We start from the raw sequence: 71,776 nt of genomic DNA, 5'->3' as shown, positions 1-71,776 counted from the left end.
ATAGAGGCTTTATTGCTGTACGATGTTGTCCCTCCATCCGCAACTGTAGACTGAGGGTCTGAGCAGCTCTCATACATATTTATACACAAGCTCCCTGTGGGCGGAGCTAGCCGGCAGGGGCTGACCGGAGGAACCTGTATTACAGGTACAGGCATACATCCCCCTACTGCAGTACACATAACTACAGTGGTTATCTCACCACAATTACCTTCATGTTGACATCAAGCAGTCCAAGAAAAAAGCTCCTCATATTCTACCACTTCAAAGTGCTGAGTGGCTGCCAGCTGTGGCTCAGAGTCAGAGTGTTGTGGGTTTGAATACAACTGCAGAGACTTCTAGGCCTCCCCATCAATGTAGCACTGAGGCACTGCTGTCTTGTCGGAGGTACTGTCTTTCAGAGAAGATATTGTGATTGGCCCATTGTGATCCCTGATGAAGATAAAATTGTCACAGTACCACAGTACTTTATTGAATAAAGAGGAGTTCTCCCTGATATCTTCAGCATGTTTGTTCCTCAGCCAACATCACTAAAAAGCAGACGAGCTGGTCATTCTCACATTGTTCTTTGTGAATGTCTGTTGCACAAAAAGTACCTGCAGTGTTTTCTGCATCACAACATTGAGTACACTTCAAAAGTACTTCAATATCTATAAAGTGTGATACCATACCCTTGTTAAAGGTAATATATTAATGCAAGCCTTTCTTTTGGTCACCAGAAAACATGCAGTAGTTGGGTTCACTAATGTCCCTCAGAGAAAGGCCTTTACTCTGCGGTTTGAATAGGATGCTAACCTAAACCATGTGGTTAACCTTCAGTAATCTCTGAAGCAGATAATTGCTTCATTATAAAATTACCTTCTTACCACAGATGGAGATGAATAATAAATGTGGCGTCGACCAAGATCAGCTACTTCATGAGAACAAATAGATTACATATTGTAGGATGCCCTAGGAACTACATGATCTCCTTCATAGATAATCATGCTTGTAACTATTCAGCATCATTGATAATTTCCAGAAAGAAGTTTCTATGTGGACAACTGCTTTATTGCAACGATTTCTGAACTAACCATTGAAGTTATTAACAATGTGGAACTGGAGTAAAAGGAAAACATTTGGTATTGAAGTATATCACCTAAATATTATAGATGTGACTACAGAAAGAGATGTGTTTAGGCCATCTGAGTACCAAGTGTCTCAGGGGCTGCACACTCATGGTCTGAGATGCAAAGTCACAGGTTTGAGGTTTGCTTTTGCAATCTAGGCTGAGGAAATGCTAATTGTTGATATGTTGCCCATGACTGTGTTTAAACTATAAGCATTGAATTTGTTTTTGCATGTCTTGAAGACGTAAAGACCCCATGAAAGTTCTTGCCTAATTCATCCAACTAACGTTAATTATCCTATGCATTTGGAGGTAACACCAGTTACCTGGGTATTCATGATAGGGCAGGGGGAGGGTTGATCTCTGACACTTTAATTCCGTTCCTTTCATCGTGCCCATGTCAATTCAGTGGAAATAAGACTGAAGGAGCTGTTCCTACAGCCTCCAGCTTCACTTTCTACCAACAATTCACCCAAAGGGCACCCACTCCCAACAACATCTGAGCGAGACAGCAATAGATTGTGCAATCTCCCAGCAACAATGGAAGGATCTCAGTTAATCTATGATGTTTCCTGTGGCACATTGTGTAAATTCTGTACTTCTAATGGATGTGAATACGGCAGATTAAACCAGGGTTCACTGTCAATCAATGTTTCACTGATCCATTGGCTGTAAGAGTGAATGTAATCAGTTGAGGAAGGTTTCATTACAATTGCCATTTTTCTTTCAGTCCAACCTGTCAATATTATTCTTTAATTCAGATATTTTCAATGATCACAGGGAGCAGACAGGGTACAGGGAGTACACAGTGCAACCAACAATCTTCAGATATTGTGAGTACATTGATTCCTAGTCGTGAAATCACACCCTGCAATATCAATATCTGCAACATTCATAAAATTATCTGATGCAAAGAGCAGCAATAATCAATCACATTATTAAATGTAGTTAATTTCTCTCTTGCAGGAACTGGCTCCTTCAAAGGATAATGGCTCATCTGTCATCAATGCACAAATCTCACAAACATAATACTGTATAAATAATCCTTCACCAAAGAGATAGGAAGAGTTTGGACTTAGATACATAAAATATAGCATGTTTTAATGAATTGATGTTTTTACCTCAGAATAGATTGGAGCTTTCTTCCTCTCTGATTTCACAAACATTGCATTACACTTTTGGAATGTGAAAGTAACTTGCAATAGAAATGGTTCTATTGCTATCATATCAAAAATCCGCTCAAAGCTTCTGCAGATGTCATATAAAACAAAGCTTCATTATGAAAAATAAATTGAATGTTCCTCAATTAATGTATCAGAATTGTCAGAAGCAATTTTTCAACTGTGCAATATTTCGCTCAACCTTGTGTTTCTCTCTATCCGATTGTATCACTATGGAACATTCACCGCTTTAACAGCCATCAATTCATTCACTCAGCGATCTTTGGTTACAAATTGGAGTTTCACAAATGGACCACTTGTTGTGCATATATATTTGGGAATCTTTTCTCAAGAAAAAATGACTTGAGCAACTCAAAGACTCCGATATTGTCCGTTGGTTTTAGGCTCATATTCTTGGGTGGAAATGATGATGACATGTGCATTAATGCCATCAATCATATCTAATGGTTTCGGAGTAACAGTGCTATTTCCTCATGCTAAACTGAAGTTGACAAAATTTGATAATTCTGCAAAACTACATTAGCTTATAATTTTTTTTTTAGAACAGTACAGCACAGAACAGGCCCTTCGGCCCTCGATGTTGTGCCGAGCAATGATCACCCTACTCAAACTCACATATCCACCCTATACCCGCAACCCAACAACTTCCCCCTTAACCTTACTTTTTAGGACACTACGGGCAATTTAGCATGGCCAATCTACCTAACCCGCACATCTTTGGACTGTGGGAGGAAACCGGAGCACCCGGAGGAAACCCACGCACACACGGGGAGGACGTGCAGACTCCGCACAGACAGTGACCCAGCCGGGAACCGAACCTGGGACCCTGGAGCTGTGAAGCATTGATGCTAACCACTATGCTACCGTGCTGCCCCATATAATATAATGATGGACTTGAAATGTGTCAACTACAACATAATGTTAAGAAGTAACAATGATTGATCCATTCCTTAATGCTCCATTTCCCACAGAAATACCCCTGGTGTAAATGGGATAACAGGGGATGATGTTAAGATCAAAAGGCCAATCATTTGAAAAAATGGATTTGAACTTCCAGTTAATAGCAGATAGGATGACATTACATGGTTTTGCAAGCTGTTCACTGTAACAAAAGATTAAAAGTACTTTTGACTAATACTATCCTTGTAGACAATGTAAACATTGAACCACAAATTGGAATACACTCTTTATTTTTCATGCAGCTGAAATTACACACTCCTTTAAGAAGACATTCAGTACTCCAAAAATCAATGCAAAGTAATTCTTAGCTCCAAAGAGTTGGATTCTGAACTTTTCTCTTCCTAACCTGATATCTTTTAACTTCAGAACTGCCATTCATGGTGCAGATTAATTCATGGAGACTTCTTTGTCTAATTAAAGCAAGGCAAACATTGTAGGCTCATTGAAATCCCCACAAAATTGGGGCAGGATTCTCTGATCCTGAGGCTAAGTGCTAACGCTGTCGTAAACACCGTCACATTTTACAACAGCATCAACAGGCCCTGAGGCGCAGCAATCCTGCGCCTCACAGGGGGCCAGCAACTCACACAGCTCCAACTGCCGATACTGGCGTCAGGACAGCCGGCGTGAATTTGCGCATGCGCATGGGTAGCCTACTCCGCGCCGGCCCTGACGCAACATGGCGGAGAGCTACAGGGGCCCAACGCGGAGGAACATAGACCCCACCAGGACAAGCCGGCCCACCGATCGGTAGGCCCTGATCAAGGGCCAGGCCACCGTGGAGCCCCCCCGGGGTCGGATCCCTCCTCCTCCAAACCAGCCTCCCCCCCAGGATGAATGCCGATGTCCCACCAGGTAGGGCCACACATGAACGGCGCCGGCGGGACTCGGCCTATCTCAGCGGCCACTCGGGCCATCCCATGTGGAGAATCGCTGGGGGAGGGGGGGGGCGCGTAGAGTGGCCCCCGACCGGCACCGGGCCGACAATGCCGGCATCAATGGCGGCGATTCTCCGGTGACCGGAGAATCAGTGGACAGGCGTTGCATGAATCGCGCCCCCCCCCCCCCCCCACCGACCCCAATCCCGCCCTTGGTCTTTCCAATCTGAGTATGAACTTCCATTTGCATTGCTTTATGGTGAGAGCTCTGGTATGGCATAATCTGTTCTCTCTTTCCCAGGTCCTGGCAGAACGACTGAACCTTTGAGATTTTGAGGAAATCTTCGAAATTTTACTGGTGAGATCGTATCTGGAGTACCGTGAACAGTTTTGGTCACTTTATTTAAGAAAAGATATTGGGCTGGATTCTCTGTTGGGAGACTATGGCACAATTCAGCGGATTGAAATTAAAGTCCACTGTTGAGAGAGTTTAGCAGGGTGTTTCTCGACCGCTGCAGCAGCGGGAAACATCCCGCTATCCAATGGCACATTGCTGGGTTTTTTGGCCTTGAGGGAATTATGCCAAGCAATTTAAGGTGGCAATTAATGTGAGTGACTTAGGTGTTTGGGTGTTACAAGAAGACGACCACCGGTTGGAAAGACCAGTCGGTTATTTTTCCCAAAGAATTCAATATTCATCAAAAAAAATATTTGTCCATCGAGAAGAAAACATTGAGCGGGATTCTCCATTTAAGAGACTATGGCCTCGATTCAACTAAATGGGAACAAAATTCCATAGCGACTCGCATTGTAAAAAGGGCCTCAGTGGGGAACGCACATCCAAGGCCGCGCATAGCCCCGTTTTCTACACTGGGAAGCTCCACTCGCTGGAATTCCCCAGTGTAGCGAGAAATCGGAACATCATTTAAAAATGGCGAAGCCCCCAAAGCGATTCCAGACCCCTCCACCCACAGCCAAGGTGCCCAATGTGATGAAATGCATAAGCAATCATGTATATAGTGATAGAAAAGACCTCCAACCAGCAGGTGGCAGCAGAGAACAACCACGTGACACTTACCTCAGGGAATTGGGTTTTTGTAGTGAATCGTTACAATTTGCAGTAGCTCTTAGATCATTTATAATGGTTAGTAGTTTTTGATTATATTCCTATGGTTATCTAACCCACGCAATTGTTCAATAAATCTTTAACTAGTCAAGAACTAGACATTCTTTAGTGCATGTATTCCAACTGGTCAAGCACCAGAACGTAACACCCAGGTGGCACTGTCAGCCGGCAGTGGCACCTCCAGGGTGCCAGGTTGGCACTGCCAAGCTGACATATTTTGTGCGCTGGAGATCGGGCCGGGGTTGCCCTGCGCGGGTGTTATGGGGGTGCCGGGGACCCTCCTATAGTGTGTTGAAGCTTGAGGCGGGGGTCAGGAGTTTTGTTGGGGACCTTGGAGATCGGGATGCCATTTTTAAATGGTGTCTCGATCTCTCGCTAAAATGAGGAGTTCCGGCGAGCGGAGCTTCTTGGTGTAGAAAACAGAGCTAAGTGTAGTCTTGGTCATTCCATCCCCGCTGAAGCCCCTTATTTAATGTGAGTGACGTTTTATAGCCATGTGTTTCTCTGCGTGGTAAGTGCCGGGAAACACGCGGCTAAACACGCTCGCCATAGGACTTTGTCCCCATTTAGTTGAATCAGGCCCAATATCTACTGCACTACGTGTACACCAAGATCACTCCCTGCACCTAATTAAGAAAATATAAACATCCAAAATAATTTATACTTCAGTGTTTTCACTCTGGCTCTGCCGAAACTGTCAAATGATATCTCAGCAGCATGTGGTTAATCGCATTGCAAACCACGATAGAGTCAGATCCTGTAGCTGATACACCTCTATGCCGTTTGTATTTTAGGCTGTTCAAGATGAAACCACAGATATTTTCTCATAAACCACTCAGTATTGTGTTGCTATTTCCGATGCAAATTTTTGGCCAACATTGTACATGGATCTATTCAGGACAGTAATCGTTACACCGTCATAAAACTATCCTCACAGAATTTTACCACGACTGAATGCAAATTCTTGAATTTTATTTTGCTTTTCTGTTTAGTGTTGGGTTACAGAAACATTATGATACTTATATTTCAGTCTGTGGCTCTGTTAAGCTTCAGAAGTTAATGTTTAGATTAAGATTTATTGTCACGTGTATCGAGGTACAGTAAAAGGTTTTGTTCTGCGTACAGTCCAGGAACATCGTTCCATGCATGAAATACATCAGACATACAAAAAATACACAATGTAAATACAAAGACACAGCTATCAGGTGAAGCATTGTAGTACGAACAACAGTAGATAAGATGCACAGAGAGATCAGTTCAACCCAATAGAGGGTCATTCAGGAATCTGGTAACAGCACGGAAGAAGCTGTTTTTAGAACTCTAAGTGTGTGTTGTCAGACTTTTGTATCTTCTGCCCAACGGAAGAGGCTGGAAGAGATAATAAACCAGGTGGAAGGTGTCTCTGATTATCCTGCACACTTTGCCAAGGCAGCGGGAGTTGTAGAAATGGATGGGAGGCGGGTTCGCGTGATGGACTATGTTGCATTCACAACACTCTGTAGTTCCTTCCGCTCTTGGGCTGAGTAGTTGCCATACCAGGCTGTAATGCAGCCAGATAGGATGCTTTCTATGGTGAACCTGTAAAAACTGGTAAGAGTCAATGGGGACATGCCGAATTTCCTTAGTTTCTTGAGGACGTCTAGGAGCTGTTGTGCTTTCTTGGTTGTAGCGCCGACGTGGTTGGATCAGGACAGATTGTTGGTGATGTGTACACCTAGGAATTTGAAGCTGACAACCATCTCCACCTCGGCACCGTTGATGCAGACAGGGGTGTGTACGACACTTTGCTTTCTGAGGTTGATAACTAGCTTCTGAGTTTTGCTAACATTGAGGGAGAAATTGTTGTCATTGCACCATGCTCCGAGGTCACTGAGCAGCACGGTAGCATAGTGGTTCACACAATTGCTTCACAGCTCCAGGGTCCCAGGTTTGATTTCCGGCTTGGGTCTGTGCGGAGTCTGCACATCCTCCCCGTGTGTGTGTGGGTTTCCTCCGGGTGCTCCGGTTTCCTCCCACAGTCCAAAGATGTGCAGGTTAGGTGGATTGGCCATGCTAAATTGCCCTTAATGTCCAAAATTGTTCTTAGTATTGGGTGTGGTTACTGGCTTATGGAAATAGGGTGGAGGTGTGTACTTGGATAGGGTGCTCTTTCCAAGAGCCGGTGCAGACCTGATGGGCCGAATGGCCTCCTTCTGCACTGTAAATTCTATGATTCTATAATTCTCTATCTCCCTCCTGTACTCTGACTCGTCGTTGTTTGAGATCTGACCCACTACAGTCGTGTCATCAAAAAACTTGTAGATGGAGTTGGGGCCATATTTTGCCACACAGTCATGTTTGTATAAGAAGTGTAGCAGGGAGTCCTGCAGGACCCTGGTATTGAGGACTGTCGTGGAGGGGGTGACACTGTTTATCCTTACTGATTGTGGTCAATGGATCAGGAAGTCAAAGATCCATTTGCGGATGGAGGAGCCACTTTCTAGGTTTTGGAGTTTGGATATGAACTTGGCTGGGATTATTGTGTTCAAGTCAGAGCTGTAGTCAATGAATAGGAATCTGATGTTGGAGTCCTTGTTGTCAAGATGCTCCAGGGAGATGGGGTCTGCTGTGGACCGATTGTGGCAGAATGCAACTTGTAGTGGATTAAGGCATTTTGGAAGTAGTGAGATGATGTGAATCATGGCCAACCTTTGAAAGAACTTCATAATAATAGATGTCAAGGCCACCGGATGGTAGTCATTGAGGCTCTTTGCCTCATTCCTCTTTGGCACCAGTATGATAGTTTTCTTCTTGAAGCAGGTGGGAACCTTGGAATAGAGTAGGGAGGGGTTGAAGATGTCTACGAACCCACCAGTTGGTCCACACAGAATCTGAGTGCACGACCAGGGACTCCGTCAGGAGCCGATTGCTTTCCGCGGGTTCACTTTCAAGGCCAATCTGACTTTGGAAGCTGTGACAGTAGATATGAGTGTGTCCGAGGTTGTCTTGGCAGTTGCCAACGGTTTGTTGGCTTCCTGCTCAAAACGAGCATAGAATGCATTGAGTTCATCAGGGAGGGGTGCACTACTGCCAGAGATTCTGCTCAACTTGGCTTTGTAGCTATGTTATTTAAGCCTAACAACAACTGAAGAGAGTCCGTGTCGTTAGTCTATGACTCCAGCTTAGTCTGGTATTGTCTCTTGGCATCCCTGACGGCTTTGCAGAGGTTGCACCTGGATTTCTTGTATAATTCAGAGTCGCCTGTCTTAAACATCTCAGACCTAGACTTCAGTATGGAGTGGATCTCCTGGTTAAACCATGGTTTTCCGGTTGGGGTATCCTCGCACTACCTTCTTTGACACGCAATCATTGACACACTTACTGATGAAGTCTGTGATGGTAGTGACATACTTGTGCAGGTTGGCCACTAAGTTCTTGAATATGGACCAGTCTACTGATTCCAAGCAGTCCTGTAGGAGCTCTACCGTTGCCTTGGACCAGCATTTCACGAATTTCTTAACCGGATTCTCCAACTTAAGTTTCTGCTTATGTGCCGGGAGAAGGAGCACCAACTTGTGGTCCGATTGTCCAAAGTGTGGTCGAGGGATGGATCGATAGGCAATCCTAATGTTTCTGTAGCATTGGTCAAGGATGTTGGGGCCCCTGATGGAACAGATGTGCTGGTGGAATTTTGACAGTGCACTCTTGAGGTTGAACTGGTTGAAGTCCCCGGCTACGATGAACAAGGCCTCTGGGTAGTCTGTTTCACTGTTCTTTATATCGGTATACATTCATCAAGCATCTTCTTCACTTCCACCTGGGGTGGGATGTTGACCGCTGTGATGATGGCAGAAGTGAACTCACTTGGAAGCTAGTATGGGCAGCACTTCACAGTCAGGTATTCAGGCCGGGGGAACAGTAGTTCACCAGGGTTTCCATGCCTGAGCATCAGGAGGAGATGACAAGGAGGCAAGCCCCTCCACCCTTTGCCTTGCCCGATGCCACCGTGCAGTCCATCCGGTAAATTGAGCAGCCCACAGGTTGAATGGAACAGTCCAGTGAGGCAGCAGTGAGAAGTCTCTTACTTCCCTCTGAGAGATAAGTCCAGCGTTAAGCAGTTCCAGCTTCTTTTTGATCACTTGCCGGGGTGCCGGGGTTTAGATATTTCAGTAAGTTCAGGGAAGGTGGTAAGAGAGGGGGAGGGGTGGCATTGTTAGTCAAGGACAGTATTACGGTGGCTGAGAGGACATTTGATGAGGACTCGAATACTGAGGTAGTATGGGCTGAGTTAAGAAACAGGAAAGGAGAGGTCACCTGTTAGGGCTTTTCTATAGGCCTCTGAAAAGTTCCAGAGATGTCGAGGAAAGGATTGCAAAGATGATTCTGGATAGGAGCGAAAATAATAGGGTAGTTGTTATGGAGGACTTTAACTTTCCAAATATTGACTGGAAACACTATAGTTCGAGTACTTTAGATGGATCCGTTTTTGTCCAATGTGTGCAGGACAGTTTCCTGATGCAGTATGTAGATAGGCCAACAAGAGGCGAGGCCATATTGGATTTGGTACTGGGTAATGAACCAGGACAGGTGTTAGATTTGGAGGTAGGTGAGCATTTTGGTGATAGTGACCACAATTCGATTACGTTTACTTTAGCGATGGAAAGGGATAGGTATAAACCGCAGGGCAAGAGTTATTGCTGGGGGAAAGGCAATTGTGATGCGATGAGGCAAGACTTAGGATGCATCGCCTGGAGAGGAAAACTGCAGGGGATGGACACAATGGAAATGTGGAGCATGTTCAAGGGACAGCTACTGCGTGTCCTTGATAAGTATGTACCTGTTAGGCAGGGAGGAAGTGGTCGAGTGAGGGAACCATGGGTTAATAAAGCAGTTGAATCACTTGTCAAGAGGAAGAAGGAGGCTTATGTGAAGATGAGATGTGATGGTTCAGTGGGGTCGCTTGACAGTTACAAGTTAGCTAGGAAGGCTCTAAAGAGAGAGCTAAGAAGAGCCAAGCGAGGACATGAGAAGTCTTTGGCAGGTAGGATCAAGGATAACCCTAAAGCTTTCTATAGGTGTGTCAGGAATAAAAGAATGACTAAGGTAAGAGTACGGCCAGTCAAGGACAGTAGTGGGAAGTTGTGCGTAGAGTCCGAGGAGATAGGAGAGGTGCTAAATGAGTATTTTTCGTCAGTATTCACACAAGAAAAAGACAAAGTTGTCGAGGAGAATACTGAGATACATGCTACTGGACTAGAAGGACTTGAGGTTCATAAGAACATAAGAACTAGGAGCGATTCTGGAAAGTGTGAAAATAGATAAGTCCCCTGGGCCGGGTGGGATTTATCCTAGGATTCTCTGGGAAGCTAGGGAGGAGATGGCTGAGCCTTTGGCTTTGATCTTTAAGTCATCTTTGTCTACAGGAATAGTGCAAGAGGACTGGAGGATAGCAAATGTTGTCCCCTTGTACAAGAAGGGGAGTAGAGATAACCCCAGTAACTATAGACCAGTGAGCCTTATTTCTGTTGTGGGAAAAGTCTTGGAAAGGTTTATAAGAGATAGGATGTATAATCATCTGGAAAGGAATAATTTGACTAGAGATAGTCAACATGGTTTTGTGAAGGGTAGGTCGTGCCTCACAAACCTCATTGAGTTCTTCGAGAAGGTGACCAAACAGGTGGATGAGGGTAAAGCAGTTGATGTGGTGTATATGGATTTCAGTAAAGCGTTTGATAATGTTCCCCACGGTAGGCTATTGCAGAAAATACAGAGGCATGGGATTCAGGGTGATTTAGCAGTTTGGATCAGAAATTGGCTAGCTGATAGAAGACAAAGAGTGGTGGTTGATGGGAAATGCTCTGACTGGTGTCCAGTTACTAGTGGTGTACCACAAGGATCTGTTTTGGGGCCGCTGCTGTTTGTCATTTCTATAAATGACCTGGAGGAGGGCGTAGAAGGATGGGTGAGTAAATTTGCAGATGATACTAAAGTCGGTGGAGTTGTGGACAGTCCAGAAGGATGTTACAAGTTACAGAGGGACATAGATAAGCTGCAGAGCTGGGCTGACATGTGGCAAATGGAGTTTAATACAGAAAAGTGTTAGGTGATTCATTTTGGAAGGAATAACAGGAAGGCAGAGTACTGGGCTAATGGTAAGATTCTTGGTCGTGTGGACGAGCAGAGAGATCTCGGTGTCCATGTCCATATATCCCTGAAAGTTTCCACCCAGGTTGAGAGGATTGTTAAGAAGGCATACGGTGTGTCAGTTTTTATTGGTAGAGGAATTGAGTTTCGGAGCCATGAGGTCATGTTGCAGTTGTACAAAACTCTGGTGCGGCCGCAGTTGGAATATTGTGTGCAGTTCTGGTCGCCATATTATAGGAAGGATGTGGAAGCATTGGAAAGGGTACAGAGGAGATTTACAAGAATGTTGCCTGGTATGGAGGGAAGATCATATGAGGAAAGGCTGAAGGAGTTGAGGCTGTTTTTGTTAGAGAGAAGAAGGTTAAGAGGGGACTTAATTGAAGCATACAAGATGATCAGAGGATTAGATAGGGTGGACATCGAGAGCCTTTTTCCTCGGATGGTGATGTCCAGCACAAGGGGACATAGCTTTAAATTGAGGGGAGATAGATATAGGACAGATGTCAGAGGTAGGTTCTTTACTCAGAGAGTAGTAAGGGCGTGGAATTCCCTGCCTGCAACAGTAGTGGACTCGCCAACACTAAACGCATTCAAATGGTCATTGGATAGGCATATGGACGATAAGGGAATAGTGTAGAGGGACTTTAGATGGGTTTCACAGGACGGTGCAACATCGTGGGCCGAAGGGCCTGTACTGCGCTGTAATGTTCTATGTTCTATGTTCTACTTGGACGTTCGGCAGCAGTATGCTGGAGAGGGGAGACTTGAAACTGTGTTGTTTTAGTCTCACCTTCATACCGGCATGTTTCCTTCACTTCCTAGGTCGGCGGCTGCTTCTGGATGGTCCCGGGATCCGATGGGAGAAGTCTGACCTTGGGAATGTAGTAGGCCCTTAACTGCCCTTTGGAGTGGCCTAGCAAGTCATTCCATCACACAAACCTGTCTCCCATCCATGGACTCCATCTACACCTCCCCCTGCGGGGGGAAAGCGGGCAGCATAATCAAGGATTTTCTTCCATCGGGCAGGAGATACAGAAGTCTGAGAACACGCATGAACAGACTCAAAAACAGCTTCTTCCCCACTGTCACCAGACTCCTAAATGACCCTCTTATTGACTGACCTCATTAACACTACACCCTGTATGCTTCAGCCGATGCCAGTGCTTATGTAGTTACATTGTATATCTTGTGTTGCCCTATTATGTATTTTCTTGTATTTTCTTGAATTTTGTTTAATTCCCTTTTCTTCCTATGTACTGAATGATCTGTTGAGCTGCTTGCAGAAAAATACTTTTCACTGTACCTCGGTACACGTGACAATAAACAAATCCAATCCAATAATAGGAAACTATGGATAGGCGATGAATGTCAACCTTGTCAGCAGCCCCCACATGCTGGGAATGAACATTAACAATAAAAAAACCAACACATTTCCAGGTTTGGATATCTGGATCTATTCTGCATGAAAATGAGGTCAGACCTGAGCATTATGAAAGCTTTTGAAATGACTATGTGCAAGGTTTTTTCAGATCTCATTTATTATTTTTATCAGACCTAACCCCAGAAGAGGTTTTTCATTGGAAATGGGAAGTTCTAACCCAAGATCCACTGGCCCGTCCAACAGTCACGTACAAAAGTCACCTGAACATTGCCTTAATCCTTCCCCAGCTCCTCCAACTAATCCAGCAATCCTTTCACAGACATACCTTCAGCCTGAATTCTGTTCTTACCATTAAATCCGATGAAAGGACCAATTGTCAGAAATGGTCAAGGCAGAAAAGTGTTGTAGGCAAATGATAAGTAGCTTAAAATATAGATAGCAATTTAGCAAGCTAACATTGTGTAGCGTACCCATGTTCACAACCTTGAGCAAATACAAAGCTTTATTGTTCCTTTTTGTTCATGCACTTTGACGTGGTGCAACTCTCATAGAGATGGAGGCAGACCACTCAGACCCTTGCTCTGACTGTTGACATCCTTTAGGCTGACATCCTCACTGGGTTCTGGAGTCCAGGAGCGTCCCACCAAACGCTGATCGGCCTATATTATTGCAGGAACAGTCTCGACCATCAGGGCACAAGGCAGCACATGGACACTGACCAGAATGGTTGGGTGCTGTCAGGGGCAAGGGATGAGCCAGGTCTCCACTATTGTGTCGCCCTTCACCGTCACCCAGCGTCATGGCGATTACCAGGCAGGTTAGGAATCACGTGCTACGCATTTCACTTTTTAATTTTAACCCATGCCCCTCCTAATAATTATGATGGCCCCAGTTAACATTTAGGCCGTAATTTCATTGTCGCCTATCCGACTTTAACTTTAGCCAGTTGAAGGTGAAATAAACATTCCAGATAACATCCAATAATCGACAACAAGAATTTCAACTTCCTGCATGAAAAGGATTCACTAAGTGCCTTTAATGTAGATAAATGTCCCCAGGGGTCTTACAAAAAGGCTAAGCCAATGAAGGAGCTGTTAGGACACAGGTTTGAAATTTAGTCAAACAGGCATATGCTTTAAAGAGGGTCATGAAGGACAAGACAGAGGAACATTGACGGCAGATCAATGAAGGATGTTCCAGAGGTTTCGGCCTAGATGGCTGCAAGTACGACCGCCAATAATGAGGCAAAAAAAGTTGAGGAACAATGAAGCTACAGTCACAGCATAGAGTCATTACAGCATAGAAGGAGGCCATTCAGCCCATCAACACTATACTGGTTCTCTGTAGAGCTATCCATTTGAAGGAAAGAAAATTTCTCAGAGTTGTCACACTGGGGGACCTCATAAAGTTAGAAACGAGCATGGCTATCAAAACACGAGGGATGATCATTTGAAATTTGAGGAACTGTGGGGCCGGAAGCCAATGTAAGACAACAAACACAGGAGTGATGGGTATGTGGTACTCGGTGTTGGTTCAAATAAGGGCAGAAATGTTTTGGATGGGCTGAAGTTAAAGTATAGTGGAAGTGAGTGATTGACCTTCTGGGAATTGGATTAGTCAAGTCTGGATGTGACAAAAACATGAATATGGTTTTGGCAGTAGATAGTTTCATGCAGAAGGGTAGAGACAGGCAGCGATATTCCAGTGATGTTAATATTCCAGTGATATTAAGCTGTGCTTATTTTCTATCGTGCGTCACTGTAATCAGGGGACACAATCCCAAACATATATATCTAATTCTATAAACAACCACACTGGCAAAAAAATGTTTTATCTTCCATCCTTTCTTCCTCCAATTATCCGTATGCAAACTAGGGTGTTCTATTTAATACTGTTCCATAGATTATGGATGATTCATTTCCATCTGAAGCTCCTCGATTCTGAGTGAATATGAAAACAAGACATTAGATCGATTCACTCTTTCATTGTGTCAAAGATTTATTCTAAAACTTTAATTAAGTTATTGCATTAAATTTGACATGTATACCTATCTACTTACATCTATTGAAGCCTGCAGGTCAGGTTGTTCATCGAGGGCAGGATCTTTGAAAGAAGTACAATTAAATAGTGAAGTTAATGTATGGAAGGAAATTATCAAAATGTTGCTGTCAAAATATAATATTTTAATTACCTGGGCTCCTCTGTTGAAAAATAACAGAGGCATAATGAATTTCTTCTGAGTTTTGCTCGGAGTTTGAAATAATGTTTCTGAAGGTTATTTCTCTTCGCTCGTCAGTGGCTATGGAGAGGGATTGAATGAATTTGAGAGTTACATAACGGTTTAAGAAAATCCTTAAGCCCTTTTTCATACCAACATCAGTTTTTGGTTCATGTTGTTAGGCTTGGTAATTCTTTTTGCGTATTTTGTTTCTTTCTGCTTTTCCTGTGATGGGCCTACTTCAGGTGGAACTGGAGAGGATTTACACAGAGTTTGACCCCATGCTATCCCCTACGTGGTTATATGAACCTCGGTAAGGTGGAATAAATATGAGTGTTATCTTTTCCACCCTTGACATATTATCCGCTTAGAAACACAGGATCATTAAAATCTGCTACAGTCAGCTTTAGAGCCCCCAGAAAGCAAACCCTGGGAACCATATAGGAACCATATAGAACCCCTACAGTGCAGAAGGAGGCCATTCAGTCTGTATCAACCCCCTTAAAGAGCACCCTACCCCGTCCTATCCCCTTAACATCACCTAACCTGCACATCTTTTTCACCTGAAGAAGGAGCTGCGCTCCGAAAGCTTGTGTTTGAAACAAACCTGTTGGACTTTAACCTGGTGTTGTAAGACTTCTTACTGTGCTCACCCCAGTCCAACGCCGTTCCAGAAATACCTAAGTCAGGTGGACTGGTCAGTGCAAGAGCAAGTAATGGTGCATTGTCCTTAATGTGAACATCATAATTCTGTCTGATATCAGTGCTTGACACATATTGTGACCTCGTTCTCTTACCTGGTGAATTGATCTTCCTGAGGCAGCTCATTATTAACGCACTGAGACACAGAAGTACACAAACAACAGGAATAAAAATGTAGGGGGGCAGCACGGTGGCCTAGTGGTTAGCACAACCGCCTCACGGCGCTGAGGTCCCAGGTTCGATCCCGGCTCTGGGTCACTGTCCGTGTGGAGTTTGCACATTCTCCCCGTGTCTGCGTGGGTTTCGCCCCCACAACCCAAAAATGTGCAGAGTAGGTGGATTGGCCACGCTAAATTGCCCCTTAATTGGAAAAAATAATTGGGTAATCTAAATTTATAAAAATAAAAATAAAAAAAAAAAAAAAAAAAGGAATAAAAATGTAGTTCAGATAAGCATTCTTATTCCACTCTGAAAAAAATCAAAATATTTTCAAAAATGCAAATATTACAAAACAATTCCTTAACACGAAACTCAATTTAATCGGTACAAACTAGTTTCATGATCTGCTCTAATCATTGCGCTGGTAAAAAAAAATCCATCTTCAGGTCCAAACGGTTTGTTACAAAACCCTGTACATGTTTTCACAAGAGGAGAAAGTAAACTATTTTCCGTCAAAAGTTATAATTTTTGTTTAAAATAGACTGACAAAAAAAACTCAAATTCCCAACACAGCTAATCACTTTGGCATGACTCATGAAGTATTATCTAGTTCCTGGGCAATTTTCTCCTCACTCCTGAATGTTAAATTTTATAATATTCTGTGGGCACAGCCTACACAATCTGCGGGATTCTCCGTCGGCGGGATCCTCCGCTTCGCTGGCAGCGTATCCACGGCCACGGATTTCCAGGCAGCGTGGGATGGCCACAATGGGAAACCCCATTGGCTGGTTGCTGGCGGGGCGCGCCGTATCGGAAAACTGGGCTGCCGGGACAGAGAATCCTGCCCAATGTTGCCTGACCCAAATGACCATTGTTCTTTGTAAGGTTGAGCAGATAGGTGCCTTGCCTTTGGAGAGCAAGACACTCAGTGTCAGTTCCCTGACACTCAGGACTGTGCGCAGCAAGAGTAGGCAGCGAATAGCAATCTGGGCAGCATACCCTTAAAGAACAAAACAAAGAAAAGTACAGCACAGGAACAGGCCTTTCGGCCCTCCAAGCCCGTGCCGACCACCTTGCCCGACTAAACCAATCTTCTACACTTCCTGGGTCCGTATCCCTCTATTCCCATCCTATTCATGTATTGTCAAGATGTCCCTTAAATGTCACTATCGTCCTGCTTCCACCACCTCCTCCGGTAGTGCGTTCCTTGTTAAGGGTTGCCTCTCCAACTCAACTGTTAATAGCAGAAGCCTTGTGTTCACCACCTCAGCCTGGCTAAGCCAATGCAGCACAGAGGACCAGGGTTCAAACCCAGTGCTTTGCTTGCCTATATGGTAGAGTTACACTCTAGATAAATTCATAGAGCCATCAGTCAGTTAACAGCGAGAACCCTCATGGGATGAATTATCAATTGACTGGCGTGATGCCGGGCCGGCATGGTGGCATAGTGGTCCACACTGCTGCCTCAGAGCACCAGAGACCCAGGTTCGATTCCAACCTCGGGTGACTGTGTGAAGTCTGAACGTTCTTCCCCTGTCTGCTTGGGTTTCCTCCGGGTGCTCTTGTTTCCTCCCACAGTCAAAGGACCTGCAGGTTAGATGGATTGGTTACGCTAAAATTGCCCCACGATGGGGTTACAGGATAGGGTGAGGGATTGGGCCCAGTTAGTGTGCTCTTTCAGAGGGTCGGTGCCCACTCAATGGGCTGAATGGCCTCCTTCTGCACTGTAAGGATTCTATGTTCTATGATTAAAAGGTCCCCACTGTGTTATGCAAATACCAAGTGTTGCAGAGATCAGGGGTTAGCTGGCAAAGTGGATACGGAACTGGCTGGGTCATAGAAGGCAGAGAGTAGCAGTGGAAGGGTGCTTTTCTAATTGGAGGGCTGTGACCAGCATTGTTCCGCAGGGATCAATGCTGGGACCTTTGCTGTTCGTAGTATATATAAATGATTTGGAGGAAAATGTAACTGGTTTGACTAGTAAAAGTTTGCAGACGACACAAAAGTTGGTGGAATTGCGGATAGCGATGAGGACTGTCAGAGGATACAGCAGGATTTAGATCATTTGGAGACTTGGACGGAGAGATGGCAGATGGAGTTTAATCCGGGCAAATGTGAGGTAATGCATTTTGGAACGTCAAATGCAGGTAGGGAATATACAGTGAATGGTAGAACCCTCAAGAGTATTGAAAGTCAGAGAGATCTAGGTGTACAGGTCCACAGGTCACTGAAAGGGGCAACACAAGTGGAGAAGGTAGTCAAGAAGGCATACGGCATGCTTGCATTCATTGGCCGGGGCATTGAGTATAAGAATTGGCAAGTCATGTTGCAGCTGTATAGAACCTCAGTTAGGCCACACTTGGAGTATAATGTTCAATTCTGGTCGCCACACTACTAGAAGTATGTGGAAGCTTTAGAGAGGGTGCAGAAGAGATTTACCAGGATGTTTCCTGGTATGGAGGGCATTAGCTATGAGGAGCGGTGGAATAAACTCGGTTTGTTCTCACTGGAACGACAGAGGTTGAGGGGCGACCTGATAGAGGTCAACAAAATTATGAGGGGGACAGACAGAGTGGATAGTCAGAGGCTTTTCCCCAGGGTAGAGGGGTCAATTACTAGAGGGCATAGGTTTAAGGTGCAAAGGGCAAGGTTTAAAGGCAAGTTTTTTACACAGAGGGTAGTGGGTGCCTGGAACCCGCTGCCGGAGGAGCTGGTGGAAGCAGGGACGATTGTGACATTTAAGGGGCATCTTGACAAATACATGAAAAGGATGGGAATAGAGGAATACGGACCCAGGAAGTGTAGAAGATTTTAGTTTAGACGGGCAGCATACTCAAACCCACGTATCCACCCTATACCCGTAACCCAACAACCCCCCCCTTAACCTTACTTTTTCGGACACTACGGGCAATTTAGCATGGCCAATCTACCTAACCCGCACTGTGGGACTGTGGGAGGAAACCGGAGCACCCGGTGGAAACCCACGCACACACAGGGAGGACGTGCAGACTCCACACAGACAGTGACCCAGCCGGGAATCGAATCAGTTGCCATATCAAGCTGTGATGCAGCCGGATAGGATGCTCTCTATAGCACATCTGTGGAAGTTTGTGAGAGTTGATGCAGACTCTGCAAGTGATGTTCAACATGGGGGAGTACTGATTCATCAACTGAGGAGGCATATTATGTGGTAATCAGCAGGAAGTTCCCTTGCCCATGTTTGACCTGAAGCCATCAGACTTTGTGGGGTCCAGAGTCGATGTTGAGGACTCCCAGGGCAACTCCCTCTTGACTGTATACCACTGTGAGTATGACTATGTTGGGCTGTGACTTGATTAGTCTGTGAGACTACTCTCCCAATTTTGGCACAGGCCCCCAGATGTTAGTAAGAGGACCTTACAGCGTCAACAGGGCTGGGTTTGCCTTGGTCGCTTCCGGTGCCTCGGCAGATGTTGGGTGGTACGTCTGGTTTTATTCCTTTGTGTTTTCTTTGTAGAGGTTGAATACAACTGAGTGGCTTTCTAGGCATTTATTTCAGAGGGCATTTAAAAGTCAACCACATTGAGTCACATGTGGGCCAGACCAGGTAAGGATGGCAAATTTCCTTCTCTAAAGGGACATTAGTGAACCAGATTGGTTTGTACGGCGATGGTTTCATGGTCACCATTAAAACTTTAATTCCAGATGTTTTATTGAGTTTAAATTCCACTATCTGCCATGGTGAGATTCAAACCCAAGTCCCCAGAGGATTACCCTGGATCTCGAGATTACTAGTCCTGCAATAGAAAATATGTTAGAAATACACATCTGGCTCAGTAATGTTAGTTCAGCTCTGCCTTCCATTCACGCTCTGTAATGTTAACCCAGCTCCCTCTTCCTGCCAGAAACAGTATTGTCACCAGCTCTCTCTTATTCTCATACTTAATAAGTTTAATTGCCTCCTCATGAGAGGCTCAGAAATTATTTTATTTGTTCAGGCAAGTGGGCGTTACTGGCAAGTTCAACATTGCCCATCCCTACTTGCTCTTGTGAAGGCAATGGTGAGCTGTCTTCTTGAACCATTGGATTCCATGTGGTGTTGGTACATCCACAGCGCATTTAATTATTTTAAGTTTTATGTATTTTTTATTCAAGTAATTGCAGACAAGCACAACAACCATACAGCTCGTGAGCATCAATACAACATATGTAGTGCAAACAGTTTGTTGTTTATAGGTTTTAGTAGCCTTATTTTTTCCCTTCCCCTCGAAGAGCTCCGGCCAGCCTGACACCCCGAAATTCAGCACCAATGAGCATGCTTCAACTTGACCCTGTGACCTTGAACATAGCTTCAAAGAACGTGGTCCAGAATCCGACCAGTTTTGGGCAGGACCAGAACACGTGGGAGTGATTAGTCAGTCCTCACTGGCATCGCTAACAGCTGACTTCCATTGCTGGGAAGAACCCGTGTCCTGGTCAGGTGTGCCCTGTGCACCACCTTCAGTTGCATCAGGCCCAGTCTTGCACACCAGGTGGTGGAGTTCACTCTGTATAAGGTCTCGCTCCAGAGTCTTCTGCCTAGCTTTGTAGCCATCTGGGTGGCCACTTACAAAGAAACATGGACATTTGCAAAGACTCAAGGGAAATATGGCCAGTACAAGATTCAGGCAGGCTCAGAGCCTAAATGTACATTTGTAAGCAGAGAACCAGATAGTATCGAAAGCCCCAGCCGATTTGCATTCTAATAACCCATTTCCCTAAGACAAAGGACTGGTACTCAGGTATCCGATACAATTCCAGACACATCGGCGCCACTCTGTTTACTCAGGAAGCATAAACAGCAATGTCAATGACCGCTTTGGACACACCCAACCATCAAGGCACCCACCCCTTTATTGGCTCAGATCGAAGGCAGTGATCGAAGTCTGCCGAATTATTAGGTCCAAATGTAAGGACCACCCAAAAGAGCATGAAACTCCCCAAAGATAAAGAGAGGCACTGCCATGTGTTTGATTTCTTTTGGACCTGGCGCTCCGGCAACGTCTATCTCCAACTGCAGCACCATGACCAGAAGCAAGTCCAAGTTCAACGCTCACTACCAGGTGGATGAGCTTAGCTGAACCGCAGTTACCTCTCCAGACCCAGCAGATCCAGATTCGAACAAAGGCCACTGTACCTCTGACTTAAACTGGGTGTCTGAAGTTAAGCACAGGTTGTCATAGAGTTAGATGTAATTTAGCTCGTAGTGTTTATGTTGCATGTATAAGTTAATCTTGTGTGTAAATAAAGTATTATTGAACTTGAACTATCTAACTGGTTGTTGGGTCTTTGATCGATACCCGGTTGAGCCTTGTGGTGGTATCATTTGATACCCGGCGACTCTGAAAGCAATATAATTTCAATACCTAGACAAAGGAAGGGCAACCTTATTGACTGGCATATTTATAGCGAGTAAATATATCAACAGCTTGCAGCCTAGTTCCTCTTTCCACTACTCTCTTGTTTTGTCCAGTGGGGCCCTTACTTCCTGTAGCAGTCATCCGTATATGTCTGCAAATTTTCCCATCCCTAACTCATCCAGTGGTATTAGGCAGTCAAGCAGGCTGTGCCTGGGTAACTGGGGGAAAGCCGGATCCTACTTGTGGAGGATGTCGAGTATCTGGAGGTATCGGAACTCGCTCCCTTTCGGGAGTTGGAACTTCTCTGTTAGTTCCGCCAGGGTTGCCACTCTGCCATCAATGTACATGTCCCTGAACCTCAACACCCCTTCTTCCCTTCTCCAAGTCTTATATGTGGCATCTATTCTGACCAGGATGAACCTATGATTATGGGGCTGAAATGGACATGTCTGGTTAATCCCAGAGCTGAAGGGGTTGGATTACGAGGAGAGGTTGAGTAGACTGGGACTGTACTCGTTGGAATTTAGAAGGATGAGGGAGGATCTTATCGAAACATTTAAAATTATGAAGGGAATAGATAGGATAGATGCGGGCAGGTTGTTTCCACTGGCGGGTAAAAGCAGAACTAGGGGGCGTAGCCTCAAAATAAGGGGAAGTAGATTTAGGACTGAGTTTAGGAGGAACTTCTTCACCCAAAGGGTTGTGAATCTATGGAATTCCTTGCCCAGTGAAGCAGTTGAGGCTCCTTCATTAAATGTTATTAAGGTAAAGATAGATAGTTTTTTGAAGAAAAAAAGGGATTAAGGGTTATGGTGTTCGGGCCGGAACGTGGAGCTGAGTCCACAAAAGATCAGCCATGATCTCATTGAATGGCGGAGCAGGCTCGAGGGAACAGATGGCCTACTCCTGCTCCTAGTTCTTATGTTCTTATGTTCTTATGTTCTTATGTCGCTCAGCTTGAACTGGTGCTTTAGTTGGTTCCGAGCTTTCAGTGATGCTAACACCACTAATTCCGTCGAGTACTTCGCCTGGAAGAATGGAAGTGGGGCAATGCCCGCAGGGACGTCCCTACACATGAAGCCTCTTCAATCTGCATGCAGTCTGCCCTGGCCCCCCTAGCCAACCCCGCACCCTTACTACGTTTGCTGCCCAGTTGTAGTACAGGAGATTTTGACAGTGACAGACCCCCTGAGCAATGCCCTTTTTGCAGGACAGATTTACGGATCCTGGGGTTCTTGCCCACCCACATGAAGGTCGAGAGCAGTTTGTCTACCCTGGCGATAAAGGATTTGGGAAGGAAGGTCTTCCAAGGAAGGAAGATCTTTGGGAGCGATCCGAACACAAATAGGAATGTTGGCAGAAGGTTCATCTTTATCATCTGCACTCTCTCCACCAGTGAGTCCCACCTCCGCAGGTCCCTCTTCACCTCCTCCACTGGGCTAGATAGGTTCCGCTTGTGAAGCCGGGTACAGTTGTGGGCTATCTGGATCCCCAGGTATCTAAACTTGGTTTGGGCCACTTTGAACAGCAGCGCTCCCAGTTCTGCTCCTCCCCTTTGGGGGATTACCAGGAAGATTTCACTCTTACTTAGGTTTAATTTGTATACCGAGAAGGTTCCAAACTCCCTCACGAGTTCCATTATCTTTCCCATGCTGTGTAGGGGGTTCAAGATGTAGAGCAGCAGGTCATCTGCATAGAGAGAGAGACTCTGTACTCCCTGTCTTCTCAATGAATACCCGCCCACCTCTTCGCTGATCTGAACGCAATAGCCAGTGGCTCAAATGCCAGAGCGAACTACGTGGGGTCAATGGGCACGTCTGCTTCGTGCCTCTGTGCAGCTGGAAATAATTTGAGCTTGTGGCATTCATCCGGACGCTCATCATGGGAGCGCTATACAGCAGTTTCACCCACGAGGCAAACACTGGACCAAACCCAAACCCATTCCAATACCTGGAAGAGGTACTCCCACTCCACCGGGGCAAAAACCACAGGAGAGAACGAGAACACATTAAACAAAAATTAACACCCACACAAGAATTGCATACATCTCCCACCATAACAATCTTTGTTATTGTCACAAGTAGGCTTACATTAACACTGCAATGAAATTACTGTGAAAATCCCGTAGTTGTCACACTCTGGTGCCTGTTCGGGTACACGGGGAGAATTCGGAATGTCCAATTCACGCAACAAGCATGTCTTTCGGGATTTGTGGGAGGAAACCAGAGCATCCGGAGCAAACCCATGCAGGCACCGGGAGAACGTGCAGACTCCGCCCACACAGTGACCCAAGCCAGGAATCGAACCCAGGTCCCGAGTGCTGTGAAGCAACAGCACTAACCACTGTACTACCTTGCTGACCATTCAAATATATCGTACCGTTCATACATATCCATGACCTTGTGCCATCCAGCTCAATTCTTGCCCAGCTGTTCCTTTGAGGGGATCAGGGGTTATGGGGAGAAGGCGTATTGGTTATGGATTTGGCTGGTGCTGTCTAAGGAGTCTTGGTGAGTTCCTGCATCTTGTGGAATGGAACACCCTGCTGCCACAGTTCATCAGTGGTGGAGAGTCAATCTTCAAAGTGATGGATGGGATACCAATCAAGCGGGTTGTTTTGTCCTGGATGGTATTGAGCTTCTTGAGTGTTGTTGGAGCTGCACTTTCCCAGGCAAGTGGAGAGTATTCCACCAGAGTCTTGATTTGAAAGTGTACGATAGGCACAAGAACGAAGCACTACAAATAGCCGAGATGAGTACAGGAAGTGCAGTGGCAAAGTAAAAAAGGAAATAAGGAAATCAAAGAGAGGGCATGAAAAAGGATTAGCAAGTAAAGTTAAAGATATTTTACTAATAAAGGTAAAGTCACCCGAGTCCCAGATGACCTAGGCTGCTTTCCCCTTTGAGGGGGAGAGCTCATTGGTGGTGATTTAAAAAAAAATTTAGAGTACCCAATTCACTTTTTCCAATTAAGGAGCAATTTAGCGTGGCCAATCCACCTACCCTGCACATCTTTGGTTTGTGGGGGTGAGACCCACGCAGACACGGGGAGAATGTTCAAACTCCACACGGACAGTGACCCAGGGCCGGGATTGAACCTGGGACCTCAGCGCACTGAGGCAGCAGTGCTAACCGCTGTGTTGCCGTGCTGCCCAAACTGGTGGTGATTTAACCTGAAGATCACCACACCTCAGGTGAGGAGAAACAGTGAGAAGGCAAAGCTTTCATGATATATTAATGGTAAAAGGTTAGTTAAAGAAAAAGTGGGACCCATTAGAGATGAAGAAGGGAATTTATGTGTCGATACAGAGCTGTGGGAAGGGTTTGAAATTATTATTTTGTGTCCGTGTTTACAAAGGAAATGGATGATGCTGTACAGTGGTCCAGCAGGAATACTGTTAGATATTGAATGGGATAATCATAAAGAGAAAGTACTCGAAGTTTTGGAATTGTTGAAAGTTGATAAGTCAGCAAGGTGACGCCATTGTAATGATTATTACTTATGTTTTACTTTTGATCAAATTCCTGACCAAACTGTATTCATGTTATCTTGATCCTATAATGTATAAAAATCGTCTTATTCTTTTGTGATATTGCAGACTTGGAAGGGAACCAGCAGTTTGTACTTGACTGCCTTCCGATTTCAAGTCTCAGCCATACTGCTAGCAGTTGTAGTCCATAAATAAAGCTTAGTTTTGCTTACCTAATGAATTATGTTTGAATCTTTCTATCACAGTCCGGAAGCAGGGAAAATATTGACTACGACAAATACATTCTTTGGAAATGTTAGTTACTGTTGTAATGTAGGAAATGTAATGAGGTAAAAGATCAATTAACTTAGGAGAGTCTGGAACTAGGAAGCATAATCTGAAAGTTAGAACCAGGGTCTGGATTCTCCAATCCTGGGGCTATGTCCCCACTCCGGCGTGGGAACGGTGGCGTTTTACGCCAGAAAAACTGGTGCAAAACGGCCACCGCTTGCCCGTTTTGCTGGGGCTAGCAGCTGAGCAGCATAGAGCATCCGGCGCTAGCTGCCGATACGGCCTGAAGAATTGCTAGGTCCGTGGTCACACATGCACACGGCGGTGGCCTGCAGTGGCTGCACCATGCTCCATGATGGAGGCCGCTCGCGGACCCGGCCCGCGAAATAGTGCCCCTTTGGCCGGCTCGCGGGCCCCGGACCACGCCCCCACAGTGCCCCTAGACCCGGATAATGTCGCCCCCTGCCCACAGATTGGCCCTTCCCCGACTGTGGCGGTGCTAGACTGAGTCCGCAGCTGCCATGTCGAGTTCCCAATGGGTGAGACCATACGCGACCGACGCAGTCGGGAACTTGGCCGGTCGCGGGCGGAGTATCGGGGGGGCCTTAGGCAAGGTCCTGAGGCCTTCAATACGTGGCGTGCCATACTCCAAGACTACGTCGCTTTGAAGGGGGCGGAGCATCGCAAAAGAGGCACCACCCACAATTTGGTCGGAACTTGGATTCTCCAGCCGATCACCAAACGCGATTCTGGTGTCGCCGACCGGACAATCCAGCCCTGTATTTGTCAAGAGTAAAATCAGGAAACATTTCTACACACAAGGAGTATTAAAATTTTGGAATGTGCTTCTGCAAACAGCAATTGATGATAGTTTAATATCAATGTGAGATCAATTATAAAATTGAAATCTGTGTGTAATGAACTCCAATTGGTGTTCTTGGTTGGCCAATTGGAGTATGAGCTCCCTCAATGATAGCTCATTGAGGGGGCCCATATAATCACCTGTGTAGGCTTTGTGAGCCAGTCTTAAGTTGACTGGACTGCCAGTTCAGCCCGACGCTAAATGAAATGCTTCGGGACCGGTTAGTGTGTGGTATAAACGACCTCACAATACAGAAACACCTGTTGGCGGAAACGGAGCTAGACTGCAGGCAGGCGTTACAGCTCGCACTGTCCCTAGAAAAGGCAGCAAGTGGGGCGCAGCAACTACAGGGCAGGCCGATCGAGGTAGATACCTGTGAGAGGGACTACCACAACGGCTCCTGCTACTAGATAGCCGCTCTCAGGAAAAACCTGAGGAATAGAGGGAAAAAGGAAACCCCCAGAACTGCCCCCAAGTCTGCCAGGACTAACTGGGGACAGAGGGAAGTACCAGCTGAGGCTCCCCCAACAGAGAAGGACCGTTTCTGGCACCAGACAGAGTGGGGTAACAACGACAGAAACCCTAGAAGGAGGTGGCAAAAGAGGAATAGCAGGTGGGGACGTAGGGAAGTACACAACCTGGATGCCCCATCCTCCTCCGAAGGGGAACAATTATATAAAGTAGATGAGTCAGGCTTACACCCATTAGAAGACTGAGTAAGGGCAATAAAAGATGCCCCAGCTCCCACCACGGTCCAGGAGTTACGATCATTTCTAGGGTTGGTAACCTATTATGGAAAATTTATAGAAAATAGGGCGTCCATCCTCGAACCCCTCCACCAGCTACTAAAAAAGGGGCAAGAATGAAAATGGTCCACCTGCCAAAACCGAGCATTTAGGGACATTAAGGAACAGCTGTCATCCGAAAATGTCCTAGAGCATTATGACCCAAGGAAGGAGTTGGTGGTCACTTGTGATGCATCCCCCTATGGGATAGGAGCCGTCTGAGCCCATAGAGGAAGGAATGGGGAAGAACGGCCAATAGCCTATGCTTCGAGGACCTTGGCGATGGCTGAGAAGAAGTACGCCCAAATCGAGAAGGAAGGACTGGCAGTGATATCCGCAGTAAAAAAATTTCACCCGTATCTGTACGGGCGGAAATTCATCATAGTGACGGACCATAAGCCGTTATTTGGGTTATTAAAAGAAGTCAAGTCAATACCCCCGATTGCATCAGCTAGGATCCAACGCTGGGCGTTGCTACTGGCGGCGTATAGATACGTTCTGGAGCACAGACCGGGAATGTGAGTAGCAAATGCAGATGTTTTGAGCAGACTTCCCCTCCTGGACACTCCGCCGCAAATACCAAAAGTAGAGGAGACAGTAATGACTCTAATTTTTTGGACACCCTACCAGTAGACGCACAACATATTCGGTTGTGGATGCAAAAAGACCCAGTTTTAGCCAAGGTGAAGCATTTACTGCTAACAGGGGAACTGGAAAGACCAGTGGAGCCCCAGATGCACCCATACTGGAGCAGAAGGGACCAGCTCAGGGGCGTCAGGCAATCTTAACCGAGTTACATCACGGACACCCAGGGGTGTCTAAAATGAAGATGCTAGCTCGGAGCTACGTTTGGTGGCCAGGTTTGGACACAGACATAGCAGCCTTGGTACGTCGGTGCCAGGAGTGCCAACAGGGGCAAAGAGTGACACCAGTGGCGCCACTGCACCCGTGGGAATGGCCAGGCAGACCGTGGACCCGCCTGCATATTGACCTCGTCGGCCCTTTCATGGGCTCAATGTTTTTGGTGATAGTGGACGCCCACTCTAAATGGTTGGACGTCCACCGGGTAAACACGGCAAGCACAGCATCGACAATTGAAAAGCTCAGGGCCTCGTTTGCAACACATGGACTTCCGGAGGTATTGGTGTCGGACAACAGAACAGCATTCACAAGTGGGGAATTTGAAAAATTCCTGAAGGAAAACGGAGTCCGTCACATCAAAACGGCCCCTTACCATCCAGTGACCAACGGCCTAGCAGAGAGAGCGGTCCAGACACTTAAAGCGGGACTCAAGAAGCAGCCGGCAGCGTCAATGGACACAAAGCTCTCCCGTTGCCTGTTTGATTACAGGACCACACTGCATTCAACAACGGGCATACCTCCAGCTGAACTCTTAATGGGAAGGCGGCTGCGAACGAGGCTGAGTCTCCCTTTCCCAAATTTAACGGGGAAAGTGGAGAAACAACAGGAGGCCCAATGCAGGGGGCATGATAATAGTCGGCAGCAGAGACATTTCCAGGTGGGGGCACCAGTTTGAGTCAAGAATTATGGGAATGGACCAACGTGGGTCAAAGGCACGGTAGAGTCCCAAACAGGGCCCATATCCTATCAGGTTTCAATAGGAGGTAAGATGCTGAAGAAACACCTAGACCAAATAAGGGCAGCGGAACCACACCTGGAGGCAGGAGAAGCAGGACCGCCTCAAGCTGGGATAGCCCGGACGGAAAGGATACCCACACCCCAGCCCCGAGCAATTTCTCCAGACCCCGTCATCCAGTCGTCAGAGTCGGAGATGGACACGATCGACGAGGCCGCCGCGACACCTCTCCCCAAGGAGGAGGAAGAACAACTTCAAAGGAGGTCGTCAAGGAAAAGGAGGGCACCTATAAGGTACACCCCACCCACTTCGGAGAACGACCCGGCGGACGAGCGGTGGATCTTCGGTGCCGGGTGTGTAGTCCCTTCCCCCGCATCCCTTCCCACAGCTAGCCCATGCGGGCACGTGATAGAGTGTCCGTGACACTCTCAGCGGCCACCAAGGTGGATGGTTCAGCTATTGCCATGGGTCAGACTCTCTCTAACGATTCTGAGCTCACAGCTCTTTGCAGCGCGGGCTGTCATCATTCCACATGGCACTGATCCACTGATCACACCCGCTGACACAGCCATCGATGTTGTACCATACCGTCTGGACCCAGTGGTAAGGGTGATGTCTAAGTGGAGCAGTGTACACTGAGAGGGGGTGGAGGGGGGGGGGGGGTACTGTGGTGGTGGCAGTTGTGTGTTGGCCCCCTGCACGACTAGCGATGCAGGTGGTGGTTTGGTGTTCAGCGGGGACGTCGCATACGACGCGTGAACCGTGCTGCCACCAAGGCGTTGCGTGCCCGCCGTCCTCGCCGGGTCCGTCGTGCTGCCTCCTGGACATCACCAGCACCTGGGTCGTGTCTGTGTGCTGCGCCCGCCACTCCGCCAGCCTCCTCCTCCTCCTCCTCCCTCTCTTCCTCCTCCTTCTCCTCCTCCTCCTCTGTGCTGGCACCAGTGCCACTGGCTTCTCCCTCCGCCTCCTGCAGCAGGTCATCTCCCCTCTGCATCGCGATGTTGTGCAGCGCACAGCAGACCACAACAATGCGAGCGACCCTGTCGGGCTTGTACTGCAGGGCCCCTCCGGAGCGGTCCAGGCACCTGAATCTCATCTTCAGGAGGCCAAGGCAGCGCTCCACCACACCCCTGGTTGCTGCATGGGCTTCGTTGTATCGTGTTTCCGCATTGGTCTGAGGCCTCCGTATAGGCGTCATCAGCCAAGACCTCAGCGGATAACCCCTGTCGCCTAGCAACCAGCCCCTCAGCCGGGGGGGACGCCCCTCAAACATCGCAGGGATGTACGACTGCGCCAGTATGTAGGAGTCATGCACACTCCCTGGGAACCTTGCACAGACATTCATGATCCTCATGTGGGGTTGCATACCACCTGGATATTCATGGAGTATGTACCCCTCCTGTTTGTGAACACCTCCCTGTCCCCTGCAGGCGGGCGCATGGGGACATGAACACAATCGATTGCCCCCTGCACCATCAGTATCCCGGCCACGCTGGCAAATCCACGAGCTCGTGAGTCTTGAGTTGCTCGGTCCTCGGGAAAGGTGATGTAGCGATCGGCAATGGCATAGAGGGCGTCGGTCACATCCCCGATACACCTGTGGACCGATGACTGGGAGATCCCGGAGAGGTCCCCGCTCGGAGACTGGAAGGAGCCGCTCGCATAGAAGTTAAGAACGACTGTCACCCTGATGGTAACAGGGATCGCGTGTCCTCCCCCCGTTCCACGTGGGGCGAGGTGCGCCACGAGGTGACAGATATGTATCACCGTCCGCCAACGCAGCCGGAGTCTCCTCCTGCAGGTGATGTCCGTCATTGTTAGGAAAGAGATCCGGACACGGTACACCCTCGGCCTTGGTCGTCGCCTCAGGCGCCGTGGCTGCACCCTCACTCTCTCCTCCCCCCCCCCCCCCCCCATGCTGCTCGACGACTGACAACTCCTCGGCTCTTCCCTCTGCTGCTGCAGCTGGCCCTGCATGCACTGCGGGTTGTGGCTGTGGATGCTGCTGCATCTCCAAATGCAGTGCAGCGGCCCCAACCACTGCGCAGAACATAGCCGTTCTGTTCACAGACATTGTGCTAACCTACAGAAGGGTGGTGGGGGGCAGAGAAACGGGACATGTGAGACGGAGGTTAGTCGACACCTCGGCAGCCGCCTGCCACGGGATACCTGTGTGTCCCGGTGGCCTGGTCGCGCTGCTGACACGCGGGCAGCCTAACCCCTGGTCACTTTCTGCATCCAACGGGCAGTAAATTATGTCCTCCTCATGGGTGCGTCAGTGGCCTGTGGCCGTAAACCACAGGGCAACCAGCGGCCGTGTCCTCGTGACCGGCACGCCATGGCATGGTGGCAGACACTTTGTAACCGGGGTTGGATGGGTCACTCGCTCACTCTCTCCCTAACCCCCCCCCCACTCCCACTCCCCTCCTCCATCTCCCACACTCCCCCCTCCATCTCCCCCACTCCCCCCTCAGTCTCCCCCACTCCCCCCTCCGCCTCCCACACTCCCCCCTCCGTCTCCCACACTCCCCCTTCCATCTCCCCCCTCAGTCTCCCCCACTCCCCCTCCATCTCCCCCACTCCCCCCTCAGTCTCCCCCACTCGCACCTCCATCTCCCCCACTCCCCCCTCAGTCTCCCTCACTCCCCCTCCATCTCCCCAACTCCCCCCCTCCATCTCCCCCACTCCCCCCTCCATCTCCCCCACTCCCCCCCTCAGTCTCCCCCACTCCCCCCTCCATCTCCCCCACTCCCCCCTCCATCTCCCCCACTCCCCCCCTCAGTCTCCCCCACTCCCCCCTCCGTCTCTCCCACTCCCCCCCTCAGTCTCCTCCACTCCCCCCTCCATCTCCCCCAATCCCCCCTCAGTCTCCCACACTCCCCCCGCTCTGGACCCCCCTCCCGTTCTCGGGGATGCCCTCCCCGTTGTGGCCCCGTTGTGGTGCGCTCACCTCCTCGAAGCTCTCGTCAGCCAGCACGACTGGTTGACGAACCTGAAAAGCAGGTGCGTTGGCCGGCGCGAAAACAGTGCGTGATGACGTCGGGACTTCGGCCCATCTGGGCCGGAGAATAGCAGGGGGCCAATAAGTAGCGATTCTGGTCGTGTCAGGGGCGTGTTCGAGGCCTTTGCCGGGAATCCCGACGTGTAGTTTGTGCGGGGTTCGGAGAATAGCGGGAGGGCGTCGGACCTGAGTCGCCGTGAAAATTTGCGTGGCCCGCTATTCTCCGAACCGGCGTGAGTGCGGAGAATCGCGCCCCATAAGTTCAGTCTCTGAGGTGGGCGACGAACTCTGGTTGACCGCCTCAAGGGTGGGGCAATGGCTGGCGCCTCAGGAGCCGGGAGGGCTGCAGCACTGTCAGGGGCAGACAGAGTGACCGGAAGCGTCACACAGTCCACGGCGGGAGCAGTAGAAGAGCTGGTTGGAGGATCCCGTGACGACCCTGGAACCAGACAAAGAGCACGCCTATTGCGGCACTGAATGGATCCATCCGGTAAGCGGAAAAGGAAGGAGCAGGGGGGCCACCTGCCTTAGAATGACAGCAGGCGTAGACCACCCACCATCCGGGACGTGGATGCAAACCTTGTCGCGTGGATGGATGTCGGGAAGGTCAGCAGCCCGTGAGTCGTAGGACGTTTTCTGCTGCAGTTGCGACATGTGCATGCGGTGGAGCACGGGGTCATAATCGAGGTTGGAAGCGAGATTTGATGGCACCGTCGTTCTGAGGGTCATTAGCAGCTGAGCAGGCGACAGTCCGTGGGAGAGCGGGGCGGAGCGATAGGCCAGCACAGCCAGATGGAAATCTGAGGTCTCCCAGTGTGCACCATGGAGTGAGTGGTCACACGCACGGCAGCTCCTGCTAAGATCACAGAAAAGAGCTTTTTTTTAAGCAATATGGAGTGGAATTTTTATGAAAAAGTATAGGTGAATGTTGGAGGAGTACTTTCCCCCAGGAATGATATGTTTCTTGGTTTCCAATCCTGCAGAAACTGTAGGATTTGGCTGGGACTGCAGCAGAGAGACAAAGCCTATTCAGCAGGCAGGTGGGGGAAGGGCTGTGTTAGAGGCCTCAAGCTGACCTGAGGGCCCTTGTGAAAGCTGGATTCTAGCAGCAAAGGGAACAAATGGTAAAGATCTCACAAAGGCTCTTTTAAGGACCTGCAACGGCGCTGATCTGATTTTTCCCCAGGTGGGAACGCAGCCTCGGCACTTGGCGGCCGGTGGATGGGCTGGACTAGACGTGGAGCGACCAGGCAAAAAGGACAAGATGGCGGCAGGAAGGGAACCGGCAGCGTGGCAGCAGTGGGCGAGGGAGCTGCAGGAGCTGCTGCTGTGCTCCTTCCAGGAACTAAAAGCTGAGATCCTGGAGCCGTTGAGGGCATCGCTGGACAGGCTCGGGGCGACTCAGACGGCTCTGCTGCAGAGATTCGGGAGCTGCAGCAAAAGGCTTCGGAGAACGAGGACGAACTCCTCGGCCTGGCGGTGAAGGTGGAGTCGCATGAGGCACTTCACAAGAGATGGTTGGCAAGGATGGAGGAGATGGAGAACCGCTCCCGCCAGAAGAATCTGCGGATTTTGGGCCTCCCGGAGGGGCTGGAAGGTTCGGATTTGGGGGCCTACGTGGTCCTGATGCTGAACTCTCTGATGGGCGCGGGGCCGTTCCGGGGACCCCTGGAGCTGGAGAGTGCCCATTGGGTGCAGCTGCGGAAGCCAGGCCGAACGAGCCATCCAGGGCGGTGCTGGTCCGATTTCAAAGCTTAGAATTTATCATAGAATTTACAGTGCAGAAGGAGGCCATTTGGCCCATCGAGTCTGCACCGGCTCTTGGAAAGAGCACCTTACCCAAGGTCAACACCTCACCCTACCCCAATAACCCAATAACCCCACCCAACACTAAGGGCAATTTTGGACACTAAGGGCAATTTAGCATGGCCAATCCACCTTACCTGCACATCTTTGGACTGTGGGAGGAAACCGGAGCACCCGGAGGAAACCCACGCACACACGGGGAGGATGTGCAGACTCCGCACAGACAGTGACCCAAGCCGGAATCGAACCTGGTACCCTGGAGCTGTGAAGCGATTGTGCTATCCACAATGCCACCGTGCTGCCCACAAGCCGGAATCGAACCTGGGACCCTGGAGCTGTGAAGCGATTGTGTTATCCACAATGCCACCGTGCTGCTTGGTTGACCGTGACTGTGTGCTTCGTTGGGCGAAGAGGGAGAGGAGTAGTAAGTGGGAGAATACGGAGATCAGGATCTACCAGGACTGGAGTGTGGAGGTGGCGAAGAGAAGGGCTGGGTTTAACCGGGCGAAGGCAGTGCTCCACAAGAAGGGGGTCAAGTTTGGCCTGCTACAGCCGGCATGCCTGTGGGTCACTTATAAAGACCACCAACGTTTGTCCAGGCAGAGAAGCTGGACTTGAACTGAGGACTGGGGGCTGGGGAACGTTGTACGCAGCCCGGAGGCTTTGTCCTCCTTGATATCCTTTCGCTCTTTTTGGTTCTATTGGGCAATGTTTTTATTTTTTGTTTTTCGCTGTCTTGCCTTTTCTTTTCTGCTTTTCGGGACTGTTATCTGTTTACTTGGGTGTTTTATCATATCATGTTGGGATTTTCATTACGGGTTTGGGTGGGGTTCGCGGCCCTGTTGGGTCAAATGTGCCTGTCTTCCCGCGTTTTGGGTCGGGGGGCGGGGCTTGGGATGGGTGGCGCGGGCCTCTATCCCGCACTGGAGAAGCAGGGGGCGGGGTCAGCATTGGGGGAATGGTTGGGGGACACTTGGGAGGGTAATTGGGGTGGCGGGAGCAGCCGGGGTCAGCAGGAGTCGGCTGACTTACGGAAGTGACCGGAGTTACGCAGCTAGGGGGGCCCTAGCTTGGGGGGGGGGGGGGGGGGGGGGGGGGGGGATGGGGAGGGTTGGGGGGGGGGGAGAGGGGGGGATACCGGGTTGCTGCTGGAATGGCCAAGAAGGAGCTGGAGCATGCAGAGGGGATCAGGATGGCGGTCTGTCGCTGTGGGGAACGGGCTGAGCGGGGGGGGGCACGGGCACGTGGCGGACTACGGAAGGGTGGTGGCTAGTCGACGGGGGGGTCAGGTGGCTCTCCGATCCGGCTGATCATCTGGAATGTGAGGGGACTGAATGGGCTGGTCAAACAGTCCCGTGTGTTCGCGCACCTGAGGGGGCTGAAGGTGGACGTGGCTATGCTTCAGGAGACGCACCTGAAGGTGGCGGATCAGGTCAGGTTGAGGAAGGGGTGGGTGGGCCAAGTGTTTCATTCGGGGTTGGATGCAAAAAAACGGAGGGTGGCGATCCTGGTGGGAAAGAGGGTGTTGTTTGAGGCGTCGAGTGTGGTAGCAGACAGCGGCGGGAGGTACGTGATGGTGAGCGGAAAGCTGCAAGGGGAGCGGGTGGTGCTGGTCAATATATATGCCCCGAATTGGGATGGTGAGGGTTTCATGCGGCACATTTTGGGCCGGATTCCAGATTTGGAGGTGGGGGGCATGATAATGGGGGGGGGATTTCAACACGGTGCTGGATCCACCACTGGATCGATCCAGTTCCAGGACGGGTAGGAGGCCTGCGGCGGCTAAGGTGCTGAGGGGGTTTATGGACCAGATGGGAGGGGTGGATCCTTGGAGGTTCGCGAGGCCGAGGGCCAGGGAATTTTCATACTTCTCCCATGTGCATAAGGCCTACTCCCGGATTGACGACTTTGTTTTTAGTAGGGCGCTGATTGCGGGGGTAGTAGACGCTGAGTACTCGGCGATAGCCATTTGTGACCATGCCCCGCATTGGGTGGACCTTGGGCTGGGGGAGGAGAGGGACCAGCGCCCGTTGTGGCGCTTTGAGGTGGGGCTGCTGTCGGACGAGGATATGAGGGGGCGGGTTTGAGGAGGCATTGAGAGGTACCTGGAGGCCAACGATAACGGGGAGGTCCGAGTGGGGACGGTCTGGGAGGCGCTGAAGGCGATGGTTGGGGGGAGTTGATCTCCATTCGGGCCCACAGGGAGAGAGGGGAGCAGAGAGAAAGGGAGAGATTAGTGGGGGAGATGGTGAGGGTGGGACAGGAGGTACGCGGAGGCCCCGGAGGAGGGATTGCTGAGGGAGCGGCACAGCCTTCGTGCTGAGTTCGACTTGTTGACCACCAGAAAGGCGGAGGCTCAATGGAGAAAGGCTCAGGGTGCTGTGTACGAGTATGGGGAGAAGGCGAGTAGGATGCTGGCACACCAGCTCCGTAAGCGGGATGCGGCTAGCGAGATTGGTGGAGTTAAGGACCGGGGAGGAAATGTGGTGCGGAGGGGGGTAGACATTAATGGGGTCTTCAGGGACTTTTATGAGAGACTATATCAGTCCGAACATCCGGCGGAGAAGGGGGGGATGGGGCACTTTTTGGACCGACTGAGATTCCCGAGGGTGGAGGAGGGATGGGTGGAGGGTCTGGGGGCGCCAGTTGAGCTTGAGGAGCTGGTTAGAGGGATAGGGAACATGCAGTCGGGGAAGGCGCCGGGGCCGGATGGGTTCCCGGTTGAATTTTACTAGGTGTATGCAGACCTGCTGGGCCCCCTGTTGGTTAGGACCTTCAACGAGGCGAGGGGGGGGGGGGGGGGGGGGGGGGGGGGGCTTTGCCCCTGACGATGTCTCGGGCGCTGATCTCCTTGATCCTTAAGCGAGACAAGGATCCCCTGCAGTGTGGGTCATACAGGCCGATCTCACTCCTGAATGTGGACGCCAAGTTGTTGGCAAAGATCTTAGCCACGAGGATAGAAGATTGTGTGCCGCAGGTTATCCACGAGGATCAAACAGGGTTTGTGAAGGGGAGGCAGCTGAACACTAATATACGGAGACTCTTGAACGTTATTATGATGCCGGCGGTGGAAGGGGAGGCGGAGATAGCGGTGGCGCTAGATGCGGAGAAGGCATTTGATAGGGTCGAGTGGGGGTACTTGTGGGAGGTGCTGGAAAGGTTCGGGTTTGGGGAGGGGTTTGTCAGTTGGGTGAGGCTGTTGTATGAGGCCCCGATGGCGAGTGTGGCCACAAATAAGAGGTCAGAGTATTTTCGACTATACCGAGGGACGAGGCAGGGGTGTCCCCTGTCCCCCCTACATTTTGCGCTGGCAATTGAGCCCCTGGCTATGGCGCTGAGGGAGTCGGGGGATTGGAGGGGGCTGGTCCGGGGTAGGGACCAGCCCCCTCCAATCCCCCGACTCCTATTGTTGTATGTGGCGGACCCGGTGGGGGGAATGCCGGTGGTGATAAGGATTCTCTGGGAATTTGGGGATTTCTCAGGGTATAAGCTTAACTTTTGGAAAAGCGGGTTGTTTGTGGTGCACCCGGGGGACCAGGAGGGGGGGATTGGGAGGCTCCCACTGAAAAGGGCGGAGAGGAGCTTCAGGTACTTGATGGTTCAGGTGGCCAGGAGCTGGGGGGCCTTGCATAAGCTAAACCTCATAAGGCTGGTGGAGCAAATGGAGGAGGAGTTTAAGAGATGGGACATGGTGCCGCTGTCTTTGGCGGGTGGGGTGCAGTCAGTTAAGATGACGGTGCTCCCGAGGTTTCTGTTCCTGTTCCAGTGCCTCCCCATCCTTATCCCGAAGGCCTTTTTCAGGCGGGTTGACAGGAGCATGACGGGGTTTGTGTTGGCACACGGGACTCCAAGGGTGAGACGGGTGTTCTTGGAGCGGGGCAGGGATGGGGGGGGAGGGGGGGGGGGCTGGCGTTGCCCAAACTCTATGGGTATTATTGGGCTGCCAACGCAGCGATGGTGCGTAAGTGGGTAATGGACGGGGAGGGGACAGCATGGAAGAGGATTGCGGATGGCATCCTGTGTGGGTACGAGCCTGGAAGCGCTTGCAACGGCGCTGCTGCCGCTCCCCACAAGCCCGGTGGTGGCAGCTTCCCTCAAGATTTGGGGGCAATGGAGGTGGCACAGGGGGAGGTGGGGGCCTCGATGGGGTCCCCGGTACGGGGGAACCACCCGTTTGTTCCGGGGAGAATTGATGGCGGGTTCCTGAGTTGGCACAGGGCAGGTGTCAGGAGGCTGGGGGACCTGTTCATAGACGGGAAGTTTGCGAGCCTGGGTGAGCTGGAAGGGAAGTTCAGGCTCCCCCCGGGAACACCTTTAGGTACATGCAAGTAAGGGCGTTTGTCAGGCGGCAGGTGGCGGGATTCCCTCTGCTGCCGCCGCGTGGGGTCCAGGACAGGGTGCTCTCGGGGGTATGGGTTGGAGACTGGAGGATCCCGGAAGTGTACCAGGTGATGCAGGAGGTAGACGAGGCCTCGGTGGAGGAGCTGAAAGATAAATGGGAGGAGGAGCTGGGTGAGGAGATTGGGGAGGGGATGTGGGCGGATGACCTAGAAAGGGTGAACTCCTCCTCTTCGTGTGGCTCGTTGTTTTTGTTTTGGGTTGAATATCTATTTTTTGCCAATGACGGGCGTTACTTTATTGTTTCTCTTTTGTATTTACGGTGGGGGGGGTTCTGTTTTTTTTTGTTCTTAGAATTTTCTGTTATTGTTTTCTTTTTTGTGAAAATGTGAAATTTGAACAAAATTATTTTTTTAAAAAAGATGGAAATCTGAGCCGCCGTCGGCGGCCTTGCTGAGGAGCTGCTTAACGATGTGGACCCCCTTTTCCACCTTTCCATTGGTTTGGGGGTATAGGGGACTGGACGTAACGTGCTTGAAGTTGTAGTGTCGGGCGATGCCGGCCCATTCCTGGCTCGCGAAACAGGGGCCATTGTCTGACATGACCGTCAGCGGAATGCTATGTCAGGCAAATGTCTCCTTACAAGCCCTGATCACAGCCGAGGATGTGAGATCGTGCAGCCTGATGAACTCCGGGTAACTGGAGTAGTCGATGATGATAACGTAATCCCTGCCCAATGCATGGAACAAGTCGATGCCCACTTTGGTCCACGGTGATGTGACAAGCTCATGGGGCATCAGGGTCTCCCGTGGTTGGGCGGGCTGAAAACGCTGGCAGGTAGAGCAGTTGAGCACCACATTGGCGATGTCATCATTGATGCCCAGCCAGTAGACGGCTTCTCTGGCCCTGCGGCGGCATTTCTCGATGCCTAAGTGCCCTTCATGGAGTTGCTCCAATACTAGCTGGCACATGCTTTGTGTGACAACAATGCGATCCATTTTCAGGAGCACCCCGTCGACAACCGCCAGGTCATCGCGGACGTTGTAAAATTGCGGGCATTGGTCCTTGAGCCACCTGTCTGACATTAGACACATCACCCGCTGCAGAAGTGGATCAGACGCTGTCTCACGGTGAATTTGCATCAGTCGTGCATCCGTAGCTGGCAAATGGGAGGCTGCAAACTGAACGTGGGCATCAATTTGGCAAATGAAGCCGTCATGATCACATGGAGTTGTGATCAACCTTGAGACGGCATCGGCAACGGCAAGGTCCTTGCCAGGGGTATAGATCAGTTGAAAGTCGTACCTGCGCAGCTTGAGTAGGATACGCTGGAGGCGAGGCGTCATGTCATTCAAGTCCTTTTCGATAAAATTTACAAGGGGCCGGTGGTCGGTTTCAACCGTGAACTGCGGAAGTCCATAGACGTAGTCGTGGAACTTCACGACTTCAGTGAGAAGGCCGAGACACTTTTTCTCAATTTGCGCATAGCGCTGCTCTGTGGGAGTCATCGCCCATGACGCATACGCAACGGGGGCCCATGACGAGGCCTCATCTCGTTGCAGGAGTACGGCACCAATCACCGACTGACTGGCATCAGTAGAGAATTTGATCTTTTTGGTCGGGTCGAAAAAGGCCAACACTGGGGCCGTGGAAAGCTTGGCCTTCAGCTCGAGCCATTCATGCTCATGAGCAGGGAGCCATTGGAAATCTGTGGTTTTGCGAATCAGGTCTCTGAGGGCCGTGGTGTGAGAGGCGAGATTCGGGATGAACTTCCCGAGGAAATTCACCATACCCTGGAACCGGAGAACCGGGCGTCTTCATGGACGTGATTGCTGCAATCTTGTCCTCGTCCAGACGCACCCCCTGGTGGGGATGTGATCCCCCAGAAAATTGATACTCGACTGGCTGAAGGAACATTTGGAACTATTGAGGCGGAGGCCGTGTTCGTGGATGCGCCTGAAAATAAGCTGAAGGTCGGCAATGTGTTCCTGCAGGGTGGTTTACCAGATAATAATGTCATCGACATATACCGGACGCCGTCGATCCCCTCCATCATCTGCTCCATGATTCGGTGGAAAACTTCGGACGCAGAGATGATGCCGAATGGCATCCGGTTGTAGCAGGACCTGCCAAAGGGGGTGTTGAACGTACACAGCTTCCTGCTTGACTCATCTAGTTGGATCTGCCAGAAACCCTTCGAGGCATCCAATTTTGAGAATAGTTTGGCGTGGGCCATCTCAGACGTGAGCTCCTCACGTTTCGGAATCGGGTAGTGCTCCGCACATGATATTCTGATTCAGATCTTTGGGATCAATACAGATCCGTAGCTTGCCGGACGGCTTCTTGACACAGTCCATGGAGCTTACCCAGTCTGTGGGTTCCGTGACCCTAGAAATCACTCCTTGGTCCTGGAGGTCCTGGGGCTGTTGCTTGAGGCGGTCGTTGAGGGGCGCTGGGACTCTGCGAGGTGCGTGAACGACAGGTGTGGCGTTGGGCTTGAGTAAGATTTTGTACGTATAGGGGAGCGTGCCCATGCCTTCGAAAACATCATGGTATTGCTGGATGATGGAGTCGAGTTGCGCCCTGAAGTCTATGTCAGAGGATGCAGACACATCGCTTGAAGAGAGAGAGTGTACTCTCTGCACTAAGTGGAGCAGCTTGCATGCCTGGTCACCAAGCAAGGAGGCTTCTGAGGCAGCAACAATCTCGAACGGGAGAATGACTGTGTGAGCACGATGTGTCACCTCAAGGCGGCAGGAGCCGCTGGAGGCGATGGCATTGCCATTGTAGTCCAGCAATTTACACGCAGATGGCAGGACAGTAGGCTGTACGCAGAGCTTGCGAAAATCAGACAACGCGATGAGATTGGCAGAAGCGCCAGTGTCCAGGCGGAACCTGACAGGGGACCGTAAGGGTGGCACACCACTCATCATCCTGGCTGACGCTGTGGACGTGGACGGGTTCAGTGCCACGCTTGGGGGACATCCTGTTCGTAGTAACGACGCCGATTTGGAACGGGACCTGTGGGTCATTGCAGGCACAGTCGGAATCAAGGTCTGGAGTAGGTTCATTGATGGCAGGCTGGATAGCCCTGACGTCTCTGTGGGGCTGGGTGAACCTCCTAGAAACAGCAGGCATGGAAGATCTGCACATTGCAGCGTAGTGGCCTCGCTTGCCACACTGCAGGCAGTGTCGGGACTTTGCGGGACATTGCCGCTTTAAGTGGGAGGAGCCGCAGTTGCCGCACGCCGGAGCGTCGGGACGTTCGTCGCGCCACCGCGCATGCGTGGGACGATCCAGCGTAGTGCGCACCTGTGCAAAGCGGTCCATGACGTCAGCACGCTCGCTGCATGTAAGCGCAGGACTCCGCGAAAAGCGCGCAAAATGGCCACCATCGTTCTGATCCAGAGCCTGAAAAGATTTAATCATTTGGACCTGTTCTTCCTCGTAAGGGGCTTGCCGCGCCGTTTCAGCAGCCTGGATGCAGGAGTAGCGCGTGGAGGCATGTTCATGAAGTACACAGGTCTCAATGGTCGTGGAGAGAGTGGGAGCTGCTTTACTTTTAGTAGCTGCTGGCGCTGCGGCTCAGATTGAACACCAAAAACAATCTGGTCATGGAGCATGGAGTCAGAGGTGGACCCGTAGTTGCAGGGCTGCGCAAGGACGCGGAGGTGGGTAATAAAGGACTGGAAAGGCTCGTCCTTACCCTGAATTCGCTGCTGAAACATGTATCTCTCGAAGCTCTCGTTGACCTCGTCTACACACTGGCTGGCAAACTTCAGAATTATGGACTTGAACTTCGATTTGTCCTCCCCCTCATCGAAGGTGAGTGAGTTGTAAATGTGCAGAGCGTGATCACCGGCTGTGAAGAGGAAGAGAGCAATCTTCCGTGCGTCCGAGGCAGCTTCCAGGTCCCTGGCTTCGAGGTACAGCTGGAAGCGCTGTTTGCAAAGTTTCCAGTTCGAGCCCAGATTCCCTGTAATGCGGAGAGGCAGCGGCGGGCGAACGGAGTCCATTCTGTAGGATGGCGCGAGACTGGTGGAAGGCAGATCACTGAAAGGTACGTCTCAGAAGTGCGAGCATCCCTCAACTCCTGGTATCATGACGTGTTGGCTAGTGTAGGCTTGAGAGATGAACAGACACTTCCAACACTGATGAAGGTTCAACTCAATTTTATTAACTACTTCTAACTAACTAACACACGATGACTGTGGGTCTAAATGATGCTAACTTAAACTAGAGACCTAAGCCTTGTCTGAACCAGTTGATTCTCTCAGCACATGTTGTAAGTCTGTGCTGGGTTGGATTAGTTCTTGTTACACTCAGAGGCAGCACTCAGAATGAGCGGGAACCGTGGTGCCCGCTGCCTTTATAGTGTGTGTATTCTAACTGGTGATTGGCTGCGGTGTTTGTACATGTTGATTGGTCCCTGTGTATGTCCATCAGTATGTGTCTGCACCATGATATACTGGTGTATATTATGACAGATCCTAGATAGGTAGGCCTTCAGTATGTTAAGATCTACTTTAGCGAGCATTGTTTGGTTTCACCCTTTTGGGCAGAACTCCGATTCCGACGCCTTTCGGGACTTGGGTATATTCCACGTGGTGTGGAGGCTTCCGGGAATGGTATGTAAAGGTGGGGTCCTTTCCCGGCTGCTCGCGCTTGAGCACAATGCGCCTACTGGATCGTGCCCATAAACATAGTATTGCTAAATGGACTTTATGATTACCCACTCACGTTTACATAAAAGACAAGACCATGCTATGAATATGTAATGATTTTCCAGACACAGGTGTTCAGCTTTGCAGCAGGATGAAGGACAGACAAAAGAATCCATCAGACTCCATAATGGGCTAATAGCTGGTCAGACGAGGGTGTTTCAGAGGACAATGTGTATTGAATGAATCACCCTGGATAAACAGGAGGATCCTGTTTTTCCCATTAAGGAGTTGGGGACTGGATGGGGCAATGTAACTCTGGCCAGTTGTGGGCATCTACCTATGACTCAATGCTAGCAGAGAAGAATAAAGGAAGAAACATTGGAACAGACCTTCATGGGAGTCCCCCAGTCACAACCATCACAAGAAGAAGGGACCCTGGATTTCAAAGCCGATAGAAGACATCCACATCAAGTGCTCGTAGCCTGGCCAGCCTCCTTCACTAAGTACCGATAAAACCTAGAGCTTAGCTGTGAGTCTTAGTCATATTTCATTTGAGTGAGAGAATTGTGAATATAATTGTGCCAAACCGTGAACCTGCTTTGTCCTTTGTTCATCTCGCAATTAAGGGCACCTGGGTAAATGTTTTGATTCATAAACTGGTCAAAGTGTCTGAGATTTTACACACACAACACCCCCTGCCACCCTCACAGACATTTATCATTTTACATACCATTGCAAAAACACCAATATAAATGTCCTGGAGATTACCATTGACCAGAAAATTAACTGGACCACAGACATAAATATTGTGGCTTCAAAGGCATATCAGAGGCTGGTAACTCTGATGAAAAGTAACTAACCCCCTGACTTCTCAAAAACTGTCCTCATCTACAAGGCACAAGTGAGGGGTGTGATGGAATACCTACTCTCCACTTGCCTGGATGAATGCAGTTCCAACAGCACTCAAGAAGCTGGACATTGCCCAGGACAAAGCAGCCAATTGATTGCCACCACATAAATCTCCTGAAACATTCAGATTCTCCACGAGCAGCGCACAGTGGCAACAGGGTGTACCACCTACAAGAGGCAGTGCAACAACTCACCAAAGCTCCTTCGACAGCACCTTCCGGACCCATGACCTCTACCTTCGGGAAAGGCAAGGACAGCAGGTACACGGGATCAGCACCATCTGCAAATTATCCTGCAAGTTTTCACATCATCCAGGGTTGGAACTAAATTGCCATCCTTTCATTGCCACTGGGTCAAAATTGTAAACATTTTCTCCATAACAAAATATTGGGAATACCTTTACCATGTTACTGAAACAGTTGAAGACAGCTCACCACCTTTTCAAGGCACAGTGGCACAGTGGTTAGCTCTGCTGCCTCACAGCACCAGGGACCCGGATTCGATTCCGACTTCGGGCAGCTGTGTGGAGTTTGCACATTCTCCCCTTATCTGCGTGGGTTTCCTCCGGGTGCTCCGGTTTCCTTCCTCAGTCCAAAGGTGTGCATGGTAGGTGAAATGCTAAATTATTCCTAGGTGGGGTTAAAGGGATGGAGTAGGGGATTAGGCTGAGGTTAGGGTGCTGTTTCAGAGGGTCGGTGCAGTCTCGATGGGCCGAATAGCCTCCTTCTCCACTGTAGGGATTTTATGATTCTATGATTAGTACAGGGCAATCATTTCTGGCCTTGCCAGTGATGACTATCTCCCATCAATATTTTCAGAAAAAACCTCCTGCACCAATGCTGTGATTGCTTTTTAAGTGTACCCTATCTGCTATTGAATGTTTAGGATGTAAGTGGCTAACATCATCTTATCGTGGATATATTGCGGGAAGCTCGCATTGTTCGTGAATTAATCTCATTCTAAAGTAAGTTTGATTGGCCTTGAAAATCTTTCAGTGCCAGTGAGTCATTTTGTTCATGTCATCCTTGATAAGGCTGGAATGAAACCGGACGGACCATCCGGCCTCTACGCAGACAACGGCAAACCCAACACTGTCGACTCTGCAAAGTCCTCCTCACTAACATCTGGGGGCTTGTGCCAAAGCTGGGAGAGCTGTCTCACAGACTAGTCAAGAAACAGCCTGCCAAATCCTTTCAACGCATCAATGGCAGAGGGTAAGAAAGGGAGAGACAGCTAGTCAGCCATGCCTGATGCAGAGTCTCCAGCTAAAAGCCTCTGGCAACAAGCTAGTGGCCTGTTCCATGAAAAACCTCACTCTGGGAACTGATGAAAGCCTGTCTTGGGCACCACTAAGTGCAGAGTGAGCAACAACATCAGGGAGAACTTCTTTGCCGTTCTTCATGGGATCTTTTGCAGCCATCCGTGTCCTGGGTTTAATGTAATAATCTTTATCAGTGTTGCAAGTACTTTACATTAACACTGAAAACACAGGAAACCCACACAGACATGAGGAGAACATGCAGACTCTTCACAGTCACTGAATACAGAAATCAAACCTGGGTCCCTGACTCTGTGAAGCAACAGTGCTAACCACTGTGCTACCGTGCTGCCTGCAGTGACATCATGGTTGTGTTGTACTTCACCGACTGACAACTGAGAGTCTCACTAGTATATGAGTGAATGTTAGAGTCAGGTGACCCCTCAGACTTGCTGGAGGAAGCTGGAAGAGAGAGGTTCCCAGACATCTTGGGCGGGATTCTCCCCCACCCGGCGGGGCAGGAGGTCCCGGCGGGATGGAGGATCCACACCTTTAGGAGCCAAGCCCTCACCTTCAGGGGCTAGGCCCGCGCCGGAGTGGTTAATGCTCCACCTGCCGGTGGGAAAGGCCTTTGGTGCCACGCTAGCCGGGGCCGAAGGAACTCTGCCAGCCGGCTGAAGTTTGCGCATGCACGGGAGCGTCAGCGCATGCTGACGTCATCCCCGCGCATGCGCAGGGGGGGTCACCTCCGCGTCAGCCGTCACGGAGGCTGATGGCTGACGCAGAGGGGAAAGAGTGACCCCACGGTACAGGCCCGCCCCCGGAGCCAGATCGGCCCACGCCCCCACCAGGACCCCGGAGACCGCTCGTGCCACCGTCGGTAAGGGACGTGGCGGGACCGGCATCACAGCAGCGGGACTTCAGCCCGTCATGGGCCGGAGAATCGCTGGGTGGGGGGGCGGGGGGGGGGGGGTGCCCGCCGACTGGCGCATGCGATTCCAGCCCCCGGCGAATCTCGGGTACCGGAGAATTCGGTGGCCGGCGGGGGTGGGATTCACGCCGCCCTCCGGCGATTCTCCGACCTGGCTGTGGGTCGGAGATTCCCGCCCCTGGTTAATGTTAATAAAGCATTTATAGCTTTAGCTACAAGTGTTCTTGTAACATAAATCAGGCCATCCAACAAGAACATTACACCACCTAATGTCTCACCCTAAAGATGGCAACTCACTCACTCAGTTGCACTGAAGTATCGGTGTGAATTATATGAAGTGAGACCATAAACTCTCGATCTTCCTCACTCGGAGATGAGCATTCCAGTGCGAACCTAAGCCTAAGACCTTCATATTTGTCTATTTTGTGACCCACTATCGCTACAACTGCAGCTCACACAATTTGACTTCACATCGGCATGTGGTTATATCCGTCAATTCTGTAAGAATATGCAAGAAGGCGCAGATTGGAGTTGGCCTCTGTGCTAATAAACAATAGCTGATTCAGAAAAATCTGCAATCATTTCAGCAAATGAGTCTGTATTTGAAAGATCCTTCTCTTGGCGCCCTTCCATTTCTTCAGCTAAACTAATTACACAAGACTGCAGTGAATGCAAAAGGAAGTACGTTTTTTTTTTCTTTTTTAAAATAAATTTAGAGTACCCAATTCATTTTTTCCAATTAAGGGACAATTTTGCATGGCCAATTCACCTACCCTGCACATCTTTGGGTTGTGGGGGCGAAACCCACGCAAACACGGGGAGAACGTGCAAACTCCACACGGACAGTGACCCAAAGCCAGGATCGAACCTGGGACCTCGGCGCCGTGAGGCAGCAGGGCCACTGCGCCACTGTGCTAACCTCGGAAATAAGGTATTGACAGGACTTCAAAGAATGGAAATGTTGTTGCGAAGAACATTAACGGCCTTTGCAAAGTGACAAAACCTGAACGTGTGAAATAGCATTGTTTTGTGCAATTGTGCAACAGCTGCAGCTGGGTAGCAATTGACACATAAACAAAGCATATGAAGTATTGGTGAATTGTGTGTGCATGACATGACATTAAATTTACCAAGACTTTTGTGCCTTTTACAATAAAAATGACTCTTACCATTAACTGCGAGCCTGTACACAATGTGAATTTTTAACATGGATCTGTTAAATACAAGGCAGGTCCACCTTCTGTTATGTTGTCCAATTTTCGGAATAAACAGTGACAGACTGTTCTTTCCCTGTCCAGAGAGATTAAATGTTTTTTCTTTAACAAGAATATTCCTGCCATTATCCATCCAAACGAGCCTTGTTGGTTTCTGACATGAGAAATGGAACATGCAAGACTGACGCTATCTCCTTCAGTCAGAGGGTGAGAGGGGATTGCTGACACTGGAACAAAAGAAAGTTGTATTTACAGTAATGAAGGATTTTACAATATTTTAGCCATACAATTTTCACTTTACCTCATTTAAAGAATGTTTAATAGTTCCAAAGCAATGAGATGTTGAGAATTTGTAATTTTGTGGCCCTGGACTGCAACAGTGCAACCTTTAGCACCTACTTACAATCAGTTCAAAATCTAACGTTGTAGAATGGAAACACTGCTGACCACCATTACAAGCTGCAGCTATCAATGCTACAGTTTCACAGAGTTGAAGAATTTCAATTTAATTCATGTGAACGTACAGCATAGGGCAAATCTGCGCAGTTCTAAGATGTAAATTTCCCAGTCCTGTCCACCACGGGAATTATCGCGGGTGGAATGGACAACTTGATGGACCTTTGAAAGGCCTGTTAACCTCGGGCGGGAATTTTCACTCTCGGGGTGGACAGGAAAAGAAAGCCCTGTCTCTCTTTGTTTCCAACAAGTTCACTTGGTAGTTGAGGATGGACAGGTTCAGTTCATCACACTACTGTGCCAAGATAGATCCTTTAGTCTGTCTCCTAAATAATTCCAGAGTTGTTCCCTTCATTTCTAAAAAGCAGATTGTAGATGTGGGTCATCGAAGATATGGTTAATGTGATCTCATTGCTCTTACGACATATAAAAGTGTTTTTGAGAGTGGGTGGTTTACTGGCACCAATTTCATTTGTCTGAAGCTGCTACCTTATGGACGCAATTCTTTCAAAACATTTCTACATTCATTTGTGGTGAGTTTTTCGGGGAGTTTCCACCGCTATTCAATGACACTTAGTCACTTTTTGGGGTCCTGGGGAATTTCTCAATGGTTTAGCCCATTTTAGCACTGGGGAGCTGAACTCGGAGATCAGGCCGCCATTTCGAAAGGGTGCCCCGATCTCTAAGTGATCTTGTGTGTCCCCCACACTCCCCACCCATGGGCAATTACACCCCCCCACACATGGGCACTGCCCCCAAAGTGAGGACACCCATAATAATAATAATAACCTTTTATTGTCACAAGTATGAAGTTACCGTGAAGAGGCCCTAGTCGCCACATTCCGGCACCTGTTCGGGTAAGCTGTAACGGGAATTGAACCCACGCTGCTGGCCTTGTTCTACATCACAAACCAACCATCTAGCTCACTGAGCTAAACCAGCCCCTGGTTTAAACCAGACCCCGCTGCGGGGTCCCCCATTGACCCCCCGTCAGGCCCCCCAAATCCCCTTACAGCACCCCCTTCCTTCCAGGATCCTCACCCATCACCCCCCTAACCTGCCCTGTATACCTACACTCTTCAACTCCCTCCTTCACCTTCCATTCATGTTCATGGGCCCCCTCAGCCCCTGACCCTTGGCAATGCACCCTGGAAGCCGGTCACCCTTGCACTGCCACCCTGGCACCCAGGCAGTGCTGCCACCAGCTTGGCAGTGCCATTCACGCACCTTGGCAGTGCCAGGGTAGCAGTGCCAAGGTACTCACATTCCAGGGGGAGGGCCTGGGAGCCACCCTGTACTGACCCTGACCACCCAGAGTTCTCTGATGGCCCAGGGAACCCCTTGGGTGCCGTTCCACCTGGTCCACATTTGTGTGTATCAGTGCTGAATGACGCCCAGCTGTGGCCTCACTGGGGAGGCTGGAGAATTGAGGGAGGCTGGTGGATACCAGGTAAGTTCACCAAGGCTGGTTTAGAACGGGGTCTGGCGTGAGCTAATTGGTCACGCCCTTTGTGGATAGATCCTGACTGTGATGTCTCGCGGGACTTGGGTGAATTCCACGAGGCATGCAAATGTCCGTGAAGCCCACAAGAGGTCTCTCCCAGCATTCACTAGCCGCACCGCGCACTGGCAAGAGCGCAACGCAGCCGGTGGATCATGCCCTAGGTTTCTCCTCTTCCTAATTGCAGTTGGATTTTGGATCTGTTCACCATGACATTTTGACAAGAAAAGGATACAAAGTGCGGGGGATATTTTAAGAAAAGGAGCAAAAAGCAAAATTAGATCATGATACCAACGTAAAGATATACATCAAAACAAAGAATACACAAATGGAAAGGGAAAATAAAAAATTGAAAGTGAATGAAAAAAATCAAGCTGTATTGAACCAATTTCAAAGGTTGATAGCTATAGACATGACTCTCCAGCCAGCATCTGTTGAGAGAAGGGCTCATACAACTGCTGTAGGATTTCCCATTTATGGAGTGCCTGCATACCAGCAATTTAGCAGCCTCAATTGCCATATGCAAAGAGTTTATTATTGATTAAGGCAGCAATTGTATTCTGAGGTATAGTTTCTGAATTGCTAACTGAAGCTAAGGGCTGGATTTTACCAGCCCTCTGAGGATGGGTTGGAGGCAGAGGAAGGAGGCTGTCAAAATCGATGACTGGTCCCGTGACCCTCGGCCCCACTTACCTCATTGTGCTGGTGCACAAACATCGCTGCATCCTCCTCCTCCAGGCTCAGCACCAGCAGAAGCCTCTGTTCTGGTGGAGCTGCCAAGTTGCTACAATCAGCCAGTAGTTCTTGGAAGGGGTTGGGGGTGGCCAAGACAGCCCCAGTGAGAGCCAAGCTGCCACTGGCAAGATGCAGCCTGGGTCCCACTGGCTGCTGCATTGGGGCCGTGTCCCCACATCTGGGGCCATTGTCGAAATTTTGGTTCTCAGTTTGTTTTTGCCGTGTAATTCTGTGAATCACATTTTAGGAAGTGTGTCAGGCCTTTGAGACGATGACAAAGACATTTACCACAATGGAATAAAAGAGTTCAGTTACTAAGTAAGCAGAGAAACTCTCTTTTAGAGAAGTTTGAAAAGAGGTTGTTCGAAATTCTGAGTGATTTACAGTAAATCAGAGGAAACATTTTTTCATTGACAGGAGGGTCGCTAATCAGAGCTCACAGATTTAAAGTCAATGGATTGTTTTGCTCTGGACGTTGTGATGATCTGGAATATACTGCCTGAAAAGTTGGGGGAAACATATTCAGTAAAATTTTCAAAAGGGTGTTCTATGGGAAATAATTTGAAAGCAAAGATCTGCAGGGTTAGTGGGGAAAAGCAGAGGAATGAGAATAATTAAATACCTTCCAAACCTTCAGCAGAGCCCCAATAGACCCAGTGCGTTCTGCTGTAAGATTCTGTTGTAAATCAGTGTAAGTACAAACTAGAAACAGGGAGTAGGCAAAAAGCTTAGAATCTTACTAATTCCTTCTTATGCAGGTACCTTCCCACCCTGCCCCTGACATACTGGAACTGCATTGCTCGAAGATGCCCTAGAATAGGTTTCAAGTCTATATTAAAAATTATGCCTTACAGATTAAGATTTTTTTTTAAATACACAACTTTAAAAATGTTGACATTTAAATGAACTTGGTCACAACAGTATCTGAAAGCAGAAATTAAAAATATTAGAGCAGAGGGCATGTTGGATTCTAAAGCTGAGTGAAAAGACCAGCTCACAGGAGTGCATTGTCACATGTGCAATTCCATGTCTGGCTGCTTTTATCTATGTTCAAATATTAGGAATATATGTATTTCATATATTCACTAAATCAGGCCTATGTCAGTTACTCTGTGGTTGAAACTACATGAGATCCCACAAACACCAGTATCAACTGCTGTTCAGTTGTTGGAAATGCCCCTGAGTCAGAAGGCTCTATCTTCATGACTTCTCCTGCACCTGGATGTTGACACGCCAGTGTTTACTGAGAGACAGCTGCACTGTCAGAGGTGCCATCATTTAGGTGAGGCATTAAAGTGAGGCCACAGTCTAGCTGCACTGGTGGACATAAAGAAACCTGTGACACTATTTCAAAGAAGCAGAGAGGAGTTTCCCCAGTGTACTAGCCAATATTTAGATCACAATCAACATCATAAAAAACAGATTATCTGGGCCGCAATTTTATGGCCATTGCGATTCGCTTTTCCTTTGGCAGTGCATCCCCGCCTGTGGATTTCATAGAATCATAGAATTTACAGTGCAGAAGGAGGCCATTCGGCCCATCAAGTCTGCTCCGGCCCATGAAAAGGGCACCCTACCGAAGCCTACACCTCCACCCTATCCACGTAACCCAGCAACCCCACCCCACCTTTTTGGACTCTAAGGGCAATTTAGCATAGCCAATCCACCTAAGCTACACTGCTTTGGACTGTGGGAGGAAACCGGAGCACCCGAACGAAACCCACGCAGACCCGGGGAGACTCCGCACAGAAAGTGACTCAAGCCAGGAATCGAACCTGGGACCCTGGCTCTGTGAAGCAATTGCGACAAGCACTGTGCTACCGTGTTGCCCGGCGGTGTGAGGTGGCTTGAATGGGAAATCCGTTGACAAGCAACAGGAAGAGAGAATCCCTTCTCCAGCAAACGACACGCCACTGAGAAACACGCGGCTGGGGAATCGGAGAATCCAGCCCGTGATTTTTATCACATTCCTATTTGTGAAGGTTTGCACTAATTGGCTTTCACACTTCCTGCATCACAGCAGTTACTTGCCTTCCAAGAGAACTTGATTGGCTGTAAAGCACTTTAAACATTCAGTGGTCTTAAAAGTGTTCTATAATTGCAAATCTTTCTTCTCCTGCTATAACTAATAAGAGCCCATCAGCATTCCCCCGAAACAACAGAAATGCCCATTCTGCTATTTCCATGGGGCTTTATTCTGCCAATCCCCCACCAGAGATACCGGAGGGAACCTGGGAATAATGTCATCCCCGTAGCCTTGAAATTCTTGGACATACCTTGTATGGTTATCAGTTCAATTTTCACCAGGTGCATTGTGTCCATGGTACATTGATAATTTCCTGCATCTTCAAATTGTGCTGGAGAAATTTGTAGAGGAAAGCTCATACCATCGAAGTTTTTCAGGCTGATTCGATTCTGAATGTCTAAGTTATTTATATTCCTTTCATCCTTCTTGTCAGCTGATGATACAAGCCTTATTCCTGTTATCTGACTGTTGTTTCTCCAATACCACGTGGACACATTTTGCTTGGACTTAGATTTACAGCTCAGGTCAATTAAACCATGGTCAAATATTGGCCAGTAACTTGTATACTCCTTACCAAATTCAGCTGAAGTAAAGAGATAGATAAGGAATGATAGAAACAAGAATCTTGGGTTGCAGCAATCATCAGTTATCATTACCATCTAAACAACACCATTGTTTCAAGGATGTCTCAAAAAATCATAGATAGGAGGGATGGAACACCTGGTGAAACAACTAAGACAAGTTTGAAGGAACAAGTGCAAGAGGCAAGGGAGGAGAGGTAACCAGTCCACAATAGACTTGGGCCTTGATCTCTGACCATTGTAAAGATTTTGGCTCATTAAATGATGGCATTAATTTCAGGGCCATTACATGGCCTAATGCAAAAAAATACATGACATGCAGAATCCTATAAGGCACCCATTAGTGAGCAATGGATCAAACGTTTTCCCTGAGCCAACACTTAGAAAGAACAATAGCTCGGATAGCAGAAGACATACTTTGTAAACAGTTGTAAAGAGAAGCATTATAAATGTAACTAATAACATTGCACAAAGAGACTCTGCATCTCACTTATCTATTTGTTCATCTTGCCCTGGCCTGGTAGACTAATCCATCTTATCTTCCAAAACAGAAGCTCATCTGAAACAACCATCACCATTGGTATTTCAAAGCAGAATGAAACATAATCACTATCCGGCGCAATAAAAGAACATTAGCATGAACAACAACAATAGCTCTAACTGCAGGACCAACATCACCACCAAGACCAGCTCCAACTGCAGGACCAACATCACCACCAAGACCAGCTCCAACTGCAGGACCATCACCACCAATACCAGCACCAACTGCAGGACCACCATCACCACCAAGACCAGCACCAACTGCAGGACCAACATCACCACCAAGACCAGCACCAACTGCAGGACCACCATCACCACCAAGACCAGCACCAACTGCAGGACCAACATCACCACCAAGACCAGCATCAACTGCAGGACCAACATCACCACCAAGACCAGCATCAACTGCAGGACCACCATCACCAAGACCAGCATCAACTGCAGGACCATCACCACCAAGACCAGCACCAACTGCAGGACCGTCACCACCAAGACCAGCTCCAACTGCAGGACCGTCACCACCAAGACCAGCACCAACTGCAGGACCATCATCACCAAGACCAGCTCCAACTGCAGGACCGTCACCACCAAGACCAGCTCCAACTGCAGGACCGTCACCACCAAGACCAGCATCAACTGCAGGATCGTCACCACCAAGACCAGCTCCAACTGCAGGACCAACATCACCACCAAGACCAGCTCCAACTGCAGGTCAACATCACCACCAAGACCAGCATCAACTGCAGGACCAACATCACCACCAAGACCAGCTCCAACTGCAGGACCGTCACCACCAAGACCAGCATCAACTGCAGGACCAACATCACCACCAAGACCAGCTCCAACTGCAGGACCAACATCACCACCAAGACCAGCACCAACAGTACGACCAACATCACCACCAAGACCAGCACCAACTGCAGGACCAACATCACCACCAAGACCAGCATCAACTGCAGGACCGTCACCACCAAGACCAGCATCAACTGCAGGACCGTCACCACCAAGACCAGCACCAACTGCAGGACCAACACCACCAAGACCAGCACCAACTGCAGGACCATCACCACCAAGACCAGCATCAACTGCAGGACCGTCACCACCAAGACCAGCATCAACTGCAGGAACAATGTCACCACCAAGACCAGCATCAACTGCAGGACCAACATCACCAAGACCAGCTCCAACTGCAGGACCATCACCACCAAGACCAGCATCAACTGCAGGACCAACATCACCAAGACCAGCTCCAACTGCAGGACCATCACCACCAAGACCAGCTCCAACTGCAGGACCAACATCACCAAGACCAGCACCAACTGCAGGACCACCATCACCACCAAGACCAGCACCAACTGCAGGACCAACATCACCACCAAGACCAGCACCAACTGCAGGACCGTCACCACCAAGACCAGCACCAACTGCAGGACCAACATCACCACAAAGACCAGCATCAACTGCAGGACCAACATCACCACCAAGTCCAGCACCAACTGCAGGACCGTCACCACCAAGACCAGCACCAACTGCAGGACCAACATCACCACCAAGACCAGCACCAACTGCAGGACCGTCACCACCAAGACCAGCACCAACTGCAGGACCAACATCACCACAAAGACCAGCATCAACTGCAGGACCAACATCACCACCAAGTCCAGCACCAACTGCAGGACCAACATCACCACCAAGACCAGCTCTAACTGCAGCGCCAACATCATGACCAACAGTAGTTCAAACTGCAGAACCAACTTCACGACCAACACCAGCTCCAACAGCAAGATCAACGTCACCACCAAGACCAGCACCAACTGCAGGACCGTCACCACCAAGACCAGCACCAACTGCAGGACCAACATCACCACCAAGACCAGCACCACTGCAGGACCATCACCACCAAGACCAGCACCAACTGCAGGACCGTCACCACCAAGACCAGCACCAACTGCAGGACCGTCACTACCAAGACCAGCACCAACTGCAGGACCATCACCACCAAGACCAGCATCAACTGCAGGACCGTCACCACCAAGACCAGCACCAACTGCAGGACCATCACCACCAAGACCAGCATCAACTGCAGGACCATCACCACCAAGACCAGCACCAACTGCAGCACCAATGTCACCACCAAGACCAGCTCCAACTGCAGCGCCAACATCATGACCAACAGTAGTTCAAACTGCAGAACCAACTTCACGACCAACACCAGCTCCAACAGCAAGATCAACGTCACCACCAAGACCAGCATCAACTGCAGGACCAACATCACCACCAAGACCAGCTCCAACTGCAGGACCAACATCACCACCAAGACCAGCTCCAACTGCAGGGCCAATTTCACCAAAGCCAGCACCAACTGCAGAACCAACAACACCACCAAGACCAGCTCCAACTGCAGGACCATCACCACCAAGACCAGCACCAACTGCAGGACCATCACCACCAAGACCAGCATCAACTGCAGGACCGTCACCACCAAGACCAGCTCCAACTGCAGGACCATCACCACCAAGACCAGCACCAACTGCAGGACCATCACCACCAAGACCAGCTCCAACTGCAGGACCAACATCACCACCAAGACCAGCACCAACTGCAGGACCATCACCACCAAGACCAGCATCAACTGCAGGACCAACATCATCACCAAGACCAGCATCAACTGCAGGACCAACATCACCACCAAGACCAGCACCACCTGCAGGGCCAACATCACCACCAAGACCAGCTCCAACTGCAGGACCAACATCATCACCAAGACCAGCATCAACTGCAGGACCAACATCACCATCAAGACCAGCACCAACTGCAGGACCAACATCATCACCAAGACCAGCACCAACTGCAGGACCACCATCACCACAAAGACCAGCTCCAACTGCAGCACCAATGTCACCACGAAGACCAGCTCCAACTGCAGGACCAATGTCACCAAGAACAGCTCAAACTGCAGGACCAACATCGCCACCAAGACCAGTTCCAACTGTAGAGCCAACTTCACGACCAACACCAGCTCCAACAGCAAGATCAACGTCACCACCAAGACCAGCACCAACTGCAGAACCAACATCACCACCAAGACCAGCACCAACTGCAGGACCAACATCACCACCAAGACCAGCTCCAACTGCAGGACCGTCACCACCAAGACCAGCTCCAACTGCAGGACCGTCACCACCAAGACCAGCTCCAACTGCAGGACCAACATCACCACCAAGACCAGCTCCAACTGCAGGAACAATGTCACCACCAATACCTGCATCAACTGCAGGACCAACAGTCCCAGCAAGACCACCTCCAAATGCAGGACCAACATCACCAGCAAGGTCAGTTCCAACAGCAGGACCAATATCACCACCAAGACCAGCACCAACTGCAGGACCAACATCACCACCAAGACCAGCACCAACTGCAGGACCAACATCACCACCAAGACCAGCACCAACTGCAGCACCAATGTCACCACCAAGACCAGCTCCAACTGCAGGACCGTCACCACCAAGACCAGCTCCAACTGCAGGACCAACATCACCATCAAGACCAGCACCAACTGCAGGACCAACATCACCACCAAGACCAGCATCAACTGCAGGACCGTCACCACCAAGACCAGCTCCAACTGCAGGACCAACATCACCACCAAGACCAGCACCACCTGCAGGGCCAACATCACCACCAAGACCAGCATCAACTGCAGGACCAACATCACCACCAAGACCAGCTCCAACTGCAGGACCAACATCACCACCAAGACCAGCATCAACTGCAGGACCGTCACCACCAAGACCAGCACCAAAAGTACGACCAACATCACCACCAAGACCAGCACCAACTGCAGGTCCAACAGCACCATCAAGACCAGTATCAACTGCAGGAACAATTTTACAACCAAGACCAGCGCCAACTGCACGACCATTGTTAACGCCAAGACCAGCTCCAACTGCAGGACCAATATCACCAAGACCAGCTCCAACTGCAGGAACAATGTCACCACCAATACCTGCATCAACTGCAGGACCAACAGTCCCACCAAGAGCACCTCCAAATGCAGGACCAACATCACCAGCAAGACCAGCTCCAACTGCAGGAACAATTTTACAACCAAGACCAGATCCAACTGCAGGGCCATTGTTACCACCAAGACCAGCACACCAGACTGGCAATTATATTAGCACCAGAACCAGCAAAAGCGTGGAGACAAGAATTAACATCAATAGCACAACAAACACAAAAGACCAACACCAGCATCAGCACATCAACACCAAACAAACATCAGCATCAACTCCAACATCACCAGACTTATCACCACCACCAGCACAATAGCAGTAACTTCATTCTGCTCTTCCTGTTATCCTGTAATTTGTAAGGTGGAAGACTTTTCAGCACATTCAAACCTCCTGCTATAAAATCTGAATCCAGATTGGTCTGTACTACACAACATTTCTGAACCAATCACAGAAGGAAAAACTGCAGGTGGGGTTATATAAGTTTGTTTGATTGTTTTGGCATGTATGTCACATTGTGACCATGCTCACTTAAAGTTGGTTTCTGAAACTCATTGATGCAATGATACATCAACAATCAATATTTACTGCAAAGAAGACTTTGTACTTACAGGGACTCAAGTATAATGTTATAGGAATCGACAGAACAGTTCTTCCATTATCTTGTATTTCACATGCATATCGTTCAACATCATCGACTTGCACATCCTGCACGATCAGGTAGACAGTGTTATTCAGTTGGATCTGATCAGTGTTGTTTCTCTGATTTTGCTGAGAAAAGTCTCTGGTTTTCCATTGAAGACTGACAGTCTCTGAGAGTCTGGAGATTGTACAGCTGAGAGAGGTATCGCCTCCTTTCCACAGGTACCGGGAATCTCGCTCAACTGCATATGGAAAAGATGAAAAAGGCCCAGGGAACAACATAGCAAAAAGGGACAGGAATCAATTAGAATTACAGACAGTGATGTTGATATTAGGTTTATTGCTTATTACGTTAATCTTATCTAATCTTGGTTAAATAATTAATACTTTATAATAGCAAAGAAAATAATGCCTCGGAAAGACTCTACACCTACCTGGCCAGGCCCAAACATTGATGTCTCATAACTACACACTCTTAATTATCAATCCAATTCTTCCTTGAAGTTAAATGTGCAGACCAGCCGGCCCATAGGATTTTCCAATCATTATCGACAGAGATTCATTATACATCATGCAGGATCTGATCTAAACATATGTCATTTGAAGCTTCAACAAATAGTATGAATTCATCATACCTACCCGAAAAAGGTATTTTACTAGCGCTCAATTGATGTGCCAATGTTTCTTGTGTGAATATTTCCAGAAATAATGGGCAGAACCTTAGTTTTTAAATAAGGGACCAAACAATTTCCAGGTCCAAACTGCTGGTTTATGACGGGTGCCTAGCTGCCCAGTATAGAGGGTGAGCTGCTCAGCATAGCAGGAGAGCTGCCCAGCATAGCAGGGGAGCTGCCCAGTATAGTGGGTGAGCTGCCCAGCATAGCAGGGGAGCTGCTTAGTATAGTGGGTGAGCTGCCCAGCATAGCAGGGGAGCTGCCCAGTATAGTGGGCGAGCTGCCCAGCATAGCAGGGGAGCTGCCCAGTATAGCGGGAGAGCTGCCCAGTATAGCGGGGGAGCTGCCCAGTGTAGTGGGAGAGCTGCCCAGTTTAGCGGGAGAGCTGCCCAGTATAGCGGGGGAGTGACCCAGCATAGCGGGGGAGTGACCCAGTACTGCAGGAGAGCGGCCCAGTATAGCGGGAGAGCTGCCCAGTATAGCGGGGGAGTGACCCAGTATAGCGGGGGAGCTGCCCAGTATAGCGGGGGAGTGACCCAGTACTGCAGGAGAGCGGCCCAGTATAGCGGGAGAGCTTCCCAGTATAGCGGGAAAGCTGCCCAGTGTAGCAGGAGAGCTGCCAAGTATAGCGGGAGAGCTGCCCAGTACAGCGGGAGAGCTGCCCAGTATAGCGGGTGAGCTGGCCAGTATAGTGGGAGAGCTGCCCAGTGTAGCAGGAGAGCGACCCAGTATAGCGGGAGAGTTGCCCAGTATAGCGGGAGAGCTGCCCAGTATAGCGGGAGAGCTGCCCAGTATAGCGGGGGAGCTGCCCAGTACAGCGGGAGAGCTGCCCAGTGTAGCAGGAGAGCTGCCCAGTATAGCGGGAGAGCTGCCCAGTATAGCGGGAAAGCTGCCCAGTGTAGCAGGAGAGCTGCCCAGTATAGTGGGAGAGCTGCCCAGTGTAGCGGGAGAGCTGCCCAGTATAGCGGGAGAGCTGCCCAGTATAGTGGGAGAGCTGCCCAGTATAGCGGGAGAGCTGCCCAGTGTAGCAGGAGTGCTGCCCAGTATAGTGGGATAGCTGCACAGTGTAGCGGGAGAGCTGCCCAGTTTAGCGGGAGAGCTGCCCAGTATAGCGGGGGAGTGACCCAGTATAGCGGGGGAGCTGCCCAGTATAGCGGGGGAGTGACCCAGTACTGCAGGAGAGCGGCCCAGTATAGCGGGAGAGCTGCCCAGTATAGCGGGAAAGCTGCCCAGTATAGCGGGAGAGCTGCCCAGTATAGCGGGAGAGCTGCCCAGTATAGTGGGAGAGCTGCCCAGTATAGCGGGAGAGCTGCCCAGTATTGCGGGGGAGCTGCCCAGTATAGCAGGAGAGCTGCCCAGTATAGCGGGAGAGCTGCCCAGTATAGCGGGAAAGCTGCCCAGTGTAGCAGGAGAGCTTCCCAGTGTATCGGGAGAGCTGCCCAGTATAGTGGGAGAGCTGCCCAGTATAGCGGGAAAGCTGCCCAGTATAGAGGGAAAGCTGCCCAGTGTAGCAGGAGTGCTGCCCAGTATAGCGGGAGAGCTGCCCAGTATAGTGGGAGAGCTGCCCAGTATAGCGGGAGAGCTGCCCAGTATAGCGGGAGAGCTGCCCAGTATAGCGGGAGAGCTGCCCAGTCCAGCGGGAGAGCTTCCCAGTATAGTGGGTGAGCTGCCCAGTATAGCGGGAGAGCTGCCCAGTGCAGCGGGAGAGCTGCCCAGTGTAGCGGGAGAGCTGCCCAGTATAGCGGGAAAGCTGCCCAGTATAGCGGGAAAGCTGCCCAGTGTAGCAGGAGTGCTGCCCAGTATAGTGGGAGGGCTGCCCAGTATAGTGGGTGAGCTGCCCAGTATAGCAGGAGAGCTGCCCAGTGTAGCAGGAGTGCTGCCCAGTATAGTGGGAGAGCAGCCCAGTGTAGCAGGAGAGCTGCCCAGTATAGTGGGAGAGCTGCCCAGTATAGTGGGTGAGCTGCCCAGTATAGCAGGAGAGCTGCCCAGTATTGCCAGAGAGCTGCCCAGTCCAGCGGGAGAGCTGCCCAGTATAGCGGGAGAGTGGCCCAGTATAGTGGGAGAGCTGCCCAGTATAGCGGGAGAGCGGCCTAGTCCAGCGGGAGAGCTGCCCAGGATAGTGGGAGAGCTGCCCAGTATAGCGGGAGAGCAGCCCAGTATAGTGGGAGAGCTGCCCAGTACAGCAGGAGAGCTGCCCAGTATAGCAGGAGAGCTGCCCAGTATAGCGGGAGAGCTGCCCGGTATAGCGGGAGAGCTTCCCAGTCCAGCAGGAAAGCTGCCCAGTATAGCGGGAGAGCTGCCCAGTCCAGCAGGAAAGCTGCCCAGTATAGCGGGAGAGCTGCCCAGTTTAGCGGGAGAGCTGCCCAGTATAGTGGGTGAGCTGCCCAGTATAGCGGGAGAGCTGCCCAGTGTAGCGGGAGAGCTGCCCAGTATAGTGGGAGAGCTGCCCAGTGTAGCGGGAGAGCTGCCCAGTTTAGCGGGAGAGCTGCCCAGTATAGCGGGTGAGCTGCCCAGTATAGCGGGGTAGAGACCCAGTACAGCGGGAGAGCTGCCCAGTGTAGCGGGAGAGCTGCCCAGTATAGCGGGAGAGCTGCCCAGTATAGCGGGAGAGCTGCCCAGTATAGCGGGAGAGCTGCCCAGTATAGCGGGAGAGCTGCCCAGTATAGCGGGAGAGCTGCCCAGTATAGCGGGAGAGCTGCCCAGTATAGCAGGAGAGCTGCCCAGTCCAGCGGGAGAGCTGCCCAGTGTAACAGGAGAGCTGCCCAGTATAGTGGGAGAGCTGCCCAGTATAGCGGGAGAGCTGCCCAGTGCAGCGGGAGAGCTGCCCAGTGTAGCGGGAGAGCTGCCCAGTATAGCGGGAAAGCTGCCCAGTATAGCGGGAAAGCTGCCCAGTGTAGCAGGAGTGCTGTCCAGTATAGTGGGAGGGCTGACCAGTATAGTGGGTGAGCTGCCCAGTATAGCAGGAGAGCTGCCCAGTGTAGCAGGGGTGCTGCCCAGTATAGTGGGAGAGCAGCCCAGTGTAGCAGGAGAGCTGCCCAGTATAGTGGGAGAGCTGCCCAGTATAGTGGGTGAGCTGCCCAGTATAGCAGGAGAGCTGCCCAGTATTGCCAGAGAGCTGCCCAGTCCAGCGGGAGACCTGCCCAGTATAGCAGGAGAGCTGCCCAGTATAGTGGGAGAGCTGCCCAGTATAGCGGGAGAGCTGCCCAGTGTAGCGGGGGAGCTGCCCATTATAGCGGGAGAGCTGCCCAGTATAGCGGGAGAGCAGCCCAGTATAGCGGGGGAGCTGCCCAGTATAGCGGGAGAGCTGCCCAGTATAGCGGGGGAGCTGCCCAGTATAGCGGGAGAGCAGCCCAGTATAGTGGGAGAGCTGCCCAGTATAGCGGGAGAGCTGCCCAGTATAGCGGGGGAGCTGCCCAGTATAGCGGGAGAGCTGCCCAGTATAGCGGGGGAGCTGCCCAGTATAGCGGGGGAGCTGCCCAGTATAGCGGGAGAGCTGCCCAGTATAGCGGGGGAGCTGCCCAGTATAGCGGGAGAGCTGCCCAGTATAGCGGGGGAGCTGCCCAGTATAGCGGGAGAGCAGCCCAGTATAGTGGGAGAGCTGCCCAGTATAGCGGGAGAGCTGCCCAGTCCAGCGGGAGAGCTGCCCAGTATAGCGGGGGAGCTGCCCAGTATAGCGGGAGAGCTGCCCAGTTTAGCGGGAGAGCTGCCCAGGATAGTGGGAGAGCAGCCCAGTATAGTGGGAGAGCTGCCCAGTATAGCGGGAGAGCTGCCCAGTATAGCGGGAGAGCTGCCCAGTATAGCGGGGGAGCTGCCCAGTATAGCGGGAGAGCTGCCCAGTATAGCGGGGGAGCTGCCCAGTATAGCGGGGGAGCTGCCCAGTATAGCGGGGGAGCTGCCCATTATAGCGGGAGAGCTGCCCAGTATAGCGGGGGAGCTGCCCAGTATAGCGGGAGAGCTGCCCAGTCCAGCAGGTGAGCTGCCCAGTGCAGCTGGAGAGCGACCCAGTATAGCGGGAGAGCTGCCCAGTATAGTGGGAGAGCTGCCCAGTATAGTGGGAGAGCTGCCCAGTGTAGCAGGAGTGCTGCCCAGTATAGTGGGAGAGCTGCCCAGTCCAGGAGGAGAGCTGCCCAGTATAGCGGGAGAGCTGCCCAGTTTAGCGGGAGAGCTGCCCAGTATAGCGGGGTAGAGACCCAGTACAGCGGGAGAGCTGCCCAGTATAGTGGGAGAGCTGCCCAGTATAGCGGGAGAGCTGCCCAGTATAGCAGGAGAGCTGCCCAGTATAGCAGGGGAGCTGCCCAGTATAGCGGGGGAGCTGCCCAGTATAGCGGGAGAGCTGCCCAGTATAGCGAGTGAGCTGCCCAGTATAGCGGGAGAGCTGCCCAGTATAGCGGGAGAGCTGCCCAGTATAGCGGGAGAGCTGCCCAGTGTAGCAGGAGAGCTGCCCAGTATAGCGGGAGAGCTGCCCAGTATAGCGGGAGAGCTGCCCAGTATAGCGGGAGAGCTGCCCAGTATAGCGGGAGAGCTGCCCAGTATAGCAGGAGAGCTGCCCAGTATAGCGGGAGAGCTGCCCAGTATAGCGGGAGAGCTGCCCAGTATAGCGGGAGAGCTGCCCAGTATAGCGGGAGAGCTGCCCAGTATAGCGGGAGAGCTGCCCAGTATAGTGGGTGAGCTGCCCATTATAGCGGGTGAGCTGCCCAGTACAGCGGGAGAGCGGCCCAGTATAGCGGGAGAGCTGCCCAGTATAGTGGGAGAGCTGCCCAGTGTAGCAGGAGAGCTGCCCAGTGTAGCAGGAGAGCTGCCCAGTATAGCGGGGGAGTGACCCAGTATAGCGGGGGAGCTGCCCAGTATAGCGGGGGAGTGACCCAGTGTAGCAGGAGTGCTGCCCAGTATAGCGGGAGAGCTGCCCAGTATAGCGGGAGAGCTGCCCAGTGTAGCAGGAGTGCTGCCCAGTATAGTGGGAGAGCTGCCCAGTATAGCGGGAGAGCTGCCCAGTATAGTGGGAGAGCTGCCCAGTATAGCGGGAGAGCTGCCCAGTATAGCGGGAGAGCTGCCCAGTATAGCGGGAGAGCTGCCCAGTGTAGCAGGAAAGCTGCCCAGTATAGTGGATGAGCTGCCCAGTATAGCGGGAAAGGGGCCCAGTCCAGCGGGAGAGCTGCCCAGTATAGTGGGAGAGCTGCCCAGTATAGCGGGAGAGCGGCCTAGTCCAGCGGGAGAGCTGCCCAGTATAGTGGGAGAGCTGCCCAGTATAGTGGGTGAGCTGCCCAGTATAGCGGGAGAGCAGCCCAGTGTAGCAGGAGAGCTGCCCAGTATAGTGGGAGAGCTGCCCAGTATAGCGGGAGAGCTGCCCAGTATAGCAGGAGAGCTGCCCAGTGCAGCGGGAGAGCGACCCAGTATAGCGGGAGAGCTGCCCAGTTTAGCGGGAGAGCTGCCCAGTATAGCGGGAGAGCTGCCCAGTTTAGCGGGAGAGCTGCCCAGTATAGTGGGAGAGCTGCACAGTGTAGCAGGAGAGCTGCCCAGTCCAGCAGGAGAGCTACCCATATAGCAGGAGAGCGACCCAGTATAGCGGGAGAGCTGCCCAGTATAGTGGGAGAGCTGCCCAGTATAGTGGGAGAGCTGCCCAGTATAGCGGGAGAGCTGCCCAGTATAGTGGGAGAGCGGCCCAGTATAGCGGGAGAGCTGCCCAGCATAGTGGGAGAGCTGCCCAGTATAGTGGGAGAGCTGCCCAGTATAGCAGGAGTGCTGCCCAGTATAGTGGGAGAGCTGCCCAGTATAGCGGGAGAGCTGCCCAGTATAGTGGGAGAGCTGCCCAGTATAGTGGGAGAGCTGCCCAGTATAGCAGGAGAGCTGCCCAGTATAGTGGGTGAGCTGCCCAGTATAGCGGGAGAGCTGCCCAGTATAGCGGGAGAGCTGCCCAGTATAGTGGGAGAGCTGCCCAGTATAGTGGGAGAGCTGCGCAGTATAGCGCGAGAGCTGCCCAGTATAGTGGGAGAGCTGCCCAGTATAGCGGGAGAGCTGCCCCGTATAGTGGGAGAGCTGCCCAGTATAGCGGGAGAGCTGCCCAGTACAGCGGGAGAGCTGCCCAGTGGCTGGTTTAGTTCACTGAGCTAAATCGCTGGCTTTTAAAGCAGACCAAGCAGGCCAGCAGCACGGTTCGATTCCCGTATCAGCCTCCCCGGACAGGCGCCGGAATGTGGCGACTAGGTCTTTTCACAGTAGCTTCATTGAAGCCTACTCGTGACAATAAAGCGATTTTCATTTTCATTTTTCATTATAGTGGGAGAGCTGCCCAGTATAGCAGGAGAGCTGCCCAGTATAGCGAGTGAGCTGCCCTGTATAGCGGGAGAGCTGCCCAGTATAGCAGGAGAGCTGCCCAGTATAGCAGGAGAGCTGCCCTGTATAGCGGGTGAGCTGCCCAGTATAGTGGGAGAGCTGCCCAGTATAGCGGGTGAGCTGCCCAGTATAGTGGGAGAGCTGCCCAGTATAGCGGGACAGCTGCCCAGTATAGTGGGTGAGCTGCCCAGTATAGCAGGAGAGCTGCCCAGTCCAGCAGGAGAGCTACCCATATAGCAGGAGAACGACCCAGTATAGCGGGAGAGCTGCCCAGTATAGCGGGTGAGCTGCCCTGTATAGCGGGAGAGCTGCCCAGTATAGCAGGAGAGCTGCCCAGTATAGCAGGAGAGCTGCCCTGTATAGCGGGTGAGCTGCCCAGTATAGTGGGAGAGCTGCCCAGTATAGCGGGTGAGCTGCCCAGTATAGTGGGAGAGCTGCCCAGTATAGCGGTACAGCTGCCCAGTATAGTGGGTGAGCTGCCCAGTATAGCAGGAGAGCTGCCCAGTCCAGCAGGAGAGCTACCCATATAGCAGGAGAACGACCCAGTATAGCGGGAGAGCTGCCCAGTATAGTGGGTGAGCTGCCCAGTAAAATGGGAGAGCTGCCCAGTATAGTGGGAGAGCTGCCCAGTATAGCGGGAGAGCTGCCCAGTATAGTGGGAGAGCTGCCCAGTATAGTGGGAGAGCTGCCCAGTGTAGCGGGAGAGCGGCCCAGCATAGTGGGATAGCTGCCCAGTAAAATGGGAGAGCTGCCCAGTATAGTGGGAGAGCTGCCCAGTGTAGCGGGAGAGTGGCCCAGTATAGCAGGAGAGCTGCCCAGTGTAGCAGGAGAGCGGCCCAGTTTGGTGCTGGTTGAGCACAGTGGGTTAAACAGCTGACTTGTAATGTAGACAAGGCCAGCAGAGCAGGTTCAAATCCTGTACCGGCCTCCCCGAAAAGGTGCCGGAATGTGACGACTAGGGGCTTTTCACAGTAACTTCATCGAAGCCTACTTGTAACAATAAGCGATTATTATTATTATAGCGGGAGAGCTGCACAGACAGGAGGTCCAAGTTTTTGTGCAGCAGGCAGTAACACTGGGAGGGGTGGGTGCTGCTTTGGTAGGAGAGTGTCCATGAGGGTGGCTCAAAGTGGAAGTACCCACTGAAGATGTTAAAAAGAAGGTTAAATAAACTATGCCCATTGCTGCCAGACCATCATTGTGCCCTTCCGCACGATGGCCTGCGGACATCCTCCTCTGACACCCATGGCCCTGGGCAGAGGTAGGAGGGGTGTGTCATGGGGGTTAAGGGGAAATAAAGGAGGGCTCAGTGTAGCAGCCTGCCACATCTTGACAGCTGCATCTGAAAACTGCTAGAATTGTGGCTCGTTGTGTGAAGGAATATTTTTAATTATTGACACAACCTTTTATCTTGAACACATGCACTTTAGGTATATAATCCCGTGACAATATGAAATAAATCTTTAATTTCTCACATGACATTACATGCCTTGGTAGAAATTAAACTGGCCTCTGAAACTATTGTTTTGGCGGGAATTCGCTCAAAGTAGGATGTGAACTAAACATTGGAATGGTGATGTGTTTATATCAAAATATTAACAGCTACATTCTTTGCCTAGCCATAAAGAAGAACCAAAAATCAAAATTCGGAAGACAGATATAGATAGTATCCAAACACCTTAATGATTGTTAAGGCTGTCAGTTAGAGACAGTGGACCTCTGTAAAGAATGGCTGGCAACAGGGAGTAACAGAAGGAAACATAATACAAATTATTACTTTCCTTGTAACAAATCAGAAGTTAGTACTGTGTTGTGACAATAACAGTGGGTTCCCGCTTCACAAAATATGGAAATATTTGACGTGACTGCAGCTTTGGAAATCAAGAGAGTAAGGCTTTAGAAGGGAAGGATTTGAAGATGCGGAAGTGAAAACAAACAACTTGGTTAAGTCACAAGATTATTCAAAATCGAATGTCATCGACCTTTGAATACAGAAGGAGAAATGTTCATCTGTTCAGCCTCCAAGAGAAGATTTCAAACATCAGTGTGACTGGAAAAGCCCTGAGACACACACACACCAGAGTTCCAGTGCATAGACTGTGGAAAGAGCTTTAACCAGTTTAACCTGAAACAACATGGCATCATTCATGAAATAAATCTTTAATTTCTCACATGACTTTACATGCCTTGGCAGAAATCAAACTGGCATCTGAAACTATTGCTTTGTTGTGAATTCACTCAAAGTGGGATGTGAACTAACCATTGGAATGGTGATGTGTATTTACCAAACTATTAACAGCTACATCCTTTGCCTAGTCTTAAAGAAAAACACAAAATCAAAAATACAGAACACAGATATAGAGAGTCTCCAAATACCTAATGATTGTTAAGGCTGTCAGTGTTAGAGACAGTGGATCTCTGTAAATATTGGCTGGCAACAGGGAATAACAGAAGAAACGTGGATATATAGAAACATTATTATTGTATATTAACGGCTAAAGGCTGCCATGTCCAGTTCTCATACCATATTCTACCCACCTTTGATAGCAAATATTTCATACTGTTTCAGTACTTTCTCCTTGGGTTCTGTCTGTCTGCAGGTAAACAGTCCTGCTGTTGCAAATGCAGCATTTTCAATTTTAAGGTTGAGAGAGGCATTTATCTGGTGCCATTTTGTTCCAAAGTTCTTCATATATTCACTGACCCACTCAGTGCTCCAGCCTTGTTCTTCTGCCTTCATTTTGACCAATGTCCTGGTGTTGGATTCCCCACAGTGTGGAGTCCAATCCCATAAAATGGTGCCTTGGGCAGGAATATCCGATCCATTAAGAACAAGGTCCATTTTTCCCACTGGTAGGTAAATCGTGATCGGATCTTCTGAGAGAAAGGAAAATACTTTAGGGGATGTAATTTACTCAGAACAAATTATTTATTAAAAATACAATTTGAGGAAAAATCAAAACTAATGAAAGGTTTCAGTTAGTCCAATGCTTTTTAGCATGATCGGAACTGATTTTCTGTGTCCTTAAGTTTTAATGGAGTAGCAAAATCATTGATTGATGTAACAAATTGTCAGCACAGTCTTTCAGTTGGAATACAGAGAGGGATTGGCAAAAATCACAGAGCATTTGGCCCATTGTGTTTGCACTGGCTCTCGAGATGAGCAATCTATCTAGTGCCTTCTCCCCATAACCCTGCACATTCTTTATTTTTATCTCAAATTCCCCAATTGAATCTGCCACATTCTCAGACAATGTATTCCAGATCATAAACAATTGCTCAGAAAAAAGATTTCTCCTCATATCTCCATTGCTTCTTTTGCCAATTATCTGAAATCTGTGCTCTCTTTTTCAATTCTTCCAAAATGAGGGCAGCTTTTCACATTGAGGGTACGATTCTCCGGAAAGATTTTGAAGTGTAGTATCGAGCGTGAATTGCCGTGAGTTCCCGGCGCTTGGCCCAGCAAGGCCGGCACGCTATTCAACGTTAATTGGTCCACTTAATCAACACAGTGTCTATTTTAAACACACAAGATGACAGTGGGTAAACAACACTCTCCACTCTGAACCCCAAGTGAATGTTTGTGCATTTCTCCTCAGAATTGCCTCAGATTGCCTCAGAAGGCAGCAGGGTAGCATGGTGGTTAGCATAAATGCTTCACAGCTCCAGGGTCCCAGGTTCGATTCCCGGCTGGGTCACTGTCTGTGTGGAGTCTGCACGTCCTCCCCCTGTGTGCGTGGGTTTCCTCCGGGTGCTCCGGTTTCCTCCCACAGTCCAAAGATGTGCGGGTTAGGTGGATTGGCCATGCTAAATTGCCCGTAGTGTCCTAATAAAAGTAAGGTTAAGGGGGGGGTTGTTGGGTTACGGGTATAGGGTGGATACGTGGGTTTGAGTAGGGTGATCATGGCTCGGCACAACATTGAGGGCCGAAGGGCCTGTTCTGTGCTGTACTGTCCTATGTTCTATGTTCTATGTTCTATGATTGTCATGTAAGAGTTTCCAAACTCTACTCCCAAAAACACACTTTAAAGTCTTCTCTCAAAAAAATCTTCCCCCAGCAGTTTGAATTCCAATACCCATGTTTTCCAAATGGCACTTTTAAACAAATCTTCTGCTCCGCTTTTAACAGTGAAACCAGCCCAGGATTTTGCACCATCTCCTATTAGGATTTCTTTGTCTTGACAGTTGTGCGAGCTGTTCATAATTGTTTTAACTCTCAATTCAGACTGTATTGAAATGACACCAACATCTACCTCTGAAGTCTTCAGTCCCACTTTCATAGAATCCCTACAGTACAAAAAGAGGCCATTCGACCCATCAAGTCTGTACTGTACAACGGTCCAATTCCCACCCATAACCCTACAACCCCACCTAACCTTTGGACACTAAGGGACAATTTAGCAGAGCCAATCCACCTAACCTGCACATCTTCAGACTGTGGGAGGAAACTCACGCAGACACGGGGAGAATATGTAAACTCCACACAGACAGTCACCCAAAGCCAGGATTGAACCCTGTCCCCTGGCGCTATGAGGCAGCAGTGCTAACCACTGTGCCACCATACCGCCCTATATCCATGCTGCAACTAAACCGCTTATTCCTTTCAGAAAAAGATACAGAATGAGTTACAGAAGTGAAGTGAGCTTCTCCAATCTATCTACATATTTATTCTAAAATCATAGGCCACAACTTACCTTGTGTGTGAGCAGATCGATGGAGCAGAAAAATGAAACTTATCATCAGCCCTCTCAGCATTGTGAAAAGAGACTTTGCCTCTTTGTGTGCTGGAATTGTGATTTAACTGGTACAAAAAACCCACAGATGGATTCTAATATTTTACTTCCTCATCAGTTCACCACATCAGAATCGCTTTCTAAAAATGACACTGGCTCAAACTCTCCAGTCGAGCATCTTATTCTAAGTGTCCTAAAAATTCCATAGCTGGGAGAAGATCGATGGTCAAGTTTGTTGAAGAATCCCGTTGCCCTTGTTGACAAATATAGGCTAATTGTTCTCTGCACCTTCTAACTAATGACAGCAACACAAATGGTGTTATGTATTCTTGTGTCTTATACTGAGAAATGATCGCACCTTCAACTTGAAATGCCGCAGCCTCATCAAGCATATTGCTTTCTGCTCTCCAATTGGCTGATGGATTAGTGGACTGATACAATGTTCTTTGGCACATCACTGCTGCAAGTTACAGCAATCCATCATCTGGGCAAAATCATCTGGACAAAATTGTACAAGGCACACTGACATTTTTAAGGAAAAAGGGGCAGAGACTTTCTTAAAAGAGTCCAGCAAAAGGGCTGCAAGGGGACAGACATCAGGGCCGGGATTCTCCCCTATGCAGCGAGGCTGGGGTCCCGGCGTTTCTGAGTGGCGTGAACCACTCCGGCGTCAGGCCACCCCAAAGGTGTGGAATTCTCCGCACCTTCAGGGGCCAAGCCCTCACATTGAGGGACGGGGAACGGCCTTTGGTGCCATGCCAGCCAGGGCCGAAAGGACTTCACCGGCCAGCGTAAGCCCGCGCATGCGCCAGAGTGTCAACAGCTTCTGACGTCATACCGGCGCATGCGCAGGGGAGGGGGTCTCTTCCGCCTCTGCCATGGTGAAGACCATGGCGAAGGCGGAAAAAAAAGAGTGCCCCGGGCCAGGCCACCGTGGGGGCATCCCCCGGGGTCAGATCGCCCCACGCCCACCCCCCCCCCCCCCCAGGACCCCGGAGCCCGCCAGCGCCGCCAATCCCGCCGGTCCGATAGGTGGTTTAATCCATGCCAGCGGGAGAGGCCTGTCAGCAGCGGGACTTCGGCCCATCGCAGGCCGGAGAATTGCCGCGGGGGCTATTCCCGCCCCCGCCGAATCTCGGGGGGCAGAGAATTCGGGACACGACGGGGGCGGGATTGGCTCCGAACCCCTGGGAGGTCGGAGAATCCCGCCCCAGAATACACACCTCCCTCAGACTCATCTAGTACATGACAAAAGGAGCCACCAGTCATGGCAAATCTAACTGAAAATTATGCAGAAGGGGTTTTAATAGCCCTGATCAACCGTGGGAGAGACAATGAGCATGGAAATGTGTTTTGCCCAGCTAATGGGGAAAAGCTTACTAGTTCTCAGCACCAGCCTTGAAACAACTTGCAGAAAATCAGATGTCTCCTAAAACGTTTTGGGACCTTTGTGATGGAACTGATTGATGCGCTATCAATTGTACTAAAGACTCGAATGGGTACAAGAGAGGCTTTATTACAGTTAGATATTTATCCTCCGACTGCAGCTGGTAGAATGGCTGCTCAGGAGAACTCATACATATTTATACGGCTCCTTGTTGGCGGAGCTAGCCGGCAGGGGCTACCGGCGAACCTGTAATACAGGTACTGCTGTACATCCCCTAATACAGGCACACACACACAATTACACAGTGGATCACCACATTCACCCCCTGTTAAAAATGAGTCCGGCGGGGGGTGGCGTGGAACTATATCTAAAATTGTGAATTATTTACAGAGGGGAGGAAAAAAAAATTATGTGTCCATCTTGTAACCCGGTGCCCGTCAGAGGTTAAGTCTGTCCGGTGGTCTGACAGTTCGCTGGGAGCGACGTAACAGTGGTGGCAATGTCTGTACAGCAGTGTCGGCGTCGACGGCGTCGATGCTGGCGGCGTTGGTGCTGGCCAGTAGCTGGATGACTCCGGGAGCATGCCGAAATCTTCCTCGTCCTCTAGCATAGGCAGGGGAAGTAGGGATGGACCTGGTGGGGCATGGGTGGGGAAGTGTGTGGGAGTGGGATTGGCACCCGAGGGAGCCAGGTCCCTGAGTGAGACCGTATCCTGGCGGCCGTCGGGAAACTCCACGTTGGCATATTGGGGCTTTGCGTGGAGCAAGCGTACCCTGTCCACCAAGGAGTCTGCCTTGTGGAGTCGGACATGCCTACGCAGTAGAACCGGCCCTGGAGCTGCGAGCCAAGTCGGGAGCGACACCCCGGATGTGGACTTCCTAGAGAAGATAAAATCACGTTCATGAGTGTGTTATTCGTGGCAGTGCACAGTAGAGACCGAATGGAGTGCAATGCATCTGGGAGGACCTGCTGCCAGCGAGCGGCTGGGAGGCGTCTGGACCGTAGGGCCAGCTGGACGGCCCTCCAAACCATCCCGTTCTCCCTCTCTACCTGCCTGTTTCCCTGGGGGTTGTAGCTGGTCATCCTGCTGGAGGCGATACCCCTGCTGAGCAGGAACTGATGCAGCTCATCGCTCATGAATGAGAATCCCCTGTCGCTGTGGATGTAGTCGGGGAAACCGAACAGAGCGAATATGGAATCGAGGGCCTTGATGACTGTGGCAGACGTCATATCCGGGCATGGGATGGCGAATGGGAACCTAGAGAATTCATCGACCACACTAAGGATATATGTGTTGCGGTCGGTGGAGGGGAGGGGCCCTTTGAAATCCACGCTGAGGCATTCAAAGGTGCGGGATGCTTTCACCAGGCGCGCGCGGTCTGGCCGGTAGAAGTGCGGCTTGCACTCTGCACAGACCTGGCAGTCTCTGGTGACTGTCCGTGCTTCCTCGACGGAGTAGGGCAGATTGCGGGCTTTGACGAGGTGGTACAACCGAGTGACCCCCAGGTGGCAAAGGCTGTCATGCAGGGCACGAAGCTGGTCTACTTGTGCGCTGGCATATGTACCTCGGGAGAGGAAGTCTGGGGGCTCGTTGAGCTTGCCGGGGCGATACAAGATCTCGTAATTATAGGTGGAGAGCTCGATTCTCCACCGCAAGATTTTATCGTTTTTGATCTTGCCCCGCTGCGTGTTGTTTTTTTAAAAAATTTAGCGTACCCAATTATTTTTTCCAATTAAGGGGCAATTTAGCGCGGCCAATCCACCTGCACTGCACATCTTTTGGGTTGTGGGGGCGAAACCCACGCAGACACGGGGAGAATGTGCA

The 71,776-nt window shown here is 50.2% G+C and overlaps 1 protein-coding gene across 3 annotated transcripts; it reads right to left on the bottom strand.

Annotated features, from left to right (window-relative positions):
- Window positions 1-13,770: 13,770 nt before the first annotated feature.
- Window positions 13,771-68,626, bottom strand: LOC119965405. 3 transcript variants are annotated; one of them, XM_038796155.1, is made up of 10 exons: window positions 68,526-68,626; window positions 66,370-66,708; window positions 56,797-57,069; window positions 51,305-51,637; window positions 46,292-46,563; window positions 16,114-16,142; window positions 15,770-15,848; window positions 14,946-15,053; window positions 14,802-14,857; window positions 13,771-14,694 (listed from the first exon to the last, which is right to left on the bottom strand). In XM_038796155.1, exons 1-5 carry the CDS (start codon window positions 68,584-68,586, stop codon window positions 46,325-46,327), a joined length of 1,245 nt encoding a protein of 414 aa, XP_038652083.1. In that variant the 5' UTR covers window positions 68,587-68,626; the 3' UTR covers window positions 13,771-14,694; window positions 14,802-14,857; window positions 14,946-15,053; window positions 15,770-15,848; window positions 16,114-16,142; window positions 46,292-46,324. The 3 variants fall into 3 exon arrangements, with proteins under 3 accessions (XP_038652083.1, XP_038652082.1, XP_038652084.1); XM_038796154.1 differs by having other exon boundaries at window positions 14,814-14,857; XM_038796156.1 differs by having other exon boundaries at window positions 14,814-14,857; window positions 66,370-66,705; window positions 68,526-68,596.
- Between the last annotated feature and the right edge of the window lie 3,150 nt (window positions 68,627-71,776).

This window comes from Scyliorhinus canicula, chromosome 4 (genome assembly GCF_902713615.1).
Source record: "Scyliorhinus canicula chromosome 4, sScyCan1.1, whole genome shotgun sequence".
Taxonomy (NCBI): Eukaryota; Metazoa; Chordata; class Chondrichthyes; order Carcharhiniformes; family Scyliorhinidae; genus Scyliorhinus; species Scyliorhinus canicula.
Note: the sequence above shows the minus strand (reverse complement) of the source record. Positions and strands in the feature narration are given on the sequence as shown.

Coding starts and splice junctions, on each gene's coding strand:
- LOC119965405 (XM_038796155.1), bottom strand. CDS start 68,586: ATGCTGAGAGGGCTGATGATAAGTTTCATTTTTCTGCTCCATCGATCT. Junction 66,709..68,525: donor TCGATCTGCTCACACACAAG/GTAAGTTGTGGC, acceptor CCTTTCTCTCAG/AAGATCCGATCACGATTTAC. Junction 51,638..56,796: donor AACATTATACTTGAGTCCCT/GTAAGTACAAAG, acceptor TCTTTACTTCAG/CTGAATTTGGTAAGGAGTAT.